This window comes from Oncorhynchus nerka, linkage group LG27 (assembly GCF_034236695.1).
Source record: "Oncorhynchus nerka isolate Pitt River linkage group LG27, Oner_Uvic_2.0, whole genome shotgun sequence".
Lineage (NCBI taxonomy): Eukaryota > Metazoa > Chordata > Actinopteri > Salmoniformes > Salmonidae > Oncorhynchus > Oncorhynchus nerka.
The window spans coordinates 84,061,185-84,133,273 of record NC_088422.1 but is presented as its reverse complement, the minus strand read 5'-3'; the positions used below and the strand labels follow the sequence as shown (position 1 = coordinate 84,133,273).

The window sequence follows — 72,089 nt, the reverse complement described above, 5'->3', positions numbered from 1 at the left end:
CATAGGAGATGTTGTACCCACAATGACTATTAAAACCTACCCCAACTAGAAACCATGGATAGATGGGAGCATTTGGGCAAAACCGAAAGCCCGAACCTTTGCATTTAACCAGGGCTAGAAGACTGGGAATATGGAAGAACACACAGTGTAGTTATTCCCTCTGCAAAGCAATCAAGCAGGCTAAACGTCGGTATAGGGACAAAGTTGAGTCCTAGTTCAACGGCTCCGAAACGAGACGCTTGTGGCAGGGTCTACAGACAATCATGAATTATAAAGGGAAAACCAGCCACGTCACGGACACAGATGTCTTGCTTCCGTACAGGCTGAACACCTTCTTCGCTCGTTTTGAGGATAATACACTGCCACCGACGCGGCCCGCTATCAAGGACTGTGGACTCTCCTTCTCCATGGCCAACGTGAGTAAGACATTTAAGCGTGTTAACCCTCGCAAGGCTACCGGCCCAGATGATATCCCTAGCTGTGTCCTCAGAGCATGCATAGAACAGCTGGCTGGTGTGTTCACAGATATGTTCAATCTCTCCCTATCTAGGCTGTTGTTCCCACATGCTTCAAGATAGCCAACATTGTCCCTGTACATAAGAAAGCAAAGGTAACTGAACTAAATGACTATCACCCCGTAGCACTCACCTCTGTCATCATGAAGTGCTTTGAGAGACTAGTCAAGGATCATATCACCTCCACTTTACCTGCCACACTCGACCCACTTCAATTTGCTTACCGTCCCAATAGATCCACAGAATGATGCAATCGCCACTACATTGCACACTGCCTTGTCCCATCTGGACAAGAGGAATACCTATGTAAGTGTTACGTTCCCTAGTTTCTGTGTTGTAGATTGTGTATTTGAGTGTGTTTCAGGAGATGGCTTCCTGAAATCCCCCAGCAGCTGATTGGTCGACTCCACGGCTAATTGTAGCTGACCCCGCCCCCTCGTCAGGACTCAGCGGTCTTCAATTTCCAATGCCTTCTGAAGCTATATAAAAGCCAGTGTTCTGTTCAGAAGAGAGATCATTGCTGGGAGGAGACTGATGGCTGAGGGGTATAGCATGTTGGTCGTTGGTATGTACTATGTTAGTTGTTGTTGGTAGCAGCTTTGGTATGTTCTGTGTTTGTTGCTTTGTCAGAGCTTCTTTAATGGCCCGAGTTAGTTTTTTCTCAGTTTCATTGTTTAATATTCTGTTTCATTTGGAAAGGGGAAGGCACCCAGGGAGTGCTTAGGCAAGAGGCCCGTGGGCATACATATACCCATAGTATATTCACTGTCTAGGCACACAAGGTAAGACCTGGGCGGACCACCCCCTGTATTTTGGTTAGGGCACCAGGTGGTGCTAAATTAGGTAAGTAGTGGGTAGGCAGGTAAGGTAGGAGATGGGGCTTTGAGATTTACTTTCTTTGCTTTGGTTCCATCCAGCCCCTTTTCCCCATATTACTGTATGAAGGAATACATTCAAGGTAAACTGTAAATTCTCTGCCTTTTGTCATCCTTACTCGAACCTACAGTCCATACCTCTTTCACTTCACGGAGAGTTGAGTTGTAGCAGGGTGTTGCGTTCCCTCTTCATAGAGGCGTGCGTAACAGTAAGAATACTGTTCATTGACTATAGCTCAGCATTCAACAACATAGTTCCCTCCAAGCTCATCATCAAGCTCGAGGCCCTGGGTCTGAACCCCGCCCTGTGCAACTGGGTCCTGGACTTCCTGATGGGTTGCCCCCAGGTGGTGAAGGTAGGAAACAACACCTCTTCACTGATCCTCAACACTGGGGCCCACAAGGGTGCGTGCTCAGCCCCCTCCTCTACTCCCTGTTCACCCATGACTGCGTGGCCAAGCACGCCTCCAACTCAATCATCAAGTTTGCAGATGAAACCACAGTAGTAGGCTTGCCAACAATGATGAGACCGCCTTCAGGGAGGAGGCGAGGGCTCTGTGAGTGTGGTGCCAGGAAAATAACCTCTCACTCAAAACTAAGGAGATGATTGTGGACTTCAGGAAACGGCAGAGGGTGCACCCCCCTATCCACATCGATGGGACCACAGTGGAGAAGGTGGAAAGCTTCAAGTTCCTTGGCGTACACGTCACTGACAAACTGAAACAGTGTGTTGAAGAAGGCGCAATAGTGCCTCTTCAACCTCAGCTTAAAACCTAAAACCCTCACAAAATTTTACAGATGCACATTTGAGAGCATCCTGTCAGGCTGTATCACCACCTGGTACGGCAACTGCACCACCCACAACCGCAAAGCTCTCCAGAGGGTGGTGTGGTCTGCCTAAAGCATTACCGGTGGCAAACTTCCCGCCCTCCTGGACACCTACAGCACCCGGTGCCATAGGAAGGCCAAAAAGATCACCAAGGACATCAACCACCGAGCCACTGCCTGTTCACCACGTTATCATCCAGAAGGCGAGATCAGTACAGGTGCATCAAAGCTGGGACCGAGAAACTGAAAAACAGCTTCTATCTCAAGGCCATCATACTGTTAAACAGCCATCACTAGCACATCAGGGGCAACTGCCTATAGACATAGATTAGGAGGCACTGGCCACTTTTAGAAATGGATCACTAGCCACTGTAATAATGTTCCGTATCTGGCATTACTCATCTCATGTGTATAAACTGCACTCCACACTATTCTACGGTATCTTAGTCAAATGCCGCTCTGACATACATATATACTGTAGCTATGTGCATATAGCTATTCATCTAGTGACAGCCATGTTTGGGGAAACTCCTCTAGTGTACCATACTGTCCTGTACAGCCTGTTGCCCAACCCTGTCCCTGCCCCGCCTGAACTCTGGACCTGGACTATCATCTACCATTATTATTATTACCTGTGCTCTTTGGATCTCACCACCATGCCTAGGTCCATTTCCTGTTATACCATTATCAACCGTTATTATTATTACCTGTGCTCTTCGGATCTCACCACCATGCCTAGGTCCATTTCCTGTTATACCATTATCAACCATTATTATTATTACCTGTGTTCTTTGGATCTCACCACCATGCCTAGGTCCATTTCCTGTTATACCATTATCAACCATTATTATTATTACCTGTGCTCTTCGGATCTCACCACCATGCCACCATGCCATTATTATTATTACCTGTGCTCTTCGGATGTCACCACCATGCCTAGGTCCATTTCCTGTTATACCATTATCAAGCTGAAAATGTTACTTAAGAAGGGAAGCATAGAAATAGCACACCTAGAACAGATCTACCGCTTCTTAAATGTGCTTTCAATGAGAATGAGAGATCTATAACTTTCTATGGGAATTTGTTCAGGTAGCCCAAAAAGTTACATATTACAGCTTTAACTTGATGACCCTGTTGTAGGATTACTTTCATGCTATACAGAACATTTTGTGTATTTGAGGCTTCTGAAGTTGGTAATTTGTACTCTGAAATTTCAGACTTGATTTTCTCCTACAACAAATGTATCTAAACCCCTACAAAAATGTTAATGAATTATAATCCAGATAATAATTCACATTTCCTGTTGCTGTAGAATTATTTTCCTGCTGTGACTAAAATGAAGGTCCTATATTGTAGCAATTGAATAGCAATATATAGCCTGTGTTTAGTCTCCGAGGTGTCATCAGTTATTAGACTATCCCTAATCTGCTATTAGAAACACGTGCTGCTCCTGGGGTGTTTTTGTCTTCAGGCTAAAGCCAAGGTCAGCCAAGGTCAGATACACAGCGACTGTGTCCCACCCTATTCCCTATCTAGTGCACTACTTTTGACCACTTGTCAAAAGTAATGCACTATGTAGGGAATATGATGCTATTTGGGACGTAGGCAGATATTAGCTATTAGCCCTGCCAGTCATTCACAGCTACATAAATGACTGGTAGTTCTGGGTAATAAGGAAGTTTACGTGTGAAGCCTTTTAAACAACACCCTGGCAGCAGCAGCAGCTCGGGGTCATATTCAATATAACACACTGCAGAAAACATTTTGCAACAGAACTAAAACAAGCATTTCTTATTGGACACATGTAGGTAGTCCCTCCTTGTTTCAGTCTGTTTTGTCCGTTTGGTGCCTGATGAATACAACCCAGGAGTCATGTGGCTGTAGAAAGAGAGAAAGGCCCTGGAGCTGTTCCTGTTATTAAGTCTCATATTAACTTCCATATTAACACCTTTCATTTCCTACCTGTTCACCTCCTAGTGCTCTGCCACTCTGGGTTCAGCTTCAGGTTGAGGTTTATTTACCTGACATCATAGTACATTATGTGAAACATACTTAACATGTGATGTCATGCAATAGTTCAAAAGATGGGTACAAATAATAGTTGTACTTTATTTAAAAGGTACCAACATATTGACTTCTTAACGCATTGAGTTCATACAGAATGCTGTTTTAAAATGATTTATACTTTTTTTAACCGTTATTTAACTAGGCAAGTCAGTTAAGAACAAATTCTTATTTACAATGATGGTCTACTCCGGACAAACCTGGACGATGCTGGGCCAATTGTGCGGCACCCTATGGGATTCCCAATCACGGTTGGGTGTGATAGAGCCTGGATTCGAACCAGGGACTGTAGTGACACCTCTTGCACTGAGATGCAGTGCCTTAGAACGCTTTTACAAGAAGTGCAGTGCAGTGCATAAGCCTAACAGGGACTGTTCATGAAGAACTCAGCCTAACAGGGACTGTTCATGAAGAACTCAGCCTAACAGGGACTGTTCATGAAGAACTCAGCCTAACAGGGACTGTTCATGAAGAACTCAGCCTAACAGGGACTGTTCATGAAGAACTCAGCCTAACAGGGACTGTTCATGAAGAACTCAGCCTAACAGGGACTGTTCATGAAGAACTAAGCCTAACAGGGACTGTGCATGAAGAACTCAACCTCATCCTATTACTGCACCACTCAACCTGTCCAGTATGACAACCTCCATTACAGTTAATTTTTAAATACCTTTTTACTTAACCTTTATTTAACTAGGCAAGTCAGTAAAGAACACATTCTTATTTACAAGGACCAAAAGGCAAAAGGCCTCCTGGGGGGACGGGGGCTGGGATTAAAAATACAAATCACAGATAAGTGTTACTCCTCCCTGCACACATGATTACTGTGATTTAACTAGGCATCGTTGGGAAGGGCTCGTAAGCAAGCATTTCACGATAGTCTACACCCGTTGTATTTGGTGCACGTGACAAATAAAATGTTATTTTATTTGAAGACAGTTTCGGTCGGTGTGACCTTCCTATAAACATTCCCCACCTCCACAACTTTCTCTCTCTCTCTGTGTGTTCAATTTTTTTAAATTACTAAACGTCTTTGCCAAGATAATCCATCCACCTGACAGGTGTGGCATATCAAGAAGCTGATTAAACAGCATGATCATTACAAAAGTGCACCTTGTACTGGGGACAATAAAAGGCCACTCTAAAATGTGCAGTTTTGAGACACAACACAATGCCACAGATGTCTCAAGTTTTGAGGGAGTGTGCAATAGGTATGATGACTACAGGAATGTCCACCAGAGCTGTTGCCAGAGAATTTAATGTTCATTTCTCTACCATAAGACATCTCCAAAGTCGTTTTAGAGAATTTGGCAGTGCGTCCAACCGGCCTCACAACCTCAGACCACTTGTAACCGCACCAGGCCAAGACCTCCACATCCTGCTTCTTCACCTGCAGGATCGTCTGAGACCAGCCACCCAGACAGCTGATGAAACTGAGGAGTATTTCTGTCTATAATAAAACCCTTTGTGTGGAAAAACTATTTCTGATTGGCTGGGCCTGGCTCCCAAGTGGTTGGGCCTATGCCTTCCCAGGCCCCCCAACGACCCTGCCCAGTCATGTCAAATCTTTAGATTAGGTTCTAATTTATTTATTTTAATTGACTGATTTTCTTGTATGAACTGCAACTCAGTCAAATCAATGAAATTGTTGGAGCGTTTATATTTTGGTTCAGTATAAATAGAGACTGTTATTGAGACAGACAATAGGCGTTACAGACACTAAAGACTGCAGATGTATACACTGTCAAATGTATCAACCCCTACAAAAATGATCATTAATTATGACAGAGTATCAACTGCAATTTATATCATTCGAGAATAACGCTGAAGTTATTTCTCCACACCGTCTGTGTCAATTATAACCTCCAACGATCATGACTCACATTACCATTCCTCTCTAACCTAGTCATTGTGTTTTGGCATATCATTAGAGACTTTAACCTTGAAACGTTTTCTGGCCATCGTGCAAGGTTTACCTGTAAGTGTAAACTTCCATGCTGCCAGCCAGCCTCTATCAATCTATCTACCCAGGAAGGCAGTCATGCTGCCAGCCAGCCTCTATCAATCTATCTACCCAGGAAGGCAGTCATCTACCCAGGAAGGCAGTCATCTACCCAGGAAGGCAGTCATCTACCCAGGAAGGCAGTCATCTACCCAGGAAGGCAGTCATCTAGCCAGGAAGGCAGTCATCTACCCAGGAAGGCAGTCATCTACCCAGGAAGGCAGTCATCTACCCAGGAAGGCAGTCATCTACCCAGGAAGGCAGTCCTCTACCCAGGAAGGCAGTCATTCAACTTCTGAGTCATTGTGAGGCATCTTTGTTCCAGAGATGAATACTATTAATTAAAGATCAGACCTAGGTTCAAATATTATTCAATATCATTTCAAATACTTTAAATCTGTACTTGATTAAGCTTGTCTGGCTTAATGCACACTATAATAGTGCCCAAATCTTACCCAGCTGACAATTCAGGAAGGCTAGAGCAAACACTCAAAATATTTGAAAGATTTCAAATAGTTTTTGAACTCAGGTCTGCTATCTATAGGCTAACTACAGGCCCCATAAACATGGGCCAACAGAACAACATGTCCCTTCCTGCTGCACTTCTGAAAATAATATGAGTAATCAATTCTAAAATCAAATGTATTAGTCACATGCTTCGCAAACAACAGGTGTAGAATAACAATGAAATGTCCCCCAACAACACAGAGAGAAAGAAAATAAAGAAATAATAGAAAAGTAAAACACGTAATAATAAAGGTAATAATTAATACACAATGAATAATGATAACTTGGCTATATACAGTGGGGAGAACAAGTATTTGATACACTACCGATTTTGCAGGTTTTCCTACTTACAAAGCATGTAGAGGTCTATAATTTGTATCATAGGTACACTTCAACTGTATACACTGTCAAATGTATCAACCCCTACAAAAATGATAATTAATTATGACAGAGTATCAACGGCAATTTATATCATTCGATATAAATGTGTGATTGTCTGAAAACCTGCAAAATCGGCAGTGTATCAAATACTTGTTCTCCCCACTGTACATGGGGTACCAGTACCGAGTCGATGTGGGATACATATAACTAGGAATAAAGGGACAGATAATAAATAGTAGCAGCAGCGTATGTGATGAGTCCAAAAAGTTAGTGCCAAAAGGGTCAATGCAGATAGTCCGGGTAGCTATTTGGTTAACTATTTAACTAACGATCTTATCGCTTGGGGGTAGAAACTGTTCAGGGTCCTGTTGATTCCAGACTTGGTGCATCGTTGTGTTTTGCCTTGTGGTAGCAGAGAGAACAGTCTATGACTTGGGTGGCTGGAGTCTTTGACAATTTTTAGGGCCTTCCTGTAGAGGTCCTGGATGCCAGTGATGTACTACCCTCTGTAGCACCTTGAGGCCGGATGCCAAGCAGTTGCCATACCAAGCGGTGATGCAGCCAGTCAAGATGCTCTCAATGGTGTAGCTGTATAACTTTTTGAGGATCTGAGGGCCCATGTCAAATCTTTTCAGCCTCCTAAAGGTGGGAGCGGCATACCCTCTTCACAACTGTCTTGGTGTGTGTTCCATAATAGATCCTTAGTGATGTGGACACAGAGGAACTTGAAGCTCTCAACCTGCTCCACTACAGCCCCGTCGATGTGAATGGGGGTGTTCTTGGCCTTCTGTATGGAAACTGGAGTGGGTCCAGGATGTCTGGGATGATGGTGTTGATTTGAGCCATGACCAGCCTCTCAAAGAATTTTATGGCTATAGATGTGAGTGCTACAGGGTGATCGTCATTTAGACAGGTTACCTTGGCATTCTTGGGCACAGGGACTATGGTGGCCTGCTTGAAACTTGTAGTTTTTACAGACAGGATCAGGGAGAGGTTTAAAATGTCAGTAAAGACACTTGCCAGCTGGTCAGCGCAAGCTCTGAGTGTGCATCCTGTTAACCTGTTTCAAGGTCTTACATCTGCTATGGAGAGCATGATCACACAGTCTTCCGGAACAGCTGGGGCTCTCATGTATGGTTCAGTGTTGCTTGCCTTGAGGGAAAGCATAGAAGGCATTTAGCTTGTCTGGTTGGTTCGCATCACTGGGCAGCTCGCGGCTGGGTTTCCCTTTGTAGTCTGTGATAGTTGGCAAGCCCTGCCACTTCCGACGAGCATCAGAGCCGGTGTTGTAGGATTCGATCTTTGTCCTGTATTGACGCTTCGCCTGTTTGATGGTTTGTAGGAGGGTGTAGAGGTATTTCTTATAAGTGTCCGGATTGGTGTCCTGCGGAAGCTTTAGCCTTTATCTCAGTGTGGATGTTGCCTGTAATCCATGGCTTCTGGTGGGGGAAAAGGGAAACCTAGTCAATTGCACAACTGAATGCATTCAACCGAAATGTGTCTTCCGCATTTAACCCAACCACTCTGAATCAGAGATGTGTGAGGGGCTGCCTTAATCAACGTTTACGTCATCAGCGCCCGGGAAGCAGTATGTACGTTCACTGTGGGGACAACGTTGTCGATGCACTTATTAATGAAGCCGGTGACTGATGTGGTCACCTCCTCAAAGCCATCTGATTATTTATTTTTTTCGTCTCTAGTTGCACAGGTGACATGATTGTAGAAATGAGGTAAGACAGATTTCGGTTTTCTTGCATTAAACCACCGGCCACTAGGAGTGCCGCTTCTGGATAAGCATTTTCTTGTTTGCTAATGGCCCTATACAGCTCGTTGAGTGCTGCCATCATCGGTTTGTGGTGGTAAATTGTGGTAAATTAAAACTCTCTTGGTAAATAGTATTGTCTACATCTTATCATGAGGTATTCTAACTCAGGTGAGCAGAACCTTGAGACTTACATGGTATTAGAGATTGTGCACCAGCTGTTGTTAACAAAGAGATACACACCTCCTCCCTTGAGCTTTAATGTACAGTATTTTATCCATGTCCTTGTTCAGCCAAGACTCAGAGAAACATAGGATATTACAGTTCTTCAGGTCCTGTTGATAGGAGTCTCGAAAGGATCTCTGCCAGTTTGTTCTCCCGCACAGCAAAAAGTGAAATCTAAGCAAGCCAAAATATATTATATTAAGTGATAATTCACTTAAAATATTTTTTTTAAATGTTTTTTCATACCAAGCTAAATTATCTTATGTCATTGGCTGATCATTTAGCTTATTTTAACAAAAAAAATGCTCAATACAAGTAATTTATCTAATATTCTTAAGATATTCAAGATATCTTCAAGATATTTCTCAAGATATTGTACCCTAATCGTCATATTAATGGTAAAATATCTTTAAAATATCTTGAAATAAGATAAATGACTTATTTTAAGCTTTTTGGGGGGTGATAAACCCTGGATTGCTGATGTTATGTTTTGACCATGGAGACGCTTTGAAGCCACTGGTCGGCCATATTGGCAGTTGTGACTAGAAGGAATACAGCTTCTAGTCACAACTAGAAGCTAGCTGTATTCACGGTGTCACCAGTGTTGTATGGAGGTGAATACCGACGTGAAGTGCTTCCTACTGGGCAGCTGTATTCACGGTGTCGCCAGTGTTGTATGGAGGTTCGTGAAGTGGTGTCACCAGCTGTATTCACGGTGTCGCCAGTGTATGGAGGTGAATACCGACGTGAAGTGCTTCCTACTGGGAAGCTGTATTCACCGTGTCGCCAGTGTTGTATGGAGGTGAATACCGACGTGAAGTGCTTCCTACTGGGCAGCTGTATTCACGGTGTCGCCAGTGTTGTATGGAGGTGAATACCGACGTGAAGTGCTTCCTACTGGGAAGCTGTATTCACGGTGTCACCAGTGTTGTATGGAGGTGAATACCGACGTGAAGTGCTTCCTACTGGGAAGCTGTATTCACGGTGTCGCCAGTGTTGTATGGAGGTGAATACCGACGTGAAGTGCTTCCTACTGGGCAGCTGTATTCACGGTGTCGCCAGTGTTGTATGGAGGTGAATACCGACGTGAAGTGCTTCCTACTGGGAAGCTGTATTCACCGTGTCGCCAGTGTTGTATGGAGGTGAATACCGACGTGAAGTGCTTCCTACTGGGCAGCTGTATTCACGGTGTCGCCAGTGTTGTATGGAGGTGAATACCGACGTGAAGTGCTTCCTACTGGGAAGCTGTATTCACCGTGTCGCCAGTGGTAGCTAACGTGGCCAATTTTTTTTTTACCTCCAGTGATTTTATTTAAATAGGATAGTAGCATCCTACACAATAAATAACTAATATTGATAACCATCTAGATGCCACCTTGATACAAGCATGAATGGCAACAACACCAGGACACAATGTAGTTGTTCCCATTTGTCAAGCACTGTAGTCCCGCAAATGTGTGGTGGAAGGGTATCAAATACATCAATAACATGGTTTCCATGTGTTTGATACCCTTCCATTTGCCCGTTCCAGCCATTATTATGAGCTGTCCTCCCCTCAGCAGCCTCCACTGTGTTGGAAGTAGCTGGGCTACTGATGCCAATATCAGGGTGACAGTCACAGTAAGCACATGCATACAATGCATACAAGAAACAGTACACCTATCATCAGTACTTTCATCGAAAATAAACAATCGTCAACTCAGACTCATCCTCTGGCTTCAAAACGTTAAGTCCAACTTTCACAGTAGTTCAATTGTAAATCTCATCTGTAGCTGTATTCCATCTAGTCACAAGCCATATTGGCACTCCTCAGAAAAGCAGTCCTCCATAGGAATGAATGGAATTCTACAGTAATTCATTTAAATGTTTCAATGCCAAAATTACATGTATTTAAGTCATTTTTTTAGTGGTGGGGACAGTACCATTAGTACTTAAAAAGAATTATGCTTCAAGGAAAATGTTTTAATATATATATATATGAAATGTTTTAGTCACATAACATAATGTAAAAGTATGCGTTAAGGTGTGTGTATGTAATATCATTAACCACATAACATAATGTAAAAGTATGCGTTAAGGTGTGTGTATGTAATATCATTAACCACATAACATAATGTAAAAGTATGCGTTAAGGTGTGTGTATGTAATATCATTAACCACATAACATAATGTAAAAGTATGCGTTAAGGTGTGTGTATGTAATATCATTAACCACATAACATAATGTAAAAGTATGCGTTAAGGTGTGTGTATGTAATATCATTAACGTGTAGTTGAATGAACCTGTTCTTGGTTGTTTGATCAATAGGACTGTAAAGTTCCGATATGACTCACATGGTATTTACACATTTGCAGAAAACGATTCAACTGCATTTCGTGGCTTTTGCAAATGATTTATAATGATGTAAAGTTGTTCTGTTGCTACTGCCTGTGTCCATTTCAAAGTGAATGATGGCAGGCACGCCTGTGTGCCTAATTTCATTAAGGACTACTGTAGCTTTCTTACTTTCTTACTGTGGATTGCTATGGAATTTTCACCAATACCTTATTCTGCATCATTCCCAAACATTCTATGAAAGTATGAAAATGTGAAAAATCTATGTGCTCGCTTGTCAGAAGAAAAGGCATCATATTCTTCCTGGGGGTGTAAATAAATAGATTTGAATAAGATTTCAAGTTGCTAAAACGCTGTCAGTTCCACTTTAAGTCTCATATTAACTTCCATATTAACACCTTTCATTTCCTGTTCACCTCCTAGTGCTCTGCCACTCTGGGTTCAGCTTCAGGTTGAGGTTTATTTACCTGACATCATAGTACATTATGTGAAACATACTTAACATGTGATGTCATGCAATAGTTCAAAAGATGGGTACAAATAATAGGCAACACTTTATTTAAAGGGTACCAACATATTGACTTCTTAACGCATTCAGAGTTCATACAGAATGCTAACAGGGACTGTGCATGAAGAACTAAGCCTAACATGAACTGTTCATGAAGAACTAAGCCTAACATGGACTGTGCATGAAGAACTAAGCCTAACATGGACTGTTCATGAAGAACTAAGCCTAACATGGACTGTTCATGAAGAACTAAGCCTAACATGAACTGTTCATGAAGAACTAAGCCTAACATGGACTGTTCATGAAGAACTAAGCCTAACATGGACTGTTCATGAAGAACTAAGCCTAACATGGACTGTTCATGAAGAACTAAGCCTAACATGGACTGTTCATGAAGAACTAAGCCTAACATGAACTGTTCATGAAGAACTAACAACTGTTCATGAAGAACTAAGCCTAACATGGACTGTTCATGAAGAACTAAGCCTAACATGAACTGTTCATGAAGAACTAAGCCTAACAGGGACTGTTCATGAAGAACTAAGCCTAACATGAACTGTTCATGAAGAACTAAGCCTAACATGGACTGTTCATGAAGAACTAAGCCTAACATGGACTGTTCATGAAGAACTAAGCCTAACAGGGGCTGTTCATGAAGAACTAAGCCTAACATGGAACTGTTCATGAAGAACTAAGCCTAACAGGGACTGTTCATGAAGAACTAAGCCTAACATGGACTGTTCATGAAGAACTAAGCCTAACAGGGACTGTTCATGAAGAACTCAACCTCATCCTATTTCTGCACCACTCAACCTGTCCAGTATGACAACCTCCATTACAGTTCATCCGAGATGTGTTTCTCCTCCCTGCACACATGATTACTGTGATTTAACTAGGCATCGTTGGGAAGGGCTCGTAAAGCAAGCGTTTCACAGTACAGTCTCCCTTTGTATTCTGCATGGTATTATGTGCTGACAGTTTCAGTCATTGTGACCTTCCTGTAAGAATTCCCACCTCCACAACCCGCTTTCTATCTCTGTTCTATCAACAGTTCATGTAGCTGATTTTTAAAATGCATTATTAAGCATAGAAATAGATACTGGGATTGAGACAGACAATAGGCTTTACAAACACAAAGACTGTAGATGTATACACTGACAGAGTATCAACGCCAATTTACATAATTCGAGAATAAGGCAGAAGTTATTTCTCCACACCATGTGTCAATCATAAGCCCCTACCATTAGAGTCACATTGCCATTCCTCTCTAACCTATTCATTGTTTAGTGGCATATCATTAGTCTTTAACCTTTAAACGTTTTCCTGGTCACCTTGTGACCTTAAGCCTACATTTTTTTGTAATATATTGAGTGATAATTCACTTTTTAAAATAATTCCTATCATTGGCAGATCATTTTGCGTATTTTAATCTATAGACTTAAAGCTGCAATATGTAACATTTTGGGCGACTGGACCAAATTCACATAGAAATGTGTGTTATAGATCTGTCATTCTCATTGAAAGCAACCAGGAAATGGCGTAGCGATTTCTGCATTGTGCATCTTTAATATAAGTAATCTGTTCAAGATATTGTACCTTAATAGTTGTATTAAGGTAAGATATGAATGAAATGATATTGAAATAAGATAAATTACTTGTATTAGGTTTTTCGGCGGTTAAAATAAGCAAAATTGTCTGCCAATGTCGTCAGATAATGCAGCTTGCTACAAAAAACTATACAAAATACTAATTTTAAGTGAATTATCACTCAATATAAGATATTTAGGCTTGCTTTGATTTCACACTGCGAGCTCCAGGTCTTTATCTTCCAAGGTGTTTATTACTTGGTTAATGTTTAGTCAGAAGCTTTGTGGCCCCGAGGATGCAGCAAGGACATCTGAGACATACAGGGTTCTGAGAGTGGTTGGTAGAACCGCTGGTTCAGCCAATGGCTGAGTCCCAGGCAGAGCCCAGCATAGGGGCCAGGAGGATATAAAGCCAGGGTGGCAGAGCCAGCCTCAGCCTATATGACAGGTCTATAGGTCAGCTCTGGACCTACACAAGGATTTAACTAAACAGAATCAGATGAACCAACACTAGTCTGTCATACCAGCGCTCCAAACCCATAGCTGCCGATTGCTTCTGATACTTAGACTGTCTCTAGGCCCTGACCAGAGGACTGAAGGACCTCAGTATTCCTTTTCTGTAGTGTTTGACCTGTAGAAGCCAGTAGGTGTGAGGAGCCTGTATTTACAGCCAGTCTGATGGAGAATGATGCCTATGACAGGATCGGGGACGAACCCCCTAACTACGAGGAGACGTCTTTCTCCGGTGGTACCACCTCTAACGGTAATGGGACCGGTAACGGAGAGCACCGGGCCGTCCGTCCGTCCGTGGTCAGTGCATTTGGTCATGACACGCTGGACCGCGTGCCCAACATCGACTTCTACCGGAATGCTGGGAGTGTGAGCGGTAACCGTGCGGTCCGACCGTCCCTGCAGGAGCTCCACGATGTCTTCCAGAAGGTCAGTGTGTGTGTGTCCTCCTCACCTCTACAACCCCCTCTACACACATCTGTATATCACTCTCTTTTCCTTACCGACACACACACATCACACAACTGTCTATAGACCTGTCTCTGTACATCAGTATATAGACCTGTCTCTGTACATCAGTATATCACAACTGTCTATAGACCTGTCTCTGTACATCAGTATATAGACCTGTCTCTGTACATCAGTATATAGACCTGTCTCTGTACATCAGTATATAGACCTGTCTCTGTACATCAGTATATCACAACTGTCTATAGACCTGTCTCTGTACATCAGTATATAGACCTGTCTCTGTACATCAGTATATAGACCTGTCTCTGTACATCAGTATATAGACCTGTCTCTGTACATCAGTATATAGACCTGTCTCTGTACATCAGTATATAGACCTGTCTCTGTACATCAGTATATAGACCTGTCTCTGTACATCAGTATATAGACCTGTCTCTGTACATCAGTAACCTGTCTCTGTACATCAGTATATAGACCTGTCTCTGTACATACCTGTCTCTGTACATCAGTATATAGACCTGTCTCTGTACATCAGTATATAGACCTGTCTCTGTACATCAGTATATCACAACTGTCTATAGACCTGTCTCTGTACATCAGTATATAGACCTGTCTCTGTACATCAGTATATAGACCTGTCTCTGTACATCAGTATATAGACCTGTCTCTGTACATCAGTATATAGACCTGTCTCTGTACATCAGTATATAGACCTGTCTCTGTACATCAGTATATCACAACTGTCTATAGACCTGTCTCTGTACATCAGTATATAGACCTGTCTCTGTACATCAGTATATAGACCTGTCTCTGTACATCAGTATATCACAACTGTCTCCACCAAGTCAGCAGCCTTCTACCTGGAATCAACTCTCCTTTAATCCAGACAATTCAGAAAGATCATTGAAATTCAGATTCAGTAAATGAAAAACATTACATTTTTATGTGGAACGTGTTTTGACAACAACATTGGCCTGTTTGTCTCTCAATTCAATTAAATCAATTCAATTCAAAGGGGCTCTATTGTTAAGGGAAACATATGTTTACATTGTCAAAGCAAGTTAAATAAATAATTAACTAAAGTAAGAAGAAAAACAAAACATCAACAACAAAAAACTATAAAAAATGTTCAGTAAACATTTCACTGATAAAGGTTTGAAAAGGATAAAGACGTGTCAAATGTTATATTATCAGTGTTTTAACAATGTACATATAGTTGTACTACCACTAGTAGGGGAAGAAAGTAAACAGATAAATATTGGTTATATTTACAATGTTGTTTTCATGGCAACTTGTCACAAATCTCTCTCTCTGTTTGTATTAGTTTCTCTCTGTTAATTTGTTTATCTCACTTTCTCTTTCTCTCTCTGACTGTGTGACAGATTACTATCATGTCACAACAGTGATTGGGTAACAGTCATGTCTGTTCTAAAGAAGGGAAAGTCACTTCCCACTGGGCACAAATTGGTTGAATCAATGTTGTTTCAGCTTAATTTCTCAACATATTGTGATGTGGAATCTATGTGGGAAATACATTGGATTTGAAAAAGTAATCAACAGCTGTTTTGAGGGTAACATTTCAACCACAAGATTGTGTCATCATGGTAACCAAATGTCCACATAGACAAACCTTGTATAAAATATGTTGAATTTGTACCTTTATAACAACGTCAGATCTTCAACATTATATCCACTATCAGTAGAATAAGAAAAGACAATAGGCTAGGCAGCACCTCCTACTGGAGAACTGATTTATCTACAGCTACCCTTTGACCTCACATCCAGGGTTTAAACAAGCGCTGCTGAGCTATGAGGCACAGCGGTCTAAGGCACTGCATCTCAGTGCTAGAGGCGTCACTACAGACCCTGGGCACTGCATCTCAGCACTGCATCTCAGAGGCGTCACTACAGACCCTGGTTCAGCGGTCTAAGGCACTGCATCTCAGTGCTAGAGGCGTCACTACAGACCCTGGTTCAGCGGTCTAAGGCACTGCATCTCAGTGCTAGAGGCGTCACTACAGACCCTGGTTCAGCGGTCTGAGGCACTGCATCTCAGTGCTAGAGGCGTCACTACAGACCCTGGTTCAGCGGTCTGAGGCACTGCATCTCAGTGCTAGAGGCGTCACTACAGACCCTGGTCACTACAGACCCTGGTTCAGCGGTCTGAGGCACTGCATCTCAGTGCTAGAGGCGTCACTACAGACCCTGGTTCAGCGGTCTGAGGCACTGCATCTCAGTGCTAGAGGCGTCACTACAGACCCTGGTTCAGCGGTCTGAGGCACTGCATCTCAGTGCTAGAGGCACTGCACCCTGGTTCAGCGGTCTGAGGCACTGCATCTCAGTGCTAGAGGCGTCACTACAGACCCCCTGAGGCACTGCATTCAGTGCTAGAGGCGTCACTACAGACCCTGGTCTAAGGCACTGCATCTCAGTGCTAGAGCATCTCACTACAGACCCTGGTTCAGCGGTCTAAGGCACTGCATCTCCTGGTCACTACAGACCCTGGTTCAGCGGTCTAAGGCACTGCATCTCAGTGCTAGAGGCGTCACTACAGACCCTGGTTCAGCGGCATCTCTAAGGCACTGCATCTCAGTGCTAGAGCACGCATCTCACTACAGACCCTGGTTCAGCGGTCTAAGGCACTGCACAGTGCATCTCAGACCCTGGCAGCGGAGGCACTGCATCTCAGTGCTAGAGACATCACTACAGACCCTGGTTCAGCGGTCTAAGGCACTGCATCTCAGTGCTAGAGGCATCACTACAGACCCTGGTTCAGCGGTCTAAGGCACTGCATCTCAGTGCTAGAGGCGTCACTACAGACCCTGGTTCGATCCCGGACTGTATCACCGTGATCGGGAGTCCCATAGGGCGGCACACAACTGGTGCAGCGTCGTCTGGTTTAGGGGAGGGTTTGGCCGGGGTAGGCCGTAATTGTAAAATAAGAATTTGTTCTTAACTGACTTGCCTAGTTAAATGAAGGTTAAATAATAATGTTTTATAAAATAAAGATATTTGTCACTGACTTTTACCAATGTGATTTGCTGTTGCTGTCGAACCCATTCTAAAGTGTAGGTTTAACAGAGCAAATGAAATGTGACCGTACTTTATCACTCATATGTCATCAATTATGCTATTTTTAGCCCTATTTAGCATTTTCAAAGTCATCAACAGCTATTGTTTCAATTCAACCCAGGATTTAACTAAAAATAGACAATAGGATTTCCAGTGAGAGTGATATTGAATTGTTTGGTTGTCAACGCAACCTAATATCAACATTTGAAGGAAATGTATCTTCTGCTTGGATAGTTCCATCTGTACCACTGACTTAGTCTGCATTTAAAGTTTCATTTGCCTTTAATTCAGTGGCAAGCAGAAGATAAATCTCCTTCAAATGTTGATATTTGGTTGCGTTTCAACCAAACACAATTCAAGATCACTTTTGAAATACAATAAACAGCCTATTAAGTTGTTGACAAGTTACCAAATGATATGGTGGATCCACATCTCCAACTCAGACAAAAATAAAGGTTAAAGAACGGGATTAAGCCAGTTGACAGATGGAACTATCCAAAAGCAGTAGATACATCTCCTTTAAATGTTCATATTTGGTTGCCTTGTCAACCAAACACAATTCAATTGTAATACAGTAAATAGGCTATTTTACAAACTAATGAAACATTCACCCTTAAAATGAGCAACACATCCATGGTCACAGCTTGAGGTTACTGTAACTATAAATGTCTTCTTCCATCATCATATAAAGTGTGCATGTTGAAGATAGCATGCATAGGTATTCACAGGTCTGTGGAGATATTCACAATTGCTGTAATAATCTGCCCAGAATCTCGAATGGCATTGATCATTGCACCATGTGCTTTTAATGTAATCTCAACTGTAATCCAGGTCATTTGGTTCTGCTATTAGATAAAGGACAGTAATAAGTAACACATAAATAAATCAACCAGATATCTGACATTGTTTTCCCATTTGAACTTTTGCTGTGACTTTAAATGGTTAAAAGCACAGTGATATACATTTGGGTGATAACTAAACCAAATATCTGACATTGTTTTTTCATTTGAATTTGGTTGTGCTGTTAGATGGTTGAAAGCATAGTGATACACATTGGAAATTCAACTAACTTTCGGCTCTCTTTTTGAGTGGGTGAATATAGGTTGTAATCTCATTGATCAAGGTCTCAATCAAATATTTCCCAATTATCCACGTTGAAATGAGGTGGAGTGTGCAGTGGGTTGGCCTTGGATTGGTCAACTCATTCCTCTTAAAGCATTTATAGACCTACTGTGTCCTGAAAGAGAACAACATGAACTCTCTGGAAGAAAGAACATATGTTTTACAGTCTCAGAGAGGAAGATAAGATAGAGAGAGGAGAGAGAGAGATAAATGGAGTTTATAGTCCTTTAATCATTCATTTAACTAGAAACATTCCTGCCACTTTCATTCACCGCAGTTCAACCATCTTTCACACCCTATAAACCTACTGCCAACACTGGGACTGAACAGTCGTCAAAGACAGAGATAAGAATAGATCTACACAATGGTTGACATACTGACAGGCTAAAGTGTTATATAGATTTTTAACACCTTTGGGTGACAGCCAGTCTGTTATCTCTGTCTGACAGCCACGCCACGTCCTACACCAGACAGAGATCTGAGCATCTCATTAAAGAGCTTGGTACTCATGCGTCCTTTAAACACTTCATATTCGTCTTACAAAAAGTTTAAATTGGGTCCACCCTGTTCTCTCTCTCTCTCTCTCTCTCTCTCTCTCTCTCTCTTCACAGAGTGCAGTCTTCAAGGACAAGCACACAGTATAATAATGCTTCTCCAAACACGTATTCATGTTCATCAGAATCAAACTGCACGACTCTCTCTCTCACACACACACACTCTGGAACAAGAGCACTGCGTCTCTTGTTTGATTGATTTAGAAAGAGAACATTTCAACAGAGTTGTGACCTCATAGAGACGTACCTATCCAACAGGAGGCCCAGAATTCTAACATCAAGTTACTGCACTGCTAACTCTCTCTGATTTCCTAAAGACAAAACTAATCTAAACGTCCTCTAGAGTTTCAACAAATTCCTTCTTCCTCTACCAGCGTTATTCTTTATCTTCCTCCAGGCAGACTGGAGTGATACGTGCCCCTGACAAGTCTTTTCCTCTCCTATTTTCTCTCTCTAGAATGGAAGGATCTCAGTGACGAATACGGTGGAGGACAGAGAGGGGAGCGACGGGACGCCGTCGGACGATGTGGAGTCTGTCATTCCCCTGGACAACAAAGATGGAACCGTGAGGTTCGGCTGGATAAAGGGAGTCCTGGTTAGTAGAGATGGGTTACTGTCATGAGAACTTTGTAAACTGAACGTCATTTAAACTGAACTTCACTTAAATTACTCTGTCTATTACTAAGAATTTGTAAGGTTCTTATTGAAATGAAATATACATAGGCCAGTTTACAATAGTCAGTAAGGTTTATATACGAGAACGCTGCTGTACATATACAAAGACATTCCTTTTATAACTTTATCTTACCCTACACACATACATACACACCAACATAGGGATTTTCTCATGAGTCTCACCACAGTTTATTACCACTCAGCTGACAGTTCCAGGCTCCCCCAGATACAAGGGTTAGGAGAGTCCTGGTTAGTAGAGATGGGTTATATTGGAGCAGAGTTAGGAGGGTCCTGGTTAGTAGAGATGGGTTATATTGGAGCAGAGTTAGGAGGGTCCTGGTTAGTAGAGATGGGTTATATTGGAGCAGGGTTAGGAGGGTCCTGGTTAGTAGAGATGGGTTATATTGGAGCAGGGTTAGGAGGGTCCTGGTTAGTAGAGATGGGTTATATTGGAGCAGGTTAGGAGGGTCCTGGGGTTAGTAGAGATGGGTTATATTGGAGCAGAGTTAGGAGGGTCCTAGTAGAGATGGGTTATATTGGGGCAGGGTTAGGAGGGTCCTGGGAGTGAGAGATGGGTTAGGGTCCTATTGGGTTATATTGGAGCAGGATGGGTTAGTTAGGAGGGTCCTGGTTATATTAGTAGAGATAGAGATGGGTTATATTGGAGCAGAGTTAGGAGGGTCCTGGTTAGTAGAGATGGGTTATATTGGGGCTGGTTAGTAGAGATGGGTTATATTGGAGCAGGGTTAGGAGGGTCCTGGGGAGTGGAGATGGGTTATATTGGAGCAGGGTTAGGAGGGTCCTGGTTAGTAGAGATGGGTTATATTGGGGCAGAGTTAGGAGGGTCCTGGTTAGTAGAGATGGGTTATATTGGAGCAGGGTTAGGAGGGTCCTGGTTAGTAGAGATGGGTTATATTGGAGCAGGGTTAGGAGGGTCCTGGTTAGTAGAGATGGGTTATATTGGGGCAGAGTTAGGAGGGTCCTGGTTAGTAGAGATGGGTTATATTGGACAGGGTTAGGAGGGTCCTGGTTAGTAGAGATGGGTTATATTGGAGCAGGGTTAGGAGGGTCCTGGTTAGTAGAGATGGGATTGGGGTTAGATGGGTTATATTGGAGCAGGGTTAGGAGGGTCCTGGTTAGTAGAGATGGGTTATATTGGAGCAGGGTTAGGAGGGTCCTGGTTAGTAGAGATGGGTTATATTGGAGCAGGGTTAGGAGGGTCCTGGTTAGTAGAGATGGGTTATATTGGAGCAGGGTTAGGAGGGTCCTGGGGAGTAGAGATGGGTTATATTGGGGCAGGGTTAGGAGGGTCCTGGTTAGTAGAGATGGGTTATATTGGAGCAGGGTTAGGAGGGTCCTGGGGAGTGGAGATGGGTTATATTGGACAGGGTTAGGAGGGTCCTGGGGAGTAGAGATGGGTTATATTGGACAGGGTTAGGAGAGTCCTGGGGAGTAGAGATGGGTTATATTGGAGCAGAGTTAGGAGGGTCCTGGGGAGTAGAGATGGGTTATATTGGAGCAGGGTTAGGAGGGTCCTGGGAGTAGAGATGGGTTATATTGGAGCAGGGTTAGGAGAGTCCTGGGAGTAGAGATGGGTTATATTGGAGCAGGGTTAGGAGGGTCCTGGGGAGTAGAGATGGGTTATATTGGAGCAGGGTTAGGAGGGTCCTGGGGAGTAGAGATGGGTTATATTGGAGCAGGGTTAGGAGAGTCCTGGTTAGTAGAGATGGGTTATATTGGAGCAGGGTTAGGAGGGTCCTGGTTAGTAGAGATGGGTTATATTGGACAGGGTTAGGAGGGTCCTGGTTAGTAGAGATGGGTTATATTGGAGCAGGGTTAGGAGGGTCCTGGTTAGTAGAGATGGGTTATATTGGAGCAGGGTTAGGAGGGTCCTGGTTAGTAGAGATGGGTTATATTGGAGCAGGGTTAGGAGGGTCCTGGTTAGTAGAGATGGGTTATATTGGAGCAGGGTTAGGAGAGTCCTGGTTAGTAGAGATGGGTTATATTGGGGCAGGGTTAGGAGGGTCCTGGTTAGTAGAGATGGGTTATATTGGAGCAGGGTTAGGAGGGTCCTGGTTAGTAGAGATGGGTTATATTGGAGCAGGGTTAGGAGAGTCCTGGTTAGTAGAGATGGGTTATATTGGGGCAGAGTTAGGAGGGTCCTGGTTAGTAGAGATGGGTTATATTGGACAGGGTTAGGAGGGTCCTGGTTAGTAGAGATGGGTTATATTGGAGCAGGGTGAGGAGGGTCCTGGTTAGTAGAGATGGGTTACATTGGACAGGGTTAGGAGGGTCCTGGTTAGTAGAGATGGGTTATATTGGAAAGGGTTAGGAGGGTCCTGGTTAGTAGAGATGGGTTATATTGGACAGGGTTAGGAGGGTCCTGGTTAGTAGAGATGGGTTATATTGGAGCAGGGTTAGGAGGGTCCTGGTTAGTAGAGATGGGTTATATTGGACAGGGTTAGGAGAGTCCTGGGAGTGGAGATGGGTTACATTGGACAGGGTTAGGAGGGTCCTGGTTAGTAGAGATGGGTTATATTGGACAGGGTTAGGAGGGTCCTGGGGAGTAGAGATGGGTTATATTGGAGCAGGGTTAGAGGGTCCTGGGAGTAGAGATGGGTTATATTGGACAGGGTTAGGAGGGTCCTGGGGAGTAGAGATGGGTTATATTGGAGCAGGGTTAGGAGGGTCCTGGGGAGAGAGATGGGTTATATTGGAGCAGGGTTAGGAGAGTCCTGGGAGTAGAGATGGGTTATATTGGAGCAGGGTTAGGAGGGTCCTGGGGAGTAGAGATGGGTTATATTGGACAGGGTTAGGAGGGTCCTGGTTAGTAGAGATGGGTTATATTGGAGCAGGGTTAGGAGGGTCCTGGGGAGTAGAGATGGGTTATATTGGAGCAGGGTTAGGAGAGTCCTGGTTAGTAGAGATGGGTTATATTGGAGCAGAGTTAGGAGAGTCCTGGTTAGTAGAGATGGGTTATATTGGAGCAGAGTTAGGAGGGTCCTGGGGAGTAGAGATGGGTTATATTGGGGCAGGGTTAGGAGAGTCCTGGGAGTAGAGATGGGTTATATTGGGGCAGAGTTAGGAGGGTCCTGGGGAGTAGAGATGGGTTATATTGGAGCAGGGTTAGGAGAGTCCTGGTTAGTAGAGATGGGTTATATTGGAGCAGGGTTAGGAGAGTCCTGGTTAGTAGAGATGGGTTATATTGGAGCAGGGTTAGGAGAGTCCTGGTTAGTAGAGATGGGTTATATTGGAGCAGGGTTAGGAGGGTCCTGGTTAGTAGAGATGGGTTACATTGGACAGGGTTAGGAGGGTCCTGGTTAGTAGAGATGGGTTATATTGGAGCAGGGTTAGGAGGGTCCTGGTTAGTAGAGATGGGTTATATTGGGGCAGAGTTAGGAGAGTCCTGGTTAGTAGAGATGGGTTACATTGGACAGGGTTAGGAGGGTCCTGGTTAGTAGAGATGGGTTATATTGGAGCAGGGTTAGGAGGGTCCTGGTTAGTAGAGATGGGTTATATTGGAGCAGGGTTAGGAGGGTCCTGGTTAGTAGAGATGGGTTATATTGGAGCAGGGTTAGGAGGGTCCTGGTTAGTAGAGATGGGTTATATTGGGGCAGAGTTAGGAGGGTCCTGGTTAGTAGAGATGGGTTATATTGGACAGGGTTAGGAGGGTCCTGGTTAGTAGAGATGGGTTATATTGGGGCAGAGTTAGGAGGGTCCTGGTTAGTAGAGATGGGTTATACTGGACAGGGTTAGGAGGGTCCTGGTTAGTAGAGATGGGTTATATTGGAGCAGGGTTAGGAGGGTCCTGGTTAGTAGAGATGGGTTACATTGGACAGGGTTAGGAGGGTCCTGGTTAGTAGAGATGGGTTATATTGGGGCAGAGTTAGGAGGGTCCTGGTTAGTAGAGATGGGTTATACTGGACAGGGTTAGGAGGGTCCTGGTTAGTAGAGATGGGTTATATTGGAAAGGGTTAGGAGGGTCCTGGTTAGTAGAGATGGGTTATATTGGACAGGGTTAGGAGAGTCCTGGGAAGTGGAGATGGGTTACATTGGACAGGGTTAGGAGGGTCCTGGTTAGTAGAGATGGGTTATATTGGAGCAGGGTTAGGAGAGTCCTGGGAGTAGAGATGGGTTATTTCGGGGCAGGGTTAGGAGGGTCCTGGTTAGTAGAGATGGGTTATATTGGAGCAGGGTTAGGAGAGTCCTGGGAGTAGAGATGGGTTATATTGGAGCAGGGTTAGGAGAGTCCTGGGAGTAGAGATGGGTTATATTGGAGCAGGGTTAGGAGGGTCCTGGGAGTAGAGATGGGTTATATTGGAGCAGGGTTAGGAGGGTCCTGGGGAGTAGAGATGGGTTACATTGGACAGGGTTAGGAGGGTCCTGGTTAGTAGAGATGGGTTACATTGGACAGGGTTAGGAGGGTCCTGGGGAGTAGAGATGGGTTATATTGGAGCAGGGTTAGGAGGGTCCTGGTTAGTAGAGATGGGTTATATTGGAGCAGGGTTAGGAGAGTCCTGGTTAGTAGAGATGGGTTATATTGGACAGGGTTAGGAGGGTCCTGGTTAGTAGAGATGGGTTATATTGGACAGGGTTAGGAGGGTCCTGGTTAGTAGAGATGGGTTATATTGGAGCAGGGTTAGGAGAGTCCTGGTTAGTAGAGATGGGTTATATTGGGGCAGGGTTAGGAGAGTCCTGGGAGTAGAGATGGGTTATATTGGGACAGGGTTAGGAGGGTCCTGGGGAGTAGAGATGGGTTATATTGGACAGGGTTAGGAGGGTCCTGGGGAGTGGAGATGGGTTATATTGGGGCAGGGTTAGGAGAGTCCTGGGAGTAGAGATGGGTTATATTGGACAGGGTTAGGAGGGTCCTGGTTAGTAGAGATGGGTTATATTGGACAGGGTTAGGAGGGTCCTGGGGAGTAGAGATGGGTTATATTGGACAGGGTTAGGAGAGTCCTGGGGAGTGGAGATGGGTTACATTGGACAGGGTTAGGAGGGTCCTGGTTAGTAGAGATGGGTTATATTGGAGCAGGGTTAGGAGAGTCCTGGGTTAGTAGAGATGGGTTATATTGGAGCAGGGTTAGGAGAGTCCTGGGAGTAGAGATGGGTTATATTGGAGCAGGGTTAGGAGAGTCCTGGGAGTAGAGATGGGTTATATTGGAGCAGGGTTAGGAGAGTCCTGGGAGTAGAGATGGGTTATATTGGAGCAGGGTTAGGAGGGTCCTGGGAGTAGAGATGGGTTATATTGGAGCAGGGTTAGGAGGGTCCTGGGGAGTAGAGATGGGTTACATTGGACAGGGTTAGGAGGGTCCTGGTTAGTAGAGATGGGTTACATTGGACAGGGTTAGGAGGGTCCTGGTTAGTAGAGATGGGTTATATTGGAGCAGGGTTAGGGTCCTGGTTAGTAGAGAGGGTTATATTGGGGCAGGGTTAGAGAGAGTCCTGGGAGTAGAGATGGGTTATATTGGGACAGGGTTAGGAGGGTCCTGGGGAGTAGAGATGGGTTATATTGGACAGGGTTAGGAGGGTCCTGGGGAGTGGAGATGGGTTATATTGGGGCAGGGTTAGGAGGGTCCTGGTTAGTAGAGATGGGTTATATTGGAGCAGGGTTAGGAGGGTCCTGGGGAGTAGAGATGGGTTATATTGGAGCAGAGTTAGGAGGGTCCTGGTTAGTAGAGATGGGTTATATTGGAGCAGGGTTAGAGGGTCCTGGTCCTGGGGAGTGGAGATGGGTTATATTGGACAGGGTTAGGAGGGTCCTGGGGAGTAGAGATGGGTTATATTGGACAAGGTTAGGAGAGTCCTGGGGAGTAGAGATGGGTTATATTGGAGCAGAGTTAGGAGGGTCCTGGGGAGTAGAGATGGGTTATATTGGAGCAGGGTTAGGAGAGTCCTGGGAGTAGAGATGGGTTATATTGGAGCAGGGTTAGGAGGGTCCTGGGGAGTAGAGATGGGTTATATTGGACAGGGTTAGGAGAGTCCTGGGGAGTAGAGATGGGTTATATTGGGGGAGAGTTAGGAGGGTCCTGGGGAGTAGAGATGGGTTATATTGGGGCAGGGTTAGGAGAGTCCTGGGGAGTAGAGATGGGTTACATTGGAGCAGGGTTAGGAGAGTCCTGGTTAGTAGAGATGGGTTATATTGGAGCAGGGTTAGGAGAGTCCTGGTTAGTAGAGATGGGTTATATTGGAGCAGGGTTAGGAGGGTCCTGGTTAGTAGAGATGGGTTACATTGGACAGGGTTAGGAGAGTCCTGGTTAGTAGAGATGGGTTATATTGGAGCAGAGTTAGGAGGGTCCTGGGGAGTAGAGATGGGTTATATTGGGGCAGAGTTAGGAGAGTCCTGGTTAGTAGAGATGGGTTACATTGGACAGGGTTAGGAGGGTCCTGGTTAGTAGAGATGGGTTATATTGGAGCAGGGTTAGGAGGGTCCTGGGGAGTAGAGATGGGTTATATTGGAGCAGGGTTAGGAGGGTCCTGGTTAGTAGAGATGGGTTATATTGGAGCAGAGTTAGGAGGGTCCTGGTTAGTAGAGATGGGTTATATTGGAGCAGGGTTAGGAGAGTCCTGGGAGTAGAGATGGGTTATTTCGGGGCAGGGTTAGGAGGGTCCTGGTTAGTAGAGATGGGTTATATTGGGGCAGGGTTAGGAGAGTCCTGGGAGTAGAGATGGGTTATATTGGGACAGGGTTAGGAGGGTCCTGGGGAGTAGAGATGGGTTATATTGGACAGGGTTAGGAGGGTCCTGGGGAGTGGAGATGGGTTATATTGGGGCAGGGTTAGGAGAGTCCTGGGAGTAGAGATGGGTTATATTGGACAGGGTTAGGAGGGTCCTGGTTAGTAGAGATGGGTTATATTGGACAGGGTTAGGAGGGTCCTGGGGAGTAGAGATGGGTTATATTGGACAGGGTTAGGAGAGTCCTGGGGAGTAGAGATGGGTTATATTGGGCAGGGTTAGGAGAGTCCTGGGGAGTGGAGATGGGTTGTATTGGTCAGGGTTAGGAGAGTCCTGGGGAGTGGAGATGGGTTACATTGGACAGGGTTAGGAGGGTCCTGGTTAGTAGAGATGGGTTATATTGGAGCAGGGTTAGGAGAGTCCTGGGAGTAGAGATGGGTTATTTCGGGGCAGGGTTAGGAGGGTCCTGGTTAGTAGAGATGGGTTATATTGGAGCAGGGTTAGGAGAGTCCTGGGAGTAGAGATGGGTTATATTGGAGCAGGGTTAGGAGAGTCCTGGGAGTAGAGATGGGTTATATTGGAGCAGGGTTAGGAGAGTCCTGGGAGTAGAGATGGGTTATATTGGAGCAGGGTTAGGAGGGTCCTGGGAGTAGAGATGGGTTATATTGGAGCAGGGTTAGGAGGGTCCTGGGGAGTAGAGATGGGTTATATTGGACAGGGTTAGGAGGGTCCCAGGGTTAGGAGGGTCCTGGTTAGTAGAGATGGGTTATATTGGACAGGGTTAGGAGGGTCCTGGTTAGTAGAGATGGGTTATATTGGAGCAGGGTTAGGAGAGTCCTGGTTAGTAGAGATGGGTTATATTGGGGCAGGGTTAGGAGAGTCCTGGGAGTAGAGATGGGTTATATTGGGACAGGGTTAGGAGGGTCCTGGGGAGTAGAGATGGGTTATATTGGACAGGGTTAGGAGGGTCCTGGGGAGTGGAGATGGGTTATATTGGGGCAGGGTTAGGAGGGTCCTGGTTAGTAGAGATGGGTTATATTGGAGCAGGGTTAGGAGGGTCCTGGGGAGTAGAGATGGGTTATATTGGAGCAGAGTTAGGAGGGTCCTGGGGAGTAGAGATGGGTTATATTGGAGCAGGGTTAGGAGGGTCCTGGGGAGTGGAGATGGGTTATATTGGACAGGGTTAGGAGGGTCCTGGGGAGTAGAGATGGGTTATATTGGACAGGGTTAGGAGAGTCCTGGGGAGTAGAGATGGGTTATATTGGAGCAGAGTTAGGAGGGTCCTGGGGAGTAGAGATGGGTTATATTGGAGCAGGGTTAGGAGAGTCCTGGGAGTAGAGATGGGTTATATTGGAGCAGGGTTAGGAGGGTCCTGGGGAGTAGAGATGGGTTATATTGGACAGGGTTAGGAGAGTCCTGGGGAGTAGAGATGGGTTATATTGGGGAGAGTTAGGAGGGTCCTGGGGTTAGATGGGTTAGAGATGGGTTATATTGGAGCAGGGTTAGGAGAGTCCTGGGAGTAGAGATGGGTTATATTGGAGCAGGGTTAGGAGAGTCCTGGGAGTAGAGATGGGTTATATTGGGACAGGGTTAGGAGGGTCCTGGTTAGTAGAGATGGGTTATATTGGAGCAGGGTTAGGAGAGTCCTGGTTAGTAGAGATGGGTTATATTGGGGCAGGGTTAGGAGAGTCCTGGGAGTAGAGATGGGTTATATTGGGACAGGGTTAGGAGGGTCCTGGGGAGTAGAGATGGGTTATATTGGACAGGGTTAGGAGGGTCCTGGTTAGTAGAGATGGGTTATATTGGAGCAGGGGGGAGTCCTGGGAGTAGAGATGGGTTATATTGGGGCAGGGTTAGGAGAGTCCTGGGAGTAGAGATGGGTTATATTGGACAGGGTTAGGAGGGTCCTGGTTAGTAGAGATGGGTTATATTGGACAGGGTTAGGAGGGTCCTGGGGAGTAGAGATGGGTTATATTGGACAGGGTTAGGAGAGTCCTGGGGAGTAGAGATGGGTTATATTGGGCAGGGTTAGGAGAGTCCTGGGAGTGGAGATGGGTTATATTGGGCAGGGTTAGGAGGGTCCTGGGGAGTAGAGATGGGTTATATTGGACAGGGTTAGGAGGGTCCTGGGAGTAGAGATGGGTTATATTGGAGCAGGGTTAGGAGAGTCCTGGGAGTAGAGATGGGTTATATTGGGCAGGGTTAGGAGGGTCCTGGTTAGTAGAGATGGGTTAGGGTTATTGGGGAGCAGGGTTAGGAGGGTCCTGGGAGTAGAGATGGGTTATATTGGAGCAGGGTTAGGAGGGGTTATGGAGCAGGGTTACATTGGACAGGGTTAGGAGGGTCCTGGTTAGTAGAGATGGGTTACATTGGACAGGGTTAGGAGGGTCCTGGGGAGTAGAGATGGGTTATATTGGACAGGGTTAGGAGGGTCCTGGTTAGTAGAGATGGGTTATATTGGACAGGGTTAGGAGGGTCCTGGTTAGTAGAGATGGGTTATATTGGAGCAGGGTTAGGAGGGTCCTAGGGAGTGGAGATGGGTTGTATTGGAGCAGGGTTAGGAGGGTCCTAGGGAGTGGAGATGGGTTGTATTGGGCAGGGTTAGGACAGTCCTGGGGAGTGGAGATGGGTTGTATTGGTCAGGGTTAGGAGGGTCCTGGGGAGTGGAGATGGGTTGTATTGGTCAGGGTTAGGAGGGTCCTGGGGAGTGGAGATGGGTTGTATTGGTCAGGGTTAGGAGGGTCCTGGGAGTAGTGATGGGTTATATTGGGGCAGGGTTTGGAGGGTCCTGGGTAGTGGACATGGGTTATATTGGGGCAGGTTTGGGGGGTCCTGGGGAGTGGAGATGGGTTGTATTGGGGCAGGATTAGGATGGTTCTTAATGGGGTCCTGGTGTGGGCAGTTGGTTATGGGAACTGGCCTGTCCTAATGGGAACCTGGGGAGGGCAGTTTGTTATGGGGACTCGCCTAATGGGATCCTGGTGAGGGCAGTTGGTTATGGGGACTGACCAAATGGGATCCTGGTGAGGGCAGTTGGTTATGGGGACTGTCCTAATGGGATCCTGGTGAGGGCAGTTGGTTATGGGGACTGACCAAATGGGATCCTGGTGAGGGCAGTTGGTTATGGGGACTGTCCTATTGGGATCCTGGTGAGGACAGTTGGTTATGGGGACTGGCTTGTCCTAATGGGATCCTGGTGAGGGCAGTTGGTTATGGGGACTGTCCTAATGGGAACCTGGTGAGGGCAGTTTGTTATGGGGACTGGCCTAATGGGATCCTGGTGAGGGCAGTTGGTTATGGGGACTGGTCTAAGAGAGTGTTGCTGGATATCGAGCAGGGTGAATGGGGAGTCCTGGTCTGTGTGGTCAGGTTTTCTACTGGGGATCACCCTGCCACTCCTGAGCTGTATATCACAACCCAGCATCAATGAGTTAACCTGCATACTTCAGTGATACCCTGACAGGTCACATGATCTGTTTGGAAGCCTCAGACACAGACACTGACACAGCGATAAAGAGATTCAGATAGTCATTCTGTCATAACCCGGTCTCTATCTAACCTAACTACGATCTGACTGGAAGCGAAGAGACAAGGTCAAAGTGATCCTGCCCTGTGAGTAACTCAGGGCTAACCCTAGTCTCTACCTAACCTAGCCTCTCTCCTACTCTCTGTCTCTCTCCTCCTCTCTCGCCTCCTCTGTCTCCTCCTCTCTCTCCTCCCCTCGCTCTCCTCCTGTCTCTCCTCCTCTGTCTCCCCGTCTCTCTCCTACTCTGTCTCTCTCCTCCCCTCTTTCCTCCTCTCTCTCGTCCTCTCTCCTCCTGTCTCTCTCCTCCTCTCTCTCCTCCTATCTCTCTCCTCCCCTCGCTCTCCTCCTGTCTCTCCTCCCCTCGCTCTTCTCAAGTCTCTCCCTCTCTCTCTCCTCCTCCTGTCTCTCCTCCTCTCTTTCCTCTGTCTCCTCCTCTCTCTCCTCCCCTCGCTCTCCTCCTGTCTCTCCTCCTCTCTCCTCTCTCTGTCTTCTCCTGTCTCTCTCCTCCTCCTCTCTCTCCTCCCCTCACTCTCCACCTGTCTCTCCTCCTGTCTCTCCTCTCTCTCTCCTCCTCTCTCCTCTCTCTCCCCTCTCTCTCCTCCTCTCCCCTCCTCTCTCTCTCCTCCTCTGTCTCCTCCTGTCTCTCTCCTTCTCGCTCTCCTCCTGTCTCCCCTCCTGTCTCTCCTCCCCTGTCTCTCCTCTCTCTCCTCCTGTCTCTCCTCCTGTCTCTCCTCCTGTATCTCCTCCTCTCTCTCCTCTCTCTCCTCTTGTCTTTCCTCCTCTCTAGGTGAGATGTATGTTGAACATCTGGGGTGTGATGCTGTTCATCCGTCTGTCCTGGGTGTTTGGACAGGCCGGCTGGGGTAAGTACAACACAGAGTAATAAATAATTGCACCACATAAACTATCAGAAAAAAAGAGTGCTATGTAGCACATTTGTTCCTGTAGGACAACAGGCTCAGTTTCAGGTCAGATAGAACCCTTTAGGTTTCCAAAAACAACCAGGTTACAAAAAAATAATCTGGATTCCAAATAGATAAAGGTTGGTATTGGGAACCAGAAAGAGTTCTACCTTATCTTAAATTCAGAGGGTTCCCCAATACTCCCCTACAGAAGTGGGATTTAAAGTTGGGGTCACGATGGGGTAACTGCAGTGGGGTCGCCAAAATATTTTTTTAAATCACATTTTAAACAATGAGGAGTACAGATTATTACTGTATTACTGTATACAATATACAAACGTTTTGAGAAAGATCATTTGAAAGCTACAATTTTATTGAGAAAATGTATTTATTGGTTTCTTTTCATGTTGATAAGAAATTAATATGCAATGAACATTTTAAGGTTGTGTCTTTAGATTTGGGTTGGGGTCGCAAGAAATTATTGGGGGGAAAATGGGGTCCCCAGAAATTCTGGTGGAAAAAATTGGCTTCCCACTGAAAAAGTTTGAATACCACTGACCTACTGGGACATTCTTTGTTGCACTCTTTGTTTCTGAGAGTGTAGGCATGCAAAAATATGTACAACACAAAAAGACAACCAGTCAGCTCCCAGTGTCCTTCACTCTGAGGTCAAAGCAAAGGAAGTAGCTTGAGTGTGTGTGTGTGTGTGTTTCTCAGGGGTGAGGACCTCTTTATGGAGCATAACTAATGTATTTCAGAGGGCTGGCTGCAGTGCAGATAGAGACCATGACAGATATCAGAGTAAACCGCCTGCTGGAACTAACAGCCTACAGGCCTACAGCACCATTAGTCCTGAGAATGGACCATTTCAGACGCACAGAAGGCTTCACTGTGTTTCTCAAGGTGTTAGAGGTGACTGGAGGGGGCAGAAGGCTTCACTGTGTTTCTCAAGGTGTTAGAGGTGACTGGAGGGGGCAGAAGGCTTCACTGTGTTTCTCAAGGTGTTAGAGGTGACTGGAGGGGACAGAAGGCTTCACTGTGTTTCTCAAGGTGTTACATTTGCATTTAACATTTAAGTCATTTAGCAGACGCTCTTATCCAGAGCGACTTACAAATTGGTGCTTTCACCTTATGACATCCAGTGGAACAGCCACTTTACAATAGTGCATCTAGGTCTTTTAAGGGGGGTGAGAAGGATTACTTTATCCTATCCTAGGTATTCCTTAAAGAGGTGGGGTTTCAGGTGTCTCCGGAAGGTGGTGATTGACTCCGCTGTCCTGGCGTCGTGAGGGAGTTTGTTCCACCATTGGGGGGCCAGAGCAGCGAACAGTTTTGACTGGGCTGAGCGGGAACTGTACTTCCTCAGTGGTAGGGAGGCGAGCAGGCCAGAGGTGGATGAACGCAGTGCCCTTGTTTGGGTGTAGGGCCTGATCAGAGCCTGGAGGTACTGAGGTGCCGTTCCCCTCACAGCTCCGTAGGCAAGCACCATGGTCTTGTAGCGGATGCGAGCTTCAACTGGAAGCCAGTGGAGAGAGCGGAGGAGCGGGGTGACGTGAGAGAACTTGGGAAGGTTGAACACCAGACGGGCTGCGGCGTTCTGGATGAGTTGTAGGGGTTTAATGGCACAGGCAGGGAGCCCAGCCAACAGCGAGTTGCAGTAATCCAGACGGGAGATGACAAGTGCCTGGATTAGGACCTGCGCCGCTTCCTGTGTGAGGCAGGGTCGTACTCTGCGGATGTTGTAGAGCATGAACCTACAGGAACGGGCCACCGCCTTGATGTTAGTTGAGAACGACAGGGTGTTGTCCAGGATCACGCCAAGGTTCTTAGCGCTCTGGGAGGAGGACACGATGGAGTTGTCAACCGTGATGGCGAGATCATGGAACGGGCAGTCCTTCCCCGGGAAGAAGAGCAGCTCCGTCTTGCCGAGGTTCAGCTTGAGGTGGTGTTAGAGGTGACTGGAGGGGGCAGAAGGCTTCACTGTGTTTCTCAAGGTGTTAGAGGTGACTGGAGGGGGCAGAAGGCTTCACTGTGTTTCTCAAGGTGTTAGAGGTGACTGGAGGGGACAGAAGGCTTCACTGTGTTTCTCAAGGTGTTAGAGGTGACTGGAGGGGGCAGAAGGCTTCACTGTGTTTCTCAAGGTGTTAGAGATGACTGGAGGGGACAGAAGGCTTCACTGTGTTTCTCAAGGTGTTAGAGGTGACTGGAGGGGACAGAAGGCTTCACTGTGTTTCTCAAGGTGTTAGAGATGACTGGAGGGGACAGAAGGCTTCACTGTGTTTCTCAAGGTGTTAGAGGTGACTGGAGGGGACAGAAGGCTTCACTGTGTTTCTCAAGGTGTTAGAGATGACTGGAGGGGACAGAAGGCTTCACTGTGTTTCTCAAGGTGTTAGAGGTGACTGGAGGGGACAGCAGGTGTGGTCAGGTGTTAGAAAGAGAAGTTTATCAGCTGATTTACTTAACAAAAGGCACATCTCAATAGGTGGTCCAGGTATACTTATGATATGGCACAAGTGGGGGTTGGCCTTTCCTCTTCTGTTCTCTAATGCTCCTCTATTGTTCCTCAAGCAAGAGAGGAGGCCGATGACATCACAACTTCCCATCAGACCAACTCCTTGACGTTTGCAGTTGTGTGTTTTACCCTGTACTGTATTCATATCACTTTCAACAGTACAAGTTCCAAAATTGCTGGAGGACCATCTTTAAGAAGAAAAGAAAGACATTTCAGTGTGGAATTCAAACTTTGCAAAACGTTGTATGCCTTCACATGTAGACAGACTGTAAATGGCCTGAGCAGGCGTGAGTTGGATGAACTGGTATTTTGTGTTTTAGGTCTGGGCATTGTGGTCATTGCTCTGAGCTGTGTGGTGACCACAGTCACAGGTCTCTCCATGTCTGCTATCTGCACCAATGGAGTGGTACGAGGAGGTGAGTCAACCACATCAAATCAAATCTTCTTTGTCACATGCGCCGAATACAACAGGTGTCGGTAGACCTTACAGTGAAATGCTTACTTACAAGTCCTTAACCAACAATGTTTTGAGAAAAATAAGTGCTAAGTAAAAAAAACAGAAAAATAACAAATAATTAAAGAGCAGCAGTAAAATAACAGTAGCGAGGCTTTATACAGGCAATCAACACATTATAAACATGAGACAATGTTGAAAAAAACAAGGAGAGCTCTAAGGTTGTTCTCAATGACTGTCCACTGTATGTACAAGTAGAGGAATGTTATTATCCCTGCTCCCTACCTGCTCTGTGTCCACTGTATGTACAAGTAGAGGAATGTTATTATCCCTGCTCCCTACCTGCTCTGTGTCCACTGTATGTACAAGTAGAGGAATGTTATTATCCCTGCTCTGTGTCCACTGTATGTACAAGTAGAGGAATGTTATTATCCCTGCTCCCTACCTGCTCTGTGTCCACTGTATGTACAAGTAGAGGAATGTTATTATCCCTGCTCCATACCTGCTCTGTGTCCACTGTATGTACAAGTAGAGGAATGTTATTATCCCTGCTCCCTACCTGCTCTGTGTCCACTGTATGTACAAGTAGAGGAATGTTATTATCCCTGCTCCCTACCTGCTCTGTGTCCACTGTATGTACAAGTAGAGGAATGTTATTATCCCTGCTCCCTACCTGCTCTGTGTCCACTGTATGTACAAGTAGAGGAATGTTATTACTGATTGGTTTCCAGGAGGGGCGTACTACCTGATATCACGTAGTCTGGGACCAGAGTTTGGCGGTTCCATTGGTCTCATCTTCGCCTTCGCTAACGCTGTTGCCGTGGCGATGTACGTGGTGGGCTTCGCAGAGACTGTGGTTGACCTACTCAAGGTACGTAGCATCTGTGTGTGTGTGTGTGTGTGTGTGTGTGTGTCAGATCACTGACTATGGTCCCTCTCTCCCTCTCCCCCTCCTTCCCTCTCCTCTACAGGAAAACGATGCCATTATGATAGATGAGCTGAATGACATCAGGATCATCGGCTGTATCTCGGTGGTACTGCTGCTGGGGATCTCAGTGGCCGGGATGGAGTGGGAGGCCAAGGTGAGATACTACACTACGCTACATTACATTATACTACACATTATACTACATTCAACTACAGTACACTACATTATACAACACTACGCTACATTATACTACATTATACGACAAACAACACTACTCTACATTATACAACACTACGCTACATTATACTACATTATACTAGACTACATTATACAACATTACGCTACTCTACGCTACATTACATTATACTACTCTACTCTACATTACACTACTCTACATTACACTACTCTACTCTACGCTACATTACATTATACTACATTACATTATACTAGTCTACATTTCATTATACTACTCTACTCTACGCTACGCTACTCTACAATACATTATCTACATTACATTATACTACTCTACATTACATTATACTACTCTACGATACATTACATTATACTACTCTACGATACATTACATTATACTACACTACATTACATTATACTACTCTACATTACATTATACTACTCTACATTACATTATACTACTCTACTCTACATTACATTATACTACTCTACATTACATTATACTACTCTACACTACACTACATTACATTATACTACTCTACGCTACGTTACATTATACTACTCTACTCTACTCTACTCTACATTATACTACTCTACTCTACTCTACATTACATTATACTACTCTACTCGACATTACATTACATTATACTACTCTACGCTACGTTACATTATACTACTCTACGCTACGTTACATTATACTACTCTACATTACATTATACTACTCTACACTACGCTACATTACATTATACTACACTACACTACATTACATTATACTACACTACGCTACATTACATTATACTCTACATTACATTATACTACTACTGCTACATTACATTATACTACTCTACACTACGCTACATTACATTATACTACTCTACATTACATTATACTACTCTACACTACTCTACATTACATTATACTACTCTACACTACGCTACATTACATTATACTCCTCTACATTACATTACATTATACTACTCTACACTACATTATACTACTACATTACATTACATTACATTATACTCTACGCTACATTACATTATACTACTACTACTACACGCTACATTACATTATACTACTACACTAACACGCTACATTACATTATACTACTACGCTACATTACATTACTACTCTACACTACATTACCACTACTCTACGCTACATTACATTATACTACTCTACACTACATTACATTACATTATACTACTCTACATTACATTATACTACTCTACGCTACATTACATTATACTACTTTACACTACGCTACATTACATTATACTACTCTACATTACATTACATTATACTACTCTACGCTACATCTACGCTACATTACATTATACTACTCTACGCTACATTACATTATACTACTCTACGCTACATTACATTATACTATTCTACGCTACATTATACTATATTATGCTACTCTACATTATATTATACTACTCTACATTACATTATACTACATTGCTCCACTACGTTATACTACATTACGCTACACAACATTATACCACATTATACTACACTACATTGTACTACACTATACTGTGCTACATTCCACTACATTATACTACGCTACACTACATTATACTATGCTACACTATTCTACATTATACTACACTACATTATACAACATTATACTACACTAAGCTACACTACATTATATTACACTACATTATAATATACTACACTACATTATACTATGCTATACTGCATTATACTACAATACATTATACTACATTATAATAGGCTACATTATAATACACTACTCAACGCTACATTATACTACACAGCATGATATAATACACCACATACACTACACTACATTATGCTACTCTCACTACGCTACACAGCACTTCACTGTACAGCTAGAGACAGATCCACATACACTACACTACATTATGCTACTCTCACTACGCTACACAGCACTTCACTGTACAGCTAGAGACAGATCCACATACAGTGTGGTTCAAATCCCCATGTTTCCAGTAGAAAATTAATCAACTGATATCAACTTGACAACTTTCAATTCCATGTCTGATATTGACCGTAACTGAGATCAGTATGTGTTCAGTTCCTTATCACAGTCGGTTTCTCCTCTTCAGCTGTTGGAGAGGAATGGTGTGACCTTGTAACTGTCCTCTAGTTTCATATGAAAACATTGTAACCCAGACTAACCTGTTGATGTCCTGTCTCTTCAGGCCCAGATCGGTTTGCTGATCATCCTCCTGGTAGCCATCGTCAACGTCTTCGTAGGAACTGGCATCCCAGCCTCCACCGACAAGAAGTCCAAAGGATTCTTTAACTATGATGGTAAGGCAACAGAGGTTTCCTTCACATAGATAGAGGAATTCATCAAATACATAACCTTTATAATGCTCACATTTATAATCAAGCTATATTAGTTTCATGAGGAGAGGCCTGAGTTTGTCCTGCTCAGGTCACATGGTCAGGAGGAGAACATGTATTTTTCTATACTCTGTCAAATGACACACAGAGACACATCACCAGTTTGACACAGAGACACCCTTCTCATCCACATCTATTCTCTTCCCTTTCTCCCCCACAGCCAAAATATTTATGGAGAACTTACCGCCGGACTTCCGAGATGGAGAGACGTTCTTCTCTGTGTTCGCCATCTTCTTCCCTGCTGCCACGGGTATCCTGGCCGGAGCGAACATCTCTGGAGACCTGAAGGTATGAAGGGCAAAAAATGACCCACTATGTTCCTCTGCCTGACCACACAGATCTCAGTTCACTGTTAACATCCGACTCCAGAGAGATGTGTTCTTGTAGTCATGTTTCTTAACATTATATTATGACATTTCAGATTTAGATATGATTATTTTCACGAAGTAGTTTGTAGCTTTATAAGTAGCTTTATAAACTACTGTATATTTCTCTTTGGGGTAGCTTTATAAACTACTGTATATTTCTCTTTGGGGTAGCTTTATAAACTACTGTATATTTCTCTTTGGGGTAGCTTTATAAACTACTGTATATTTCTCTTTAGGGTAGCTTTATACATTTACATTTACATTTAAGTCATTTAGCAGACGCTCTTATCCAGAGCGACTTACAAATTGGTGCTTTCACCTTATGACATCCAGTGGAACAGCCACTTTACAATAGTGCATCTAGGTCTTTTAAGGGGGAGGGGGGGTGAGAAGGATTACTTTATCCTATCCTAGGTATTCCTTAAAGAGGTGGGGTTTCAGGTGTCTCCGGAAGGTGGTGATTGACTCCGCTGTCCTGGCGTCGTGAACTACTGTATATAAACTACTGTATATTTCTCTTTAGGGTAGCTTTATAAACTACTGTATATTTCTCTTTGGGGTAGCTTTATAAACTACTGTATATTTCTCTTTAGGGTAGCTTTATAAACTACTGTATATTTCTCTTTAGGGTAGCTTTACTGTAGCACAACCTCTTCCTGTGTGAAGTCATTGGTAGCTTAGAGAGAGAGAGAGAGAGAGAGAGAGAGATACTCTTTATTGTGTCTGTGAACAGGCACCTTCACTTTAAACAGCAGAGAATGATGATCCCATAGACCCAAACCACTGTTTCCTCCAGCTATCACTTCTGCTGTTTATCTCTGGTTCTACTGCAGGATCCCCAGGATGCTCTCCCTAAAGGAACCCTGCTGGCCATCCTCATCACTGGAGTCACATACCTGGGAGTCGCCCTCTGTGTCTGTAAGGATGCACGCGCGCACGAGAACGCACACACAAACGCACACACGAAACCCTCCCTAAATGTTGTCTGTTCTGTTTTCTGATTGATCAGCTGCCACGGTGGTGCGTGATGCAACAGGAAACATCAACGACACCATTGCCACAGGGATGGACATGTTCTGTAACGGTACCAACACTGCTGCCTGTGAGCAGGGATGGAACTTCTCCTCCTGTGATGTCAGCAGCTGCAAGTTTGGCTCCATGAACAACTTCCAGGTACAAGAACAACAACAACAATGTAACAACAATCAAACAACACAGTTACACATTCAGTACAACAACACAAAAATGGAACACTCACTACAACACAACAAAATAACCAGACACACACACACAGTCCAGTGAAACTAAACAGCCCCTGTTTCTCCTCCTCCCCAGGTGATGACCATGGTGTCAGGGTTCGGTCCTCTCATCACAGCAGGAACCTTCTCTGCCACCCTCTCCTCCGCCCTCGCCTCCCTCGTCAGCGCACCCAAAGTCTTCCAGGTCAGTCACACTACTACTGTCTATCACCTGTCTGCTCACTTGATCCTCATTCATCAGCTCTGAGGGTTCCAGGTGCTACTACAAGGTCTATGATGAGTGAAACAGAGCCCCTCTCTTTTTCATGTTCCTTCTAGCCAGATGACAACAATTGTCAAACTATGTTACAATCAGCTAACTCCCACTCCTCTAACTCTCTCTCTTCCTCCTCCCCCACCTCTTCATCCACCCTTCTCTTCCTGCTCCTCCTCGCCCCCCTCTTCCTCTTCTTCCTCATCTTCCTCCTCTCAGGCTCTGTGTAAAGACAACATCTACACTGCACTGAAGTTCTTTGCCAAGGGACACGGCAAGAACAACGAGCCAATCAGAGGCTACGTTCTGACTTTCATCATCGCTGTCGCCTTCATAATCATCGGTGAGTGAGTTCACTACACACATTTAAGATAAACCAGTCACCAATTAGTTTAATATTGGTAATGTCACAGATTCATTTGAGTTGTTTATGTTGTGTGTGTCTCTCTCTCTGTGTTTGTGTGTCTCTCTGTGTGTGTGTGTGTGTGTGTGTAGCCGATCTGAACGTCATTGCGCCCATCATCTCCAACTTCTTCCTGGCATCGTACGCCCTCATCAACTTCTCCTGCTTCCACGCTTCATACGCTAAGTCCCCAGGTACTCACTCACACTCTCTCTCTCTCTCGCTCTTTCTTAGCTCTCTCTCTCTCTCTCTCTCTCTTAGCTCTCTCTCTCAGCTCTCCCTCTCTCTCTCTCTCTCTTAGCTCTCTCTCTCAGCTCTCTCTCTCTCTCTCTTAGCTCTCTCTCTCAGCTCTCTCTCTCTCTCTCTTAGCTCTCTCTCTCAGCTCTCTCTCTCTCTTAGCTCTCTCCCTCTCTCTTTAGCTCTCTCTCTCTCTCTCTTAGCTCTCTCTCTTAGCTCTCTCTCTCTCTTAGCTCTCTCTCTCTCTCAGCTCTCTCCCTCTCTCTTTAGCTCTCTCTCTCTTTAGCTCTCTCTCTCTTTAGCTCTCTCTCTCTCTCTCTCAGCTCTCTCTCTCTCTCTCTTAGCTCTCTCTCTCAGCTCTCTCTCTCAGCTCTCTCTCTCTCTCTCTTAGCTCTCTCTCTCTCTCTTAGCTCTCTCTCTCTCTCTCTCTCTCCCTCTCTCTTAGCTCTCTCTCTCTCTCTCTCTCTCTCTTAGCTCTCTCTCTTAGCTCTCTCTCTCTCTCTTAGCTCTCTCCCGCTCTCTTTAGCTCTCTCTCTCTCTTTAGCTCTCTCTCTCTCTCTCTTATCTCTCTCTCTCTCTCTTTAGCTCTCTCTCTCTTTAGCTCTCTCTCTCTTTAGCTCTCTCTCTCTTTAGCTCTCTCTCTCTCTCTCTCTCTCTTAGCTCTCTCTCTCTCTCTCTCTTAGCTCTCTCTCTCTTTAGCTCTCTCTCTTTAGCTCTCTCTCTCTTTAGCTCTCTCTCTCTTTAGCTCTCGCTCTTTAGCTCTCGCTCTCTCTCTCTCTCTCTTTAGCTCTCTCTCTCTCTCTTAGCTCTCTCTCTCTCTCTCTTAGCTCTCTCTCTCTCTCTCTAGCTCTCTCTCTCTCTCTCTTTAGCTCGCTCTCTCTCTCTCTCTTTAGCTCGCTCTCTCTCTCTCTCTTTAGCTCTCTCTCTCTCTCTCTCTTTAGCTCTCTCTCTCTCTCTCTCTTTAGCTCGCTCTCTCTCTCTCTCTTTAGCTCGCTCTCTCTCTCTCTCTCTTTAGCTCTCTCTCTCTCTTTAGCTCTCTCTCTCTCTTTAGCTCTCTCTCTCTCTCTTTAGCTCTCTCTCTCTCTTTAGCTCTCTCTCTCTCTCTTTAGCTCGCTCTCTCTCTCTTTAGCTCGCTCTCTCTCTTTAGCTCTCTCTCTCTTTAGCTCTCTCTCTCTTAGCTCTCTCTCTCTTTAGCTCTCTCTCTCTTTAGCTCTCTCTCTCTCTCTCTTTAGCTCGCTCTCTCTCTCTCTCTTTAGCTCGCTCTCTCTCTCTCTTTAGCTCGCTCTCTCTCTCTCTCTCTTTAGCTCTCTCTCTCTCTTTAGCTCGCTCTCTCTCTTTAGCTCGCTCTCTCTTTAGCTCGCTCTCTCTTTAGCTCTCTCTCTCTTAGCTCTCTCTCTCTCTTTAGCTCTCTCTCTCTTTAGCTCTCTCTCTCTCTTTAGCTCTCTCTCTCTAACTCTCTCTGTAACTCTCTAACTGTTGTCTCCTGTGATCTCTCACCCCTGTGTAGGCTGGAGGCCAGCGTACAAGTACTACAACATGTGGTTGTCTCTGTTTGGAGCGGTGCTCTGCTGTGGTGTGATGTTTGTCATCAACTGGTGGGCTGCTCTCCTCACCTACGCAATCGAGATCTTCCTATATGTCTACGTCACTGTCAAGAAGCCAAGTGAGACACAGACATTGATTTGCATCAAGCTGACATTAGAATACATATGAACCAGTCACACACAAAGAACCAGTGTACATTACCACATGGGAAGCCTGGGCTGGCCAAAAGTAATACTATGATAAAGGAATGAGTACATAGGGATGACATAAGATGTACATAGCTACTACATATGACATACGTAGCATCTCTAAGTTCAGTGTTAACATCAGTGTGTTCTGTTGTCCTCAGATGTGAACTGGGGCTCGTCCACTCAGGCCGTGACGTTTGTCAGCGCGGTCAACAACGCTCTGTCACTGACCGGAGTAGAGGACCATGTTAAGAACTTCCGGTAAGAGCCAACAGAAGCCACTGGTATTACACCTCTTACTATGCTGATGGATGGCGAGTGGAGGAAAACCTACTCTGTTCATGGTTAGAGGTGAAATTAAATGAAGGGGATAGGTACAATACTGCTCTGCATTCTAACCTGAAAGTGTAGAATGTTAAGAAGACTAATGTGATTTAGATAACTGACTGTTATCCCCCCTCCTCAGACCTCAGTGTATGGTGCTGACAGGAGCACCTAAGAACAGACCGGCACTCCTGGACCTGGCTCATTGTTTCACTAAGAACTACGGACTCTGTCTCACATGTGAAGTCTTTGTGGTAAGAGGACAGACATTTGATTAAAGTCACCAAGTTCTTCATCCTTCAATTCCTCCTTCACACACAGCGCTATGAGATAATATAATATCCCCTCCTATCTCTCCCCAGGGCCCCAGAACAGAGACATTGACAGATGTGAACACTGGAATGGAGAAGAACCAGATGTGGCTGAATAAGAAGAAGAGAAAAGCCTTCTATGCTGCGGTGGCCTGTGACTCCTTCAGACAGGGAACTGAGAACCTCATGCAGGTACACCTCCACGTCTACTAAGAGCGTCTGCTAAATGACTTAAATGTAAATGTAAATGTACTACCTGGACATATAATCACCTCTAATAGATACACATATATAGGGAACCCCTGGGGTACGACTCTGTGGTAGTTAATGACTGCTGCAGGAACCTACACATGGATTCATCATTTATAATAGATACACACACACACACTTTTTTAGGAAGGCTTTCTATACTACTTGTATTATTGCCTCTTACATGAGTACAATGAATCAATTCATGGAGATATCAAGCCTAATGGTTCATCCTTAAGAGTCTATTGACACATGTGCATCAATCTAAGCAACATTCTAAAAAAATCCCTATCAAAATCCATCAGTTTAAGCTAGAGATATGAGTTTCTGCATGGGCTGTATCTCAATCCACCGCAGGCCTGTCACCCTTCCGCATCTGTGGTGGAAGGTGGCCGAGCTACAGCGGTGTTTGTCAGACCATGAGACATCCCCAAAATCGGTCTTTCTCATGAAAAAGTCTGTAGGGTCCGAAGAGCCAACAAACTATGGAAAAGGGAGACTCTCACAAACACGATGGTGTTCTCATACAAATGGATAGAAGCATGGAGTTAAATATGTGTCCAAAAAAATTTGAATATTTCTAATGTCTCCTAGATATAGGACAGACAATTCAAAACCTTATTAGAATATGTCTAATATCTCCTAGATATAGGACAGACAATTCAAAACCTTTTAGAATATGTCTAATATCTCCTAGATATAGGACAGACAATTCAAAACCTTATTAGAATATGTCTAATATCTCCTAGATATAGGACAGACAATTCAAAACCTTATTAGAATATGTCTAATGTCTCCTAGATATAGGACAGACAATTCAAAACCTTATTAGAATATGTCTAAAGTCTCCTAGATATAGGACAGACAATTCAAAACCTTATTAGAATATGTCTAATATCTCCTAGATATAGGACAGACAATTCAAAACCTTATTAGAATATGTCTAATATCTCCTAGATATAGGACAGACAATTCAAAACCTTATTAGAATATGTCTAATATCTCCTAGATATAGGACAGACAATTCAAAACCTTATTAGAATATGTCTAATATCTCCTAGATATAGGACAGACAATTCAAAACCTTATTAGAATATGTCTAATATCTCCTAGATATAGGACAGACAATTCAAAACCTTATTAGAATATGTCTAATGTCTCCTAGATATAGGACAGACAATTCAAAACCTTATTAGAATATGTCTAATATCTCCTAGATATAGGACAGACAATTCAAAACCTTATTAGAATATGTCTAATATCTCCTAGATATAGGACAGACAATTCAAAACCTTATTAGAATATGTCTAATGTCTCCTAGATATAGGACAGACAATTCAAAACCTTATTAGAATATGTCTAATGTCTCCTAGATATAGGACAGACAATTCAAAACCTTATTAGAATATGTCTAATGTCTCCTAGATATAGGACAGACAATTCAAAACCTTATTAGAATATGTCTAATGTCTCCTAGATATAGGACAGACAATTCAAAACCTTATTAGAATATGTCTAATGTCTCCTAGATATAGGACAGACAATTCAAAACCTTATTAGAATATGTCTTTTAATGTCTCCTAGATATAGGACAGACAATTCAAAACCTTATTAGAATATGTCTAATGTCTCCTAGATATAGGACAGACAATTCAAAACCTTATTAGAATATGTCTAATGTCTCCTAGATATAGGACAGACAATTCAAAACCTTATTAGAATATGTCTAATGTCTCCTAGATATAGGACAGACAATTCAAAACCTTATTAGAATATGTCTAATGTCTCCTAGATATAGGACAGACAATTCAAAACCTTATTAGAATATGTCTAATGTCTCCTAGATATAGGACAGACAATTCAAAACCTTATTAGAATATGTCTAATATCTCTAGATATAGGACAGACAATTCAAAACCTTATTAGAATATGTCTAATGTCTCCTAGATATAGGACAGACAATTCAAAACCTTATTAGAATATGTCTAATGTCTCCTAGATATAGGACAGACAATTCAAAACCTTATTAGAATATGTCTAATGTCTCCTAGATATAGGACAGACAATTCAAAACCTTATTAGAATATGTCTAATGTCTCCTAGATATAGGACAGACAATTCAAAACCTTATTAGAATATGTCTAATGTCTCCTAGATATAGGACAGACAATTCAAAACCTTATTAGAAACCTTATTAGAATATGTCAGACAATTCAAAACCTTATTAGAATATGTCTAATGTCTCCTAGATATAGGACAGACAATTCAAAACCTTATTAGAATATGTCTAATGTCTCCTAGATATAGGACAGACAATTCAAAACCTTATTAGAATATGTCTAATGTCTCCTAGATATAGGACAGACAATTCAAAACCTTATTAGAATATGTCTAATGTCTCCTAGATATAGGACAGACAATTCAAAACCTTATTAGAATATGTCTAATGTCTCCTAGATATAGGACAGACAATTCAAAACCTTATTAGAATATGTCTAATGTCTCCTAGATATAGGACAGACAATTCAAAACCTTATTAGAATATGTCTAATGTCTCCTAGATATAGGACAGACAATTCAAAACCTTATTAGAATATGTCTAATGTCTCCTAGATATAGGACAGACAATTCAAAACCTTATTAGAATATGTCTAATGTCTCCTAGATATAGGACAGACAATTCAAAACCTTATTAGAATATGTCTAATGTCTCCTAGATATAGGACAGACAATTCAAAACCTTATTAGAATATGTCTAATGTCTCCTAGATATAGGACAGACAATTCAAAACCTTATTAGAATATGTCTAATGTCTCCTAGATATAGGACAGACAATTCAAAACCTTATTAGAATATGTCTAATGTCTCCTAGATATAGGACAGACAATTCAAAACCTTATTAGAATATGTCTAATGTCTCCTAGATATAGGACAGACAATTCAAAACCTTATTAGAATATGTCTAATGTCTCCTAGATATAGGACAGACAATTCAAAACCTTATTAGAATATGTCTAATGTCTCCTAGATATAGGACAGACAATTCAAAACCTTATTAGAATATGTCTAATGTCTCCTAGATATAGGACAGACAATTCAAAACCTTATTAGAATATGTCTAATGTCTCCTAGATATAGGACAGACAATTCAAAACCTTATTAGAATATGTCTAATGTCTCCTAGATATAGGACAGACAATTCAAAACCTTATTAGAATATGTCTAATGTCTCCTAGATATAGGACAGACAATTCAAAACCTTATTAGAATATGTCTAATGTCTCCTAGATATAGGACAGACAATTCAAAACCTTATTAGAATATGTCTAATGTCTCCTAGATATAGGACAGACAATTCAAAACCTTATTAGAATATGTCTAATGTCTCCTAGATATAGGACAGACAATTCAAAACCTTATTAGAATATGTCTAATGTCTCCTAGATATAGGACAGACAATTCAAAACCTTATTAGAATATGTCTAATGTCTCCTAGATATAGGACAGACAATTCAAAACCTTATTAGAATATGTCTAATGTCTCCTAGATATAGGACAGACAATTCAAAACCTTATTAGAATATGTCTAATGTCTCCTAGATATAGGACAGACAATTCAAAACCTTATTAGAATATGTCTAATGTCTCCTAGATATAGGACAGACAATTCAAAACCTTATTAGAATATGTCTAATGTCTCCTAGATATAGGACAGACAATTCAAAACCTTATTAGAATATGTCTAATGTCTCCTAGATATAGGACAGACAATTCAAAACCTTATTAGAATATGTCTAATGTCTCTAGATATAGGACAGACAATTCAAAACCTTATTAGAATATGTCTAATGTCTCCTAGATATAGGACAGACAATTCAAAACCTTATTAGAATATGTCTAATGTCTCCTAGATATAGGACAGACAATTCAAAACCTTATTAGAATATGTCTAATGTCTCCTAGATATAGGACAGACAATTCAAAACCTTATTAGAATATGTCTAATGTCTCCTAGATATAGGACAGACAATTCAAAACCTTATTAGAATATGTCTAATGTCTCCTAGATATAGGACAGACAATTCAAAACCTTATTAGAATATGTCTAATGTCTCCTAGATATAGGACAGACAATTCAAAACCTTATTAGAATATGTCTAATGTCTCCTAGATATAGGACAGACAATTCAAAACCTTATTAGAATATGTCTAATGTCTCCTAGATATAGGACAGACAATTCAAAACCTTATTAGAATATGTCTAATATTAGAATATCAAAACCTTATTAGAATATGTCTAATGTCTCCTAGATATAGGACAGACAATTCAAAACCTTATTAGAATATGTCTAATGTCTCCTAGATATAGGACAGACAATTCAAAACCTTATTAGAATATGTCTAATGTCTCCTAGATATAGGACAGACAATTCAAAACCTTATTAGAATATGTCTAATGTCTCCTAGATATAGGACAGACAATTCAAAACCTTATTAGAATATGTCTAATGTCTCCTAGATATAGGACAGACAATTCAAAACCTTATTAGAATATGTCTAATATCTCCTAGATATAGGACAGACAATTCAAAACCTTATTAGAATATGTCTAATATCTCCTAGATATAGGACAGACAATTCAAAACCTTATTAGAATATGTCTAATGTCTCCTAGATATAGGACAGACAATTCAAAACCTTATTAGAATATGTCTAATGTCTCCTAGATATAGGACAGACAATTCAAAACCTTATTAGAATATGTCTAATATCTCCTAGATATAGGACAGACAATTCAAAACCTTATTAGAATATGTCTAATATCTCCTAGATATAGGACAGACAATTCAAAACCTTATTAGAATATGTCTAATATCTCCTAGATATAGGACAGACAATTCAAAACCTTATTAGAATATGTCTAATGTCTCCTAGATATAGGACAGACAATTCAAAACCTTATTAGAATATGTCTAATGTCTCCTAGATATAGGACAGACAATTCAAAACCTTATTAGAATATGTCTAATGTCTCCTAGATATAGGACAGACAATTCAAAACCTTATTAGAATATGTCTAATGTCTCCTAGATATAGGACAGACAATTCAAAACCTTATTAGAATATGTCTAATATCTCTAGATATAGGACAGACAATTCAAAACCTTATTAGAATATGTCTAATATCTCCTAGATATAGGACAGACAATTCAAAACCTTATTAGAATATGTCTAATATCTCCTAGATATAGGACAGACAATTCAAAACCTTATTAGAATATGTCTAATATCTCCTAGATATAGGACAGACAATTCAAAACCTTATTAGAATATGTCTAATATCTCCTAGATATAGGACAGACAATTCAAAACCTTATTAGAATATGTCTAATATCTCCTAGATATAGGACAGACAATTCAAAACCTTATTAGAATATGTCTAATATCTCCTAGATATAGGACAGACAATTCAAAACCTTATTAGAATATGTCTAATATCTCCTAGATATAGGACAGACAATTCAAAACCTTATTAGAATATGTCTAATGTCTCCTAGATATAGGACAGACAATTCAAAACCTTATTAGAATATGTCTAATGTCTCAAAACCTAGATATAGGACAGACAATTCAAAACCTTATTAGAATATGTCTAATGTCTCCTAGATATAGGACAGACAATTCAAAACCTTATTAGAATATGTCTAATGTCTCCTAGATATAGGACAGACAATTCAAAACCTTATTAGAATATGTCTAATGTCTCCTAGATATAGGACAGACAATTCAAAACCTTATTAGAATATGTCTAATATCTCCTAGATATAGGACAGACAATTCAAAACCTTATTAGAATATGTCTAATATCTCCTAGATATAGGACAGACAATTCAAAACCTTATTAGAATATGTCTAATGTCTCCTAGATATAGGACAGACAATTCAAAACCTTATTAGAATATGTCTAATATCTCCTAGATATAGGACAGACAATTCAAAACCTTATTAGAATATGTCTAATGTCTCCTAGATATAGGACAGACAATTCAAAACCTTATTAGAATATGTCTAATATCTCCTAGATATAGGACAGACAATTCAAAACCTTATTAGAATATGTCTAATGTCTCCTAGATATAGGACAGACAATTCAAAACCTTATTAGAATATGTCTAATGTCTCCTAGATATAGGACAGACAATTCAAAACCTTATTAGAATATGTCTAATGTCTCCTAGATATAGGACAGACAATTCAAAACCTTATTAGAATATGTCTAATGTCTCCTAGATATAGGACAGACAATTCAAAACCTTATTAGAATATGTCTAATGTCTCCTAGATATAGGACAGACAATTCAAAACCTTATTAGAATATGTCTAATATCTCCTAGATATAGGACAGACAATTCAAAACCTTATTAGAATATGTCTAATATCTCCTAGATATAGGACAGACAATTCAAAACCTTATTAGAATATGTCTAATATCTCCTAGATATAGGACAGACAATTCAAAACCTTATTAGAATATGTCTAATATCTCCTAGATATAGGACAGACAATTCAAAACCTTATTAGAATATGTCTAATATCTCCTAGATATAGGACAGACAATTCAAAACCTTATTAGAATATGTCTAATATCTCTAGATATAGGACAGACAATTCAAAACCTTATTAGAATATGTCTAATATCTCCTAGATATAGGACAGACAATTCAAAACCTTATTAGAATATGTCTAATGTCTCCTAGATATAGGACAGACAATTCAAAACCTTATTAGAATATGTCTAATATCTCCTAGATATAGGACAGACAATTCAAAACCTTATTAGAATATGTCTAATATCTCCTAGATATAGGACAGACAATTCAAAACCTTATTAGAATATGTCTAATATCTCCTAGATATAGGACAGACAATTCAAAACCTTATTAGAATATGTCTAATATCTCCTAGATATAGGACAGACAATTCAAAACCTTATTAGAATATGTCTAATGTCTCCTAGATATAGGACAGACAATTCAAAACCTTATTAGAATATGTCTAATATCTCCTAGATATAGGACAGACAATTCAAAACCTTATTAGAATATGTCTAATATCTCCTAGATATAGGACAGACAATTCAAAACCTTATTAGAATATGTCTAATATCTCCTAGATATAGGACAGACAATTCAAAACCTTATTAGAATATGTCTAATATCTCCTAGATATAGGACAGACAATTCAAAACCTTATTAGAATATGTCTAATATCTCCTAGATATAGGACAGACAATTCAAAACCTTATTAGAATATGTCTAATGTCTCTAGATATAGGACAGACAATTCAAAACCTTATTAGAATATGTCTAATGTCTCCTAGATATAGGACAGACAATTCAAAACCTTATTAGAATATGTCTAATGTCTCCTAGATATAGGACAGACAATTCAAAACCTTATTAGAATATGTCTAATGTCTCCTAGATATAGGACAGACAATTCAAAACCTTATTAGAATATGTCTAATGTCTCCTAGATATAGGACAGACAATTCAAAACCTTATTAGAATATGTCTAATGTCTCCTAGATATAGGACAGACAATTCAAAACCTTATTAGAATATGTCTAATGTCTCCTAGATATAGGACAGACAATTCAAAACCTTATTAGAATATGTCTAATATCTCCTAGATATAGGACAGACAATTCAAAACCTTATTAGAATATGTCTAATATCTCCTAGATATAGGACAGACAATTCAAAACCTTATTAGAATATGTCTAATATCTCCTAGATATAGGACAGACAATTCAAAACCTTATTCCTTATGATTTTTTTAAAATGTCTTTTTTGCCATTTATAAATGTGTTATTCAATGCATTTCTATGGGCTATAGTAGTAAACGCCAAATTCAATATTTTATCTGATCATGTTTAACTTCTACTTTGAGGTTAAAACTGTTTTCTATATAATATGACTATTCAGCTGTTACCATGACAACAACATGTCATGGTTCAAAGTTAACTAAACAATAGGACAGGTTAGGTTGGTTGTCTAACATTTTGGGATGAAAGTTACTTCATTAACACACATGTAAGCCTCAACAGGCTATGCTAGCTGAGATGAGTGCTAAAGCATAAGAAACAAGAGCAGCGTAGTAGAGCGTAGCAGCGGCAGCGTAGCAGCAGCCTCAGCAGCCCAGTCAGCAGCGTGAGGGCGTCTGCAGCAGGCAGCGTAGCAGGAGCATGCGGCAGCGTTAGCAGCAGCAGCGTGGGCGAGCGTTAAGCGTGGCAGCAGCGTAGCAGCAGCAGCGTGGCGGGCAGCAGCATGTAGCAGGGCAGCAGCAGCGTATGCGTCAGCTTGGCAGGGCAGCAGCAGAGGCTTAAGCAGCAGCAGCGTAGAGCGTAGCAGCAGCAGCGTGGCAGGCAGCAGCAGCATGCAGCGTGAAGCTAGCAGCGGCAGCGTGGCAGCAGCAGCGTAGCGTAAAGGCAGCAGCAGCGTAGCAGGGCAGCAGCAAGGCAGCAGCGGCAGCGTGGCAGGGCAGGCAGCAGAGCAGCAGCAGGCAGCAGAGCGTGGCAGCAGCAGCGTGTCAGGCGTAGCAGCAGCGTAGCAGGGCAGCAGCAGCGTGGCGTAGCAGCAGCGGCAGCGTAGCAGGGCAGCAGCAGCAGCAGCAGCGTAGGCGTAGCAGCAGCAGCGTGGCAGGGCAGCAGCAGCGTAGTGCAGCAGCAGCGTGGCAGCAGCAGCAGCGTAGAAGCAGCAGCGTAGCAGGGCAGCAGCAGCAGCGCGTCAGGGCAGCAGCAGCAGCAGCAGCGTAGGCAGCAGCAGCAGCGGGCAGCAGCAGCGTAGCAGCAGCAGCGTAGGCGTGGCAGCAGCAGCGTGGCGGGCAGCAGCAGCAGCAGGGCAGCAGCAGCAGCGTGGCAGGGCAGCAGCAGCGTGGCAGCAGCAGCGTGGCAGGGCAGCAGCAGCGTAGAGCGTAGCAGCAGCAGCGTAGCAGGGCAGCAGCAGCGTAGAGCGTAGCAGCGGCAGCGTAGCAGCAGCAGCGTAGAGCGTAGCAGCAGCAGCGTAGCAGGGCAGCAGCAGCGTAGAGCGTAGCAGCGGCAGCGTAGCAGCAGCAGCGTAGCAGCAGCAGCGTAGAGCGTAGCAGCGGCAGCGTAGCAGCAGCAGCGTAGAGAGCAGCAGCAGCGTAGCAGCAGCGTAGAGCGTAGCAGCAGCAGCGTAGAGCATAGCAGCAGCAGCGTAGCAGGGCAGCAGCAGCATAGAGCGTAGCAGCGGCAGCGTAGCAGGGCAGCAGCAGCGTAGAGCGTAGCAGCGGCAGCGTAGGGCAGCAGCAGCGTAGAGCGTAGCAGCAGCAGCAGCGTAGAGCGTAGCAGCAGCAGCGTAGCAGGGCAGCAGCAGCGTAGAGCGTAGCAGCAGCAGCGTAGCAGGGCAGCAGCAGCGTAGAGCGTAGCAGCGTAGCAGGGCAGCAGCAGCGTAGAGCGTAGTAGCAGCAGCGTAGCAGGGCAGCAGCAGCGTAGAGCGTAGCAGCGGCAGCGTAGCAGGGCAGCAGCAGCGTAGAGCAGCAGCGTAGAGCGTAGCAGCAGCAGCGTAGCAGGGCAGCAGCAGCGTAGAAGCAGCAGCGTAGCAGGGCAGCAGCAGCGTAGAGCGCGGCAGCGTAGCAGCAGCAGCGTAGAGCGTAGCAGCGGCAGCGTAGCAGCAGCAGCGTAGAGGGCAGCAGCAGCGTAGAGCGCGGCAGCGTAGCAGCAGCAGCGTAGAGCGTAGCAGCAGCGTAGAGCGTAGCAGCAGCAGCGTAGCAGCAGCAGCGTAGAGCGTAGCAGCAGCAGCGTAGCAGCAGCGTAGCAGCAGCAGCGTAGAGCAGCAGCGTAGAGCGTAGCAGCAGCAGCGTAGAGCATAGCAGCAGCAGCGTAGCAGGGCAGCAGCAGCATAGAGCGTAGCAGCGGCAGCGTAGCAGGGCAGCAGCAGCGTAGAGCGTAGCAGCGGCAGCGTAGCAGGGCAGCAGCAGCGTAGAGCGTAGCAGCAGCAGCGTAGCAGCAGCGTAGAGCGTAGCAGCAGCAGCGTAGCAGGGCAGCAGCAGCGTAGAGCGTAGCAGCAGCAGCGTAGCAGGGCAGCAGCAGCGTAGAGCGTAGCAGCGTAGCAGGGCAGCAGCAGCGTAGAGCGTAGTAGCAGCAGCGTAGCAGGGCAGCAGCAGCGTAGAGCGTAGCAGCGGCAGCGTAGCAGGGCAGCAGCGTAGAGCAGCAGCGTAGAGCGTAGCAGCAGCAGCGTAGCAGGGCAGCAGCAGCGTAGAAGCAGCAGCGTAGCAGGGCAGCAGCAGCGTAGAGCGCGGCAGCGTAGCAGCAGCAGCGTAGAGCGTAGCAGCGGCAGCGTAGCAGCAGCAGCGTAGAGGGCAGCAGCAGCGTAGAGCGCGGCAGCGTAGCAGCAGCAGCGTAGAGCGTAGCAGCGGCAGCGTAGCAGCAGCGTAGAGCGCAGCAGCAGCGTAGAGCGTAGCAGCAGCAGCGTAGCAGCAGCAGCGTAGAGCGCGGCAGCGTAGCAGCAGCAGCGTAGAGCGTAGCAGCGGCAGCGTAGCAGCAGCAGCGTAGAGCGTAGCAGCAGCAGCGTAGAGCGCAGCAGCAGCGTAGAGCGTAGCAGCGGCAGCGTAGCAGGGCAGCAGCAGCGTAGAGCGTAGCAGCGGCAGCAGCAGCGTAGAGCGTAGCAGCAGCGTAGCAGGGCAGCAGCAGCGTAGCAGCGGCAGCAGCAGCGTAGAGCGTAGCAGCAGCGTAGAGCGTAGCAGCAGCGTAGAGCGTAGCAGCGGCAGCGCAGCAGCAGCAGCGTAGAGCGTAGCAGCGGCAGCAGCGTAGAGCGTAGCAGCAGCGTAGAGCGTAGCAGCGGCAGCGTAGCAGCAGCAGCGTAGAGCGTAGCAGCAGCGTAGAGCGTAGCAGCAGCGTAGAGCGTAGCAGCTGCAGCGTAGCAGCAGCAGCAGCGTAGAGCGTAGCAGCGGCAGCGTAGCAGCAGCAGCGTAGAGCGTAGCAGCAGCAGCGTAGAGCGTAGCAGCAGCAGCGTAGAGCGTAGCAGCAGCAGCGTAACAGCAGTCTCGACTAGTTTTACACAGCATTTCTACCTCCCTTCAGTCCAGCCTAGCTCAGCCCAGACAGAACTGGTGTCTTAGTTAATGAGGTAGGAAGAGGAGAAGTTAGAGTTATGGTCCATTTATGGTTGTCTTTATCACATTGGAACGGAGATAAGACTGTGTAGCGTGGTGTGGGTGGTCAAGAGGAGTGCTAGCTTTAAAGAGAAGCCAGATTAAACAGAACTATAGTCTATCAGTGATTAACACAATGGTGAATGAGATCCTGCAGACAAATACAGTGCCTTCGGAAAGTATTCAGACCCTTGACTATTTCTATATTTTGTTACGTTACAGCCTTATTCTAAAATGGATTCAATTGTTTTTTCCCCTCGTCAATCTAGACACAATACCCAATAATGACAAAGCAAAACAGGTTTTTAGAAATGTTTGCTAATTTATTAAAAATAAACTGAAATATTACATTTAGATAAGTAAATGTAATATTTACTCAGTACTTTGTTGAAGCACCTTTGGCAGCGATTACAGCATCGAGTCTTCTTGGGTATGACGCTACAAGCTTGGCACATCTGTATTAGGGGATTTTCTCCCACTCTTCTCTGCAGATCCTCTCAAACTCTGTCAGGTTGGATGGGGAGCGTTGCTGCACAGCTATTTTCACATCTCTCCAGAGATGTTCAATTGGGTTCAAGTCCGGGCTCTGGCTGGACCACTCAAGGACATTCAGAGACTTGTCTCGAAGCCATTCCTGCATTGTCTTGGCTGTGTGCTTAGGGTCTTTTTCCTATTGGAAGGTGAACCTTCACCACAGTCCTGAGGGCTCTGGAGCAGGTTTTCATCAAGGATCTCTCTGTACATTGCTCCGTTCATCTTTCCCTCGATCCTGACCAGTCTCCCAGTCCCTGCCGCTGAAAAACATCCCCACAGCATGATGCTGCCACCACTATGCTTCACCGTAGGGATAGTGCCAGGTTTACTCCAGACGTGATGCTTGGCATTCAGGCCAAAGACTTCAATCTTGGTTTCATCAGATCAGAGAATCTTGTTTCTCATTCTCTGAGAGTTTTTAGGTGCCTTTTGGCAAACTCCAAGTGAGCTGTCATGAGCCTTTTACTGAGGAGTGACCTCCGTCTGGCCACTCTACCATAAAGGCCTGATTGGTGGAGTGCTGCAGAGATGGTTGTCCCTCTGGAAGGTTCTCCCATCTCCACAGAGGAACTCTAGAGCTCTGGCAGAGTGACCATCGGGTTCTTGGTAACCTCCCTGACCAAGGCCCTTCTCCCCGATTAATCAGTTTGGCCGGGTGGACAGCTTTAGGAAGAGTGTTGGTGGTTACTAACTTCTTCCATTTAAAAATGATGGAGGCCACTGTTTTCTTGGGGACCTTCAATGCTGCAGAAATGTTGGTAACCTTTCCCAGATCTGTGCCTCGACACAATCCTGTCTCGGAGGTCTACTGACAATTCCTTCGACCTCATGGCTTGTTTTTTGCTCTGACATGCACTGTCAACTGTGGGACCTTATATAGACAGGTGTGTGCCTTTCCAAATCATGTCCAATCAATTGAATGTACCACAGGTGGACTCCAATCAAGTTGTAAAAGCATTTCACGGATGATCAATGGAAACAGGATGCACCTGAGCTCAATTTCGAGTCTCATAGCAAAGCGTCTGAATACTTATGTAAATAAGGTATTTCAGTTTTTTACATTTTAATACATTCGCAAATGTTTCTAAAAAGCTGTTTTCACTCTGTCATTATGGGGTATTGTGTGTAGATTGATGAGGATTTTTTATTTATTTAATCCATTTTAGAATAAGGCTGTAACGTAACAAAATGTGGAAAAAGTCGAGGGGTCGGAATAATTTCCGAAGGCAGTGTACCTCTTCAGAGATCAGGGAGTTAATTAATCATGCTGTGAAACTAAGAACTTTATAGTATTGTTTACTAGGCTATTCTCAACTTCTGTGTTTTGGAATGTACTTTTCATTAATAAAATACTATTTTTGCTGGAAAGTGGAAACACTTAATTTTTTTGGAAGAAGATTTCAAACCTTTCTGAGTGGAATGCGGTCTTGGAGTCAAATACATATCATGTCAAATAGTTCCAAACGCGACCTTGATTTAAGTTGACCAGCATGCAGGGTTGGTGAACTTTACAGTTTGGAGATGATTCCATTGGTTTTATTGTACCAGACAGGAAAACTATAAGTGTTTTCCATGTTTTTGTCCCAGGTCTGCTTGAATGCAGGTAGTGTAAGTCTTTCAGGATCAGCCTGTGTGGTATAACCTGTTGTCATTCTCTGTCCTAGGCATCAGGTCTGGGTCGTCTGAAACCCAACATTCTGATGATGGGCTTCAAGAAGGACTGGAGGACAGCAGACACAGCTGGCGTACAGAGCTATGTAGGAGTACTGCAGTAAGTCACACTCATACACTGAGTGGAACACCTGCTCTTTCCATGACAGACTGACCAGCTGATTCCAGGTGAAAGCTATGATCTCTTATTGATGTCACCTTTTAAATCCACTTCAATCAGTGACGTTGAAGAGGAGGAGACGGGTTAAAGAAGGATTTTTAAGCATTGCGACAATTGAGACATGGATTGTATATGTGTGGCATTCAGAGGGAGAATGGGCGAGACAAAACATTTACCTTTAAACAGAGTATGGTGGTAGGTGCCAGACCAACTGGTTTGTGTCAAGAACTGCAACGCTGCTGGGCTTTTCACACTCAACCATTTCCTATGTGTATCAAGAATGGTCCACCAACCAAAGGAAATCCAGCCAACTTGACACAACTGTGGGAAGCATTGGAGTCGACATGGGCCACCATCCCAGTGGAACGCTTTCGACACCTTGTAGAGTCCATACCCCGATGAATTGAGGCTGTTCAAAGGGGGGGGGTGCAACTCAATGTTAGGAAGGTTAGGAAGAACATACAAAATAAGCAAGATAAGTGCTAACTGTGTGTTATTAAAGTGTATGTCCTGTGCCGGGTGTGTGTTTTTAGCGATGCATTTGACTTTGAGTACGGAACCGTGGTACTAAGGATGAACCAGGGACTGGACATCTCACACATCATAAAGGCTCAGGGTGAGTACACGCACGCACGCACGCACGCACGCACGCACGCACGCACGCACGCACGCACTGTTTCCATATAACAACCCCAATCATACAATGACTATTGATAACATTGACAACATTGATCGAGTTGATAAGGAGAGCTCTTTGGTCCATAGATCAGAGGCAGTAGATGAAGGTCACATCTAATCAGCTCCTAGCAATAACATCTACTGAATAAACTGTTACCAACAGAGCCACTGCAGGGCTATGGGCCCTAGTCAGAAGTAGTGCACTATATAGGCAATAGAGTGCAATTTGAGACACTCCCCAGGAGTCATAGATACACTAATCTAGTAGTTACTCCTGTCCTGGAGAGATACAGGGTTTGCTGGCTTTAGTTCCAGCCCAGCACTAACACACCTTATTCAACCACTCCAGGGCTCGAGGATTAGTAGATTAGTTGATGGATGTGTTAGTGCAGGGTTAGAACAAACATGTGGGCTACCAAGTGGTGCAGCGGTCTAAGGCACTGCATCGCAGTGTTTGAGGCGTCATTACAGACACCCGGGATCAAATCCAGGCTGTATCACAACCGGCCGTGATTGGGATTCCCATAGGGCGGCGCACAATTGGCCCAGCATTATCTGGGTTTTGCCGGTGTAGGCCATCATTATAAATAAGAATTTGTTCTTAACTGACTTGCCTAGTTAAATAAAGGTTAAATGAATTCTAATTATATTATATATTTTTTTGAAACTCTGTGGTGGTCCCCCAGGAGAGGTTTGAGACACAGTGGTCTAATGTGATGGGTCGTATTCACTAGGGACAACCCAGGAGAGGTTTGAGACACAGTGGTCTAATGTGATGGGTTGTATTCACTAGGGACAACCCAGGAGAGGTTTGAGACACAGTGGTCTAATGTGATGGGTTGTATTCACTAGCGACAACCCAGGAGAGGTTTGAGACACAGTGGTATAATGTGATGGGTCGTATTCACTAGGGACAACCCAGGAGAGGTTTGAGACACAGTGGTCTAATGTGACGGGTTGTATTCACTAGGGACAACCCAGGAGAGGTTTGAGACACAGTGGTCTAATGTGATGGGTTGTATTCACTAGGGACAACCCAGGAGAGGTTTGAGACACAGTGGTCTAATGTGACGGGTTGTATTCACTAGGGACAACCCAGGAGAGGTTTGAGACACAGTGGTCTAATGTGACGGGTCGTATTCACTAGGGACAACCCAGGAGAGGTTTGAGACACAGTGGTCTAATGTGATGGGTCGTATTCACTAGGGACAACCCAGGAGAATGTGATGGGTTGTATTCACTAGGGACAACCCAGGAGAATGTGATGGGTCGTATTCACTAGGGACAACCCAGGAGAGGTTTGAGACACAGTGGTCTAATGTGATGGGTTGTATTCACTAGGGATAACCCAGGAGAGGTTTGAGACACAGTGGTCTAATGTGATGGGTCGTATTCACTAGGGACAACCCAGGAGAGGTTTGAGACACAGTGGTCTAATGTGATGGGTCGTATTCACTAGGGACAACCCAGGAGAATGTGATGGGTTGTATTCACTAGGGACAACCCAGGAGAATGTGATGGGTTGTATTCACTAGGGACAACCCAGGGGAAAATGGACTGAACAGGGAGGGACGAGCTAAACTTCATTTTGGTTTTCCATCGCAAAACGTTTTGCTATGGCTACGATATACACTAATGATGTAATGATCAGTAGAACCCTGTTGTAACGTGTCTCTCTACCGCCCCCCAGAGGAGATGGAGAGAGAAGCCCAGGAGCAGAAGGACCTGGAGAAAGAAGAGCTGGCTGAGGAGAATAAGGGGAAATCCATCTTCAGGAAGTCACGGAACTTATCTACACAAGGCCTCACTTCCAGAGGTACCAGATCACTCACTCACTCACTCACTCACACTCACTCACACTCACTCACACACTCACACACTCACACACTCACTCACACACTCACACACTCACACACTCACACACTCACACAACCTTGGGGAAAAGGAGAGGGGGAGAGATAAGAGACATACAGAGAGAGAGAGAGAGAAACAGAGAGAGAGGCACAGAGAGAGATGAAATGATCATAGGAACTGAGCATACTTGGTTGTGAATGACTATTACTGTATTATTAAACACATTGCTAATGTGTTCTATTTCCTTTTCTCTCCCCCAGCATCAGTGACGACCCCTCAGTCTCCCCAGGTAGTGGTGGTGAATGAAAGGCTGGTGTCCACCAGCACTCAGTTCCAGAGGAAACAGGGCAAAGGAACCATCGATGTCTGGTGGATGTTTGATGACGGAGGTAGGCGACCTCTCTATACACATCACACAACGGTGACACATTATAGACCCCAGCATGTCTATATCACTCTCTTCATTATAGACCACAGCATGTCTATATCACTATTCATTATAGACCACAGCATGTCTATATCACTCTTCATTATAGACCCCAGCATGTCTATATCACTCTCTTCATTATAGACCCCAGCATGTCTATATCACTCTCTTCATTATAGACCACAGCATGTCTATATCACTCTCTTCATTATAGACCCCAGCATGTCTCTTATTATCACTCTCTTCATTATAGACCATTATAGACAGCATGTCTATATCACTCTCTTCATTATAGACCACAGCATGTCTATATCACTCTCTTCATTATAGACCACAGCATGTCTATATCACTCTCTTCATTATAGACTACAGCATGTCTATATCACTCTCTTCATTATAGACCCCAGCATGTCTATATCACTCTCTTCATTATAGACCACAGCATGTCTATATCACTCTCTTCATTATAGACCACAGCATGTCTATATCACTCTCTTCATTATAGACCACAGCATGTCTATATCACTCTTTTCATTATAGACCACAGCATGTCTATATCACTCTTCATTATAGACCCCAGCATGTCTATATCACTCTCTTCATTATAGACCACAGCATGTCTATATCACTCTCTTCATTATAGACCACAGCATGTCTATATCACTCTCTTCATTATAGACCACAGCATGTCTATATCACTCTCTTCATTATAGACCACAGCATGTCTATATCACTCTCTTCATTATAGACCACAGCATGTCTATATCACTCTCTTCATTATAGACCCCAGCATGTCTATATCACTCTCTTCATTATAGACCACAGCATGTCTATATCACTCTCTTCATTATAGACCACAGCATGTCTATATCACTCTCTTCATTATAGACCACAGCATGTCTATATCACTCTCTTTATTATAGACCACAGCATGTCTATATCACTCTCTTCATTATAGACCACAGCATGTCTATAAGTCTCTCGTCATTATAGACCACAGCATGTCTATATCACTCTCTTCATTATAGACCACAGCATGTCTATATCACTCTCTTCATTATAGACCACAGCATGTCTATATCACTCTCTTCATTATAGACCACAGCATGTCTATATCACTCTTCATTATAGACCACAGCATGTCTATATCACTCTCTTCATTATAGACCACAGCATGTCTATATCACTCTTCATTATAGACCACAGCATGTCTATATCACTCTCTTCATTATAGACCACAGCATGTCTATATCACTCTCTTCATTATAGACCACAGCATGTCTATAAGTCTCTCGTCATTATAGACCACAGCATCTTCACATAATAGACTTATAGATTGAAATAGCTACCTACCTTCCTCCCTCACGCTCTCTCTTTCTCTGCCTGTATCTCTGTCTGTGTATCTCTCTCACTTTCTCTGTCTGTCTCTAGCTCTCTCACTCACTGTCTCTCTCACTGTCTGTCTCTCTCACACACACACACTCTGTCTCTCTCTCGCTCATGGCCTCTCTCTCTCTCTCTGTCTGTGTGTCAGGTCTAACCCTACTGCTGCCCTACATCCTGACAACCCGTAAGAAGTTCAAGGACTGTAAGATGAGGATCTTCATCGCTGGCCAGCCGGGACGTGTCGAGCAGGACAGACATGAGTACGTATGATCAATTTCAATCATTTATGAATAGAGGAAGATAATACAGTCTAATCATCAACAACCACTAGCCTGGTCCCAGATCTGTTTGTACTTGTCACTAATCCCTTTCTGCCATGGTCATGCCACACATTACAATTCCATAAGGAGTTGGCAAGAGAGCAGAAACAGACGGGCTAAACAAGCACATCTTTGGAAATAAGACCTGTTATATCGCAGCTCATAGCAGTGGTGATCAGTGTGTGCCTCTGTGTGTGTCTGTGTTTATAGGATGAAGTCTCTGCTGGAGAAGTTCAGGATCAAATATGCAGACATCCACGTCATCGACGACATCACCCAAAACCCCAACTCTAACAGGTAATATAAACACACACACACACACACACACACACACACAACCTTGGGGAGATGTGACTGCTCACACACACACTGTCGCTCACATGCTGTGGTGGGAGAGATTCCAGACATTCTGTACTGTAGCCGTGAGGTCACTCTCAGCTGACCAACCACACGTCAGGGATGTGATCAGCAGTCAGCCGAAGGCAACACCAGTCAGGAAATGGATAAAGGCTCTATTATAGTGAGATAGTTAATGACTATATAAAACAGACGCAGAACTTTGTCTCATTTAGTATTTACACAAGAAAAGACAACTCAGCTTCAAACTGCTCCATCTCTGGTGTCAGAGTAGTCGATTTCATTCTGTGCCAAGATGAATGATAACTTGCACAGGTAAAACATAATATTCCTGATATCTGAAGTCATAGGATCAGTGATTAATACCTGATTAACCCAGCTAACTCCTGTCTGTGTTCGTCCCCCAGCTGGAAGATGTTTGAGGACATGATTGAGCCATTCCGTCTTCACGAGGGGTCAAAGAGCACCACTCTGGCCGAGGCTCTGAGGAAAGACAACCCCTGGAAGATCTCTGACGCCGAGCTGGACACCTTCGAGGAAAAGGTGGAGTATAGAGGCAGACCAGTGACTGCTCACCATAGAGACTTGTAGAGACAGACCACTGCACAATGCTCACCACAGAGACCAATAACTTCTACTTCTACCTCAAATGTTCCATTGCTTGAGCTCCTTTTCCTCTTATAGAATATTAGCTCCAAAGTATTGTGGAGCTCCTGCACCTAAATATAAACAGTACCTGCACCCAAAATGAGTACCGGAACCTTTTTCAGTCCACGTCAAGCACTGTGCTCAACTCTATCTTCTTGTAGTAGAATGTAATATATTAATCTGGACAATAGAATCCAACAGTCCCATGATGCAGTAGCAACAGAAGTAGACAGCTGTGTTTTCACTGAAGCCTTACATGGTTGTCATACCAACCATGTGGCCCACCACCACTTTGTGTCCTCTCTCCTCCAGACCAACCTCCAGGTCAGGCTGAATGAACTACTGCAGGAGAACTCCCGAGCTGCCAACCTCATCATAGTGTAAGTACAATATACTGTAGAGTTTTTCCTGGTCAGGTCACCATGTGTTCAGGAAAAACTCTAGGCCCTAATTATAAGAGACACCAACAAGAGCCATATCATCATCTATCAATCTCTCTGTAAAAAAGACATAAATATGATAGTCCAATGTGTCACAAAACTATGAAGCTAACTGAGGTATATAACAATAATAACAACAATAATAATCATCTGGTTGGTGCTTATATCTGTCCTGTTTCAACTGTGTATTAGACGCATGTGTGAAATCCCCCTGAGACACCCACGGACATATAGTGGTGACCCTGCTGCTAATAGCCAACTGTTTAGATAACTTAGGTTTAATACTGTACTTCCCTCTTTGCAGGAGTATGCCCATCGCCCGTCTAGGCTCAGTCTCTGACCACCTCTACATGGCCTGGTTGGACATCCTCACCAAGAACCTCCCTCCCACCATGTTGATCAGAGGCAACCACAAGAGCGTCCTCACCTTCTACTCATAGACCGACCCTCTCAGCAGTCCCTAGATGGCCACAAGGGACAACCAAGGCACTTTCATCAATATCCAGGAGTTAGTTGCTATCAGTTTAAATGAAAAGGTGATGGTTAGAGATCAGGTTACGGGAAAGGTTAAAGGTTAGAAAGTGAGGTTCTTCAGTCTTGTCTAGCATGACCAAATAGTGACGACACAACACAGACATATGGACTCAGGGATATATGGGCACAAGGACCGGACACTGCCTGGGATGGGTTAATTACACTGCCTGGGATGGGTTAATTACACTGCCTGGGATGGGTCCATTACACTGCCTGGGATGGGTCCATTACACTGCCTGGGATGGGTCCATTACACTGCCTGGGATGGGTCCATTACACTGCCTGGGATGGGTTAATTACACTGCCTGGGATGGGTCAATTACACTGCCTGGGATGGGTCCATTACACTGCCTGGGATGGGTTAATTACACTGCCTGGGATGGGTTAATTACACTGCCTGGGATGGGTCCATTACACTGCCTGGGATGGGTCCATTACACTGCCTGGGATGGGTTAATTACACTGCCTGGGATGGGTTAATTACACTGTCTGGGATGGGTCAATTACACTGTCTGGGATGGGTCAATTACACTGCCTGGGATGGGTCAATTACACTGCCTGGGATGGGTCAATTACACTGCCTGGGATGGGTCAATTACACTGCCTGGGATGGGTTAATTACACTGCCTGGGATGGGTTAATTACACTGCCTGGGATGGGTCAATTACACTGCCTGGGATGGGTCAATTACACTGCCTGGGATGGGTCAATTACACTGCCTGGGATGGGTCAATTACACTGCCTGGGATGGGTCAATTACACTGCCTGGGATGGGTTAATTACACTGCCTGGGATGGGTTAATTACACTGCCTGGGATGGGTCAATTACACTGCCTGGGATGGGTTAATTACACTGCCTGGGATGGGTTAATTACACTGCCTGGGATGGGTTAATTACACTGCCTGGGATGGGTCAATTACACTGCCTGGGATGGGTTAATTACACTGCCAGTGCCTATGCTGCATGGAATTGTACATGTGGTGCATAATTAGGGGTCCAAACCCTAAATCGGGCCGGAAAACTCTTATTATTATATATATTAATCATGTAACAGATGCTCTTATCCAGAGCAACTTACAGTTAGTGTTCTTGTTAAGGATATTATTATTCTGACATATTGTTATTATTATTATTCCAATTTTAAGAGTTCGACCTATAGTTCGACCTACAGAGACCAAACTTGGAGGGATGGTGTAAATTGTGACCCAATACATCTGGTAAATCTTTGGTATTTGACACAGAGTGGGACTGGGACGTTAGATAACAGACTGGTCCCAGGCTAGTTGGAGCCCCCTGCTGGCTATGCATCTCAACACGGTATACTTTTTCCTTAAATATACACTTGTCCACTACCCACATAGTGGTCCTCTGTAGCACAGTTGGTAGAGCATGGTGCTTGCAATGCCACGATAGTGGGTTCGATATCCGGGACCATTCATATGTAAAACATTTTTGGCATGCATGACAGTAAGTTGCTTTAGATATAAGTGTCTGATAAATGGCATAAATTATATTATTCTATATTATGAGATTGGTGTAAGAGCAAAAGATTGAGTCAAGACCAGAACCTGTAGTTCATACATACAGACTCCTCCATAGTTCTCAACCCTGAGGCCAGCATGGGCTAGTGCCTTCGTCTTGTACATGCCAACCCATGGCGGCCCAGGTTCAAATCCCACCACTGCTGCTTTCAGATAGACATCCCTAGACACTGAGTTGGCGTTGTGGCTGAATTTGATGACTTAAATAAGGGCAAAATATTTGAGAAAGAGTCAAAAGGCTTGGGCCCAGGTCATTGCTGCTTGCAGCTAGCCTATATGTATAACACTTATTTTGGGGGAACAACAGATGATACACACTGAGTACACAAAACATTAAGAACACCTGCTCTTTCCATGACATAGACTGACAGGTGAATCAGGGAGAAAGCTATGATCCCTTATTTATGTCACTTGTTAAATCCACTTCAATCAGTGTAGATGAAGGGGAGGAGACAGGTTAAAGAAGGATTTTTAAGCCTTAAGACAATTGAGACATGGATTGTGTATGAGTGCCATTCAGAGGGTGAATGGCCAAGACAAAATATTTAAGTCCCTTTGAACGGGGTATGGTAGCAGGTGTCAGGCGCACCAGTTTGTGTCAAGAACTGTAACGCTGCTGGGTTTTCCCCACTCAACAGTTTCCCATGTGTATCAAGAAAGGTCCACCACCCTAAGAACATCCAGCCAACTTGACACAACTGTGGAAAGCATTGGAGTCAACATGGGCCAGCATTCCTGTGGAATGCTAATTGAGGCTGTTCTGCGGGCAACTCAAGAAGGTGTCCTTAATGTTTTGTACACTGTGTATGTAGGCTAGTATGCACAAATATGATGGTGTTCTAGGAAATGAACATCATAGCAAACAAATGACCTATGCAAAAAGTGATCAATATATAAATAACATTTTTTAAATTATATTCAAATGCTACTAGCAATATTAGTTTGATATCCATTGAAAAATACTGTATACTACTTTGTATAGATGTGTATATTCAACACAAGTAGCTACTAGTTGAATGTCTCGTGAAATAATGAAGGGATCACTTACTACCTGCACACACACGCAAGCACACACACACAAGCACACACACACACACTGTGATGAAAATCTATCAAACAAAACAGGAAAATGTAAATCAACTTATGTGCTGTATATTTTCAATATAGAAATGCTTGATTTATTTCTGTGTTTTAACCATTGTCTTTTATAAGACTCCTTATCATATTTAACTGTCATATTTTAATTAATGTATTATGAAGAAGGAATAAAATGTTGAGTTACTCTTATTTTTCCTCATAATTTATGTCCATCAAGACGGTCAGACACATTACATTACAAGTCAATAGGTTGGTTACATTATTCTCAAATATAGAAATATAGAACATAATGCGGAATAATACAATAGTTGGGTACACCAACCTTTCTTGTGTTCAGTCCTTGGTTATTGGCAATGATTTATATATACACTTGATGACAGATAGGGGGCGCTGTGTTGAAGCCACTGAACCTCCATCTTGGCACGCCAACACGGTAGTAAAAAATATTTGGGATTTATTCATGTCTACATTTATTTTTGCCACATTTAGAATATTATAGACACCTTAATGCATACTTTTAAATTATATTATGTGAGCCAAACATAAAAAAAATATATACAAATATTTTCCTTATAGTATATGTTTGAGATTACTGACGATAGTGGCCCCATTACAAAAAAAATCATACTTAAATACATGTAATTTTGTCCTTGAAACATTCAATTGAAATACTGTAGATATCCATTAATTCCTATGGAGCAGTGTTTCAGTCCTCCAGTACCCCCCAATAGTACATCTTTTTGTTATGGCCCCCTGGACAAGTACACCTGATTCTACCACTCAACTAATCATCAAGACCTTGACACATTGAATCAGATGCTTTTGTCCAGGGCTACAACAGAAATGTGTGCTGTTGGCGGTACACGAGGACCAGAGTTGAGAAACACTGCTATGGAGGGAGGACTGCGCCTACTGGGTAATGACAATATGGCCGACCAGTGGCTTCAAAGCCTCTCAATGGCCAATACATAGCATCAGCAATCCAGAGTTGATATATATCATTGGTTATTAGCCCCAAGCTACAAGTCTTCCATTACACAAAAGAGGAGCATGAGGGAGCTACCTGGCCTGGGACGGACACACATGGGGGGATAAAAGACAATTTATGCTTGATCCGAAAATGTGGTCAGAGGCTCCATATGGAGGGTGTGATGCAATTGCGGAGCCTCCAGAGGCATGCAGAGGCTAAATTGAGCTCTGCACTGCATTGTGCCTCCCAAATGATGTAAAAATGCGGAGGGCTCTGTATAGCTCTGCATTGACATGATTGGTTAATGGTAGGTGAGGACGGGAGGTCCTGTATAAACAGACACTCACTTCCTTGACAACTTCCTTCACAACAGCTCTGCGCTGCTCCATGAAGCGCATATGGCAGAGACCATATCACCGTAAATGCTGCAGGCCAATGCAGACATCAGATTGACCATGCAGTGCATTTTAGGAGGAGAATGATGCACACATCACTCCAGCTAGCTACCATTAGTTATTGTTACCAGGGCCACAAACAAACCATGCATGACGTGATAAAGTAGCTATCTAGCTATTTGGCAAAAAATATGATCTATCGCCTCTTCCTCTCTGGTTATAAGTTCTGTTAGTGGGTTATCCTGTGCCTTCAGAAAGTATTCATACTCCTAGACGTATTCCATTTTGTTGTGTTGCAGCCTGAATTCAAAATAGATTACATTTGTAAAAATCTCACCCATCTACACACAATACCCCATAATTACAAAGTGAAAACATGTTTTTAGATTTTTTTTAAATGTCTTAAATTAAATACACTACCAAAATCATGGGAATTAATATGGAGTTGGTCCCCCCTTTGCTGCTATAACAGCCTCCACTCTCCACTTTTAATTGTATGTGCAGTTGAAGTAGAAAGTTTACACGTTTACACCTCAGCCAAATACATTTAAACTCCGTTTTCACAATTCCTGACATTTAATCCTAGTAAAAATTCCCTGTCTTAGGTCAGTTAAGATCAACACTTTATTTAAAAAATGTGAAATGTCAAATTAATGGTAGAGAGAATGATTTATTTCAACTTTTATTTCTTTCATCACATTCCCAGTGGGTCAGAAGTTTACATACACTCAATTAAAAAGGACTACCTGACATGATGACTCCTTGCTGTCCCCAGTCCACCTGGCCGTGCTGCTGCTCCAGTTTCAACTGCTCTGCGTTATTATTATTCGACCATGCTGGTCATTTATGAACATTTTAACATCTTGGCCATGTTCTGTTATAATCTCCACCCGGCACAGCCAGAAGAGGACTGGCCACCCCACATAGCCTGGTTCCTCTCTAGGTTTCTTCCTAGGTTTTGGCCTTTCTAGGGAGTTTTTCCTAGCCACCGTGCTTCTACACCTGCATTGCTTGCTGTTTGGGGTTTTAGGCTGGGTTTCTGTACAGCACTTTGAGATATCAGCTGATGTACGAAGGGCTATATAAATAAATTAGATTTGAATTAGTATTTGGTGGCATTGCCTTTAAATGGTTTAAGTTGGGTCAAACGTTTCGGGTAGCCTTCCACAAGTTTCCCACAATAAGTTGGGTGAATTTTGGCCCATTCCTCCTGACAGAACTGGTGTAACTGAGTCAGGTTTGTAGGCCTTCCTGCTCGCACACGCTTTTTCAGTTTTTCCCACAAATTTTCTATAGGATTGAGGTCAGGGCTTTGTGATGGCCACTCCAATACCTTGACTTTGTTGTCCTTAAGCCATTTTGCCACAACTTTGGAAGTATGCTTGGGGTCATTGTCCATTTGGAACACGCGTTCTTTACACTTGCTTCAATATATCCACGTAATTTTCCTCCCTCATGTAGCCATCTATTTTGTGAAGTGCACCAGTCCCTCCTGCAGCAAAGTACCCCCACAACATGATGCTGCCACTCCCATGCTTCACAGTTGGGATGGTGTTATTATGCTTGCAAGCCTCCCCCTTTTTCCTCCAAACAAAACAATGGTCATTATGGCCAAACAGTTCTATTTTTGTTTCATCAGACCAGAGGACATTTTCCGGCGCCGACAGAGATGGCCGCCTCGCTTCGCGTTCCTAGGAAACTATGCAGTTTTTTGTTTTTTTACGTGTTATTTCTTACATTGGTACCCCAGGTCATCTTAGGTTTCATTACATACAGTCGAGAAGAACTACTGAACATAAGAGCAGCGTCAACTCACCATCAGTACGACCAAGAATATGACTTTCGCGAAGCGGATCCTGTGTTCTGCCTTTCACCCAGGACAACGGAATGGATCCCGGCCGGCGACAACAAGGTCTCTTGACAACAAGGTTGATGAAATCCGAGCAAAGGTAGCATTCCAGAGGGACATCAGAGACTGTAACGTTCTTTGCTTCACGGAAACATGGCTCACTGGAGAGACGCTATCGGAGTCGGTGCAGCCAGCTGGTTTCTCCACGCATCGCGCCGACAGAAACAAACATCTTTCTGGTAAGAAGAGGGGCGGGGGCATATGCTTCATGGTTAACGTGACGTGGTGTGGCCACAACAACATACAGGAACTCAAGTCCTTCTGTTCACCTGATTTAGAATTCCTCACAATCAAATGTCGACCGCATTATCTACCAAGGGAATTCTCTTCGATTATAATCACAGCCGTATATATTCCCCCCCCAAGCAGACACATCGATGGCTCTGAACGAACTTTATTTGACTCTTTGCAAACTGGAATCCATATCTCCGGAGGCTGCATTCATTGTAGCTGGGGATTTTAACAAGGCTAATCTGAAAACAAGACTCCCTAAATTGTATCAGCATATCGATTGTGCAACCAGGGCTGGAAAAACCCTGGATCATTGCTATTCTAACTTCCGCGACGCATATAAGGCCCTGCCCCGCTCTCCTTTCGGGAAAGCTGACCACGACTCCATTTTGTTGATCCCTGCCTACAGACAGAAACTAAAACAAGAAGCTCCTGTGCTGAGGTCTGTTCAACGCTGGTCCGACCAATCTGATTCCACACTCCAAGACTGCTTCCATCACGTGGACTGGGATATGTTTCGTATTGCGTCAGACAACAACATTGACGAATACGCTGATTCGGTGAGCGAGTTCATTAGAATGTGCGTTGAAGATGTCATTCCCATAGCAACGATTAAAACATCCCCAAACCAGAAACCGTGGATTGATGGCAGCATTCGCGTGAAACTGAAAGCGTGAACCACTGCTTTTAATCAGGGCAAGGTGACCGGAAACATGACCGAATACAAACAGTGTAACTATTCCCTCCGCAAGGCAATCAAACAAGCTAAGCGTCAGTATAGAGACAAAGTAGAATCTCAATTCAACGGCTCAGACACAAGAGGTATGTGGCAGGGTCTACAGTCAATCACGGATTACAAAAAGAAAACCAGCCCCGTCACGGACCAGGATGTCTTGCTCCCAGGCAGACTAAATAACTTTTTTGCCCGCTTTGAGGACAATACAGTGCCACTGACACGGCCCGCAACAAAAACATGCGGACGTGAGGAAAACATTTAAAGTGTCAACCCTCGCAAGGCTGCAGGCCCAGACGGCATCCCCAGCCGCGCCCTCAGAGCATGCGCAGACCAGCTGACTGGTGTGTTTACGGACATATTCAATCAATCCCTATCCCAGTCTGTTGTTCCCACATCCTTCAAGAGGGCCACCATTGTTCCTGTTCCCAAGAAAGCTAAGGTAACTGAGCTAAACGACTACCGCCCCGTAGCACTCACTTCCGTCATCATGAAGTGCTTTGAGAGACTAGTCAAGGACCATATCACCTCCACCCTACCTGACACCCTACACGTCTTAACCCCCAACATGATACCATTCTAAATAGCTTAAGAACTCCATTAACTTATACAAAATAAATAAATATTAAATACAGGATGGTGACTTTTTCAAACACATTGTCCTGAGACCACATTTTTTCAGTCGATACTGGCAAATTGGGACACCTTGATTGGCAAAGTGGAACACTTACTACTTTATTGTAAAGAAGGATAAATTAGAGAGTATATGCATCATTTCAATATTTTTATGATACTTTTGTGGAACATTAAAGTGGCATTATGTAACTTTTTGGGCAACCTGACCAAATTAACATAGATCTTTAACTCGCTTTTCTATCCTTCGACTTGAAAGCAAGTCTAAGAAGTGGTAGATCTATTCTATGTATGCTATTTCTATGCTTCCCGTTCTTAAGTTTTGTTTTTGCATCTTTTACTTTTGGGTTTGTACACCAGCTTCAAACTAGACCCTAAAGAACATTTTGTAGAATGAAACCAGAAAGACATCACCCCTCAACAATTTCAATGACTGTTTTACTGTCATTGTGCATTATACCTGTCCAGTGTGCATTTACAGGTGATTAGAACGCTTGTTATGGGCACATATTTACACGTGTTCATTACACCTGTTTAGCCTATTGGGTAAGGAATTGTGTTTTTGTAGTTAGCTTTTTAATAGTAGTAGCTTTTTAATAATTTCAGAAAACAACTTATTTGGTAGATAACGTCACATTTTGAATTTTTTTAAAGCATTGATGTATTGAAAAAAGCACATAAAGGCTTCATAATTCATAAAGGTATTTATTTGAATTAGCTATCCATCATTTTTCATCATCTGAGGTATCAAGCTCTAATTTCTTCTTCTGAGGTTTAACGGCGGTTTGCATCCAATTTGTTGCATTACCGCCACCTACTAGACTGTAGTACAACACCCTTATTCTTTGCTTGAAAAATAAAAATGTACTAAATAAATACCCTACCATCTAACACTACTCACTAATTTCAAAATTATATAAAATAAAAATGAACACTACCCTACTCCACTAATTAAATGTATTTATTCCTACCCCATTATCCTGAAAGAATGGGACATCGCCACCTAACACATATTGTAACTCTTCTGATGTCAAATGTCGCACACCCAAATACCTCTCTGCAGCTGCCACCACAAACTCAATTTTACGTGACTTCCGATCCATCCCTGCAATACAATTGGTAACCATTTTTATAAATACTAAAAATCCAATCTTACTCTGTACTGGTATGGCTCTACTCTAACCTGGAAACCTCAACCTGCCTCTCTCGCTCGGGACATGTCTGATCCCCAGCTCCATGGGCACCCCTACAATTAACACATTCCCCAATAGTACACATTCCTTTGTCTCATGCCCTTCTGAACATTTCTCACACCTTGAACCCTCCCTCCTACACACTGCTGCCACATGCCCATAAGCTTGACACCCGTAACATCGTAATGTATACGGCACATACAGGATAACATATCCTAACTTCACTTTTGTCGGGCAAAGACTCATCAAAACTCAAAAGAACAGACACAATGTATCTTCTGTTTCCCCACTCTTTCCGCATCAAACGACTAACATCTGATACACTGGAAATCTTATCCCTCAGCTGGTCAACTGTTATATTTACTGCTACCCCAGTTATCACTCCTTTCATTGGTGCACTTTTCTTGAGAACAAAACAATGAACTTTTCTTGCCACCATTCGTTTTACTCCGAGCGCATTCTCCCTCTACCCAAAA

The 72,089-nt window shown here is 43.6% G+C and overlaps 1 protein-coding gene across 1 annotated transcript; it reads left to right on the top strand.

The window, feature by feature from the left end:
* Positions 1-13,917: 13,917 nt before the first annotated feature.
* slc12a1 (solute carrier family 12 member 1) lies at positions 13,918-65,738 on the top strand. Its single transcript, XM_065012136.1, has 26 exons — positions 13,918-14,527; positions 19,775-19,912; positions 30,981-31,056; positions 33,928-34,023; positions 34,793-34,932; positions 35,033-35,143; positions 37,380-37,491; positions 37,748-37,875; positions 38,789-38,873; positions 38,965-39,128; positions 39,291-39,398; positions 39,687-39,810; positions 39,963-40,064; positions 41,615-41,770; positions 42,002-42,101; positions 42,307-42,418; positions 42,527-42,667; positions 56,099-56,205; positions 56,799-56,881; positions 58,634-58,759; positions 59,058-59,186; positions 60,759-60,870; positions 61,141-61,227; positions 61,695-61,830; positions 62,248-62,315; positions 62,680-65,738. The coding sequence occupies exons 1-26, from the start codon at positions 14,267-14,269 to the stop codon at positions 62,813-62,815; spliced, it is 3,138 nt and encodes a 1,045-aa protein (XP_064868208.1). The 5' UTR covers positions 13,918-14,266; the 3' UTR covers positions 62,816-65,738.
* The last annotated feature ends 6,351 nt before the right edge of the window (positions 65,739-72,089 follow it).

What these genes read in the sequence shown, in the direction of transcription:
- slc12a1 (XM_065012136.1), top strand. Translation starts at nt 14,267, where the DNA reads ATGGAGAATGATGCCTATGACAGGATCGGGGACGAACCCCCTAACTAC. An exon ending in TCCACGATGTCTTCCAGAAG is followed by an intron (nt 14,528 to 19,774) that starts GTCAGTGTGTGT and finishes TTCTCTCTCTAG; the next exon opens with AATGGAAGGATCTCAGTGAC. An exon ending in CAAAACCCCAACTCTAACAG is followed by an intron (nt 61,228 to 61,694) that starts GTAATATAAACA and finishes TTCGTCCCCCAG; the next exon opens with CTGGAAGATGTTTGAGGACA.